The sequence below is a fragment of the Hypanus sabinus genome, chromosome 9 (genome assembly GCF_030144855.1).
Source record: "Hypanus sabinus isolate sHypSab1 chromosome 9, sHypSab1.hap1, whole genome shotgun sequence".
Taxonomy (NCBI): Eukaryota; Metazoa; Chordata; class Chondrichthyes; order Myliobatiformes; family Dasyatidae; genus Hypanus; species Hypanus sabinus.
Genome location: NC_082714.1, coordinates 76447998 through 76506513, shown reverse-complemented (window position 1 = coordinate 76506513; position 58516 = coordinate 76447998). Strand labels below are relative to the sequence as shown.

Genomic DNA, 58516 nt, shown 5'->3' with positions numbered 1-58516 from the left:
TTACAAAGCAAACACAAGGAAATCTGCAGATGCTGGAAATTCAAGCAACAAGTTAACATCGACTGTGCTTCTCCCTATAGATGCTGCCTGGCCTGCTGCATACCACCAGCATTTTGTGTGTGTTGCTTGAATTTCCAGCATCTGCAGATTTCCTCGTGTTTGTGGATTTGGGATTCTAACGTTTTAACTGTCATTCATTCTTCTCTTCTGTTTTCCGGATGCCTGTGAAGAAAACGAGTTTCAGGTTGTATATTGTGTACATTTCACTGATATTAAACGGAACTATTGAATATATTTCCTGTAGGTAGCTGATCAAAGTTGCACACCATACTCCAATGAGGCCTCAACAGCACCTTATACAATTTCAACATAACATCCCAACTCCTGTACTCAGTATATTCATCTATGCAGGTTTTCTTTATGACCCTATTTACCTGTGACTCTACTTTCCAGGTATTCCCATATCACTCTGTTCTACCACACTCCCCAGTGCCCTACCATTCAACATGTTAGACCTACCCTGGTTGGCCCTCCCAAAGTGCAACGCCTCACGTTTGTCTGCATTAAATTCCATCTGCCATTTTTCAACCCATTTTTCCAGCTGGTCCAGCTCCCACTGCAAGCAGTCTTCCTTGCTGTCCACTATACCCCCAACCTTGATGTCATCTGAAAATTTGTTGATCCAGCTAACCACACTATCATCCAGATCGTTGATATTGATGACAAACAACAGACCCAGCACCGATCCCTGTGGCACACTGCTAGTCACAGGCCTCCAGTCAGAGATGCAACTGTCTACAGACACTCTCTGGCTTTTCTCATGAAGCCAATGTCAAATCCAATTTACTACCTCATCTTGAACTGACTTGACCAGCCTCGCATGTGGGACCTTGTCAAAGGCCTTACTAAAGTCCATATAGACAACATCCAACTACCTTGCCTTCATCCACTTTCCTAATTAACATAAGATTAATTAGACATGGCTTACCACACACAAAGCCATGTTGACTGTCCCTGGTCAGTCTCTGTCTATCCAAACACTTATATATCTGATCCCTCAGAATACCTTCCCATAACTTTCCCTCTACTGACATCAGGCCCGCTGGCCTATAGTTTCCTGGCTTATTTTTAGAGGCAATCCTAAACAACAGAACAACTTTAGCTATCCTTCAATCATCCAGCACCTTACCTATGGCTAAGGACATTTTAAATATTCCTGCTAGGGCCCCAGCAATTTCTCCACCAGCCAGTCTCCCACAGTGTCCAAGGGAACATCTAGTCAGGACCTGGGGATTTATCCACCTGATTTACCTCAAGACAGCAAACACCTCCTCCTCTGTGTTCTGAATAGGGTCCATGGCCTCGCTGTTACTTTGACTCACTCCTATACACATCTCCCGAATAAATACAGATGCAAAAAAATCCATGTGAGATCTCCCTCATCTCATTCGACTCACACATGGATCACCATTCTGGTCTTCCAGAGGACCAGTTTTGTCCCTTACAATTATATTATAGACCACCCAACAGTCCAGGGATTTAGGGGAGCACTTAACATATCTGTAGAACCCCTTAGGATTCTCCTTCACTTTGTCTGTTAGAGCAACCTCGTACCATCTTTTAGCCTTCCTGATTTCCTTCCTAAGTGTTCTGTTTCAATTCTTATATTCAAGTACCTCATTTGTCACTACCTGTCTACCCCTTTTTCTTATCCAGGGCCTCAATATCTCTGGAAAGCCAAGATTCCCCAAACCTGTTGTCCTTGCTTTTTGATTCTGACAAACTCTGAACTCTCAAAATCTCAATTTTGAGGTCCTCCCACTTAGCAAGTACTGCTTTGCCAGAAAACAAATGTTCCAATCCACACTTGTCAGATCCTTTCTGATGCCATCAAAATTGGCCTTTCTCCAATTTAGAATCTCAACCCAAAGACCAGACCGTAATTACTGTACCTCAAAACTAATGGCATTATGACCACTAGATGCAAAGTGTTCCCCTACACAGACTTCTGTCACCTGCCCTATCTTATTCCCTAATAGGAGATCAAGTATCACACACTTTGTAGTTGAGATTTCTTTGCACTGATTAGGAAAACTTTCCTGAACAACTTAACAAACTCTTTCCCATCCAGCCCCTTTACAGTGTGGGAGTCCCAGTCAATATGCGGAAAGTTAAAATCATCTACTAACACAACCTTACAGTTCTTGCAACAGCCTGCAATTTCTCTACAAATTTGCTCCCCTAAATCCCGTGGACTGTTGGGTGGTCTATAATATAATTCCTTCAACCTTCTTGGACCTTATTCCACCCATAAAGCCTCACTAGATGATCTCTCCAGTCTGTCCTAACTGAGCACTGCTGTGATATTTCCCGAGACTAGTTACACCACCCTCCGTTTAATCCTTTCCACTCTATCATGTCTAAAACAGCAGAACCCTGGAGCACCGAGCTGCTAGTCCTGCCCCTCCTGCAACCAAGTCTCACTAAAAATCTACCTTTGGCCTTAATCTCTCTGTGCTGAAGCCTTGATGAGCGAAAACCTCAACTAAACCCTGGCCCATTCACACAACGGCTGCACTGCTTCAGCCCAACTCATTTTTATTGGACCTTGTTAAGCGCCTCCTTGAGAATAGACAACAGGTGCAGAAGTAGACCATTTGGCCCTTCAAGCCTGCACTGCCATTCTGAGATCATGGCTGATCATCTACTATCAATACCCGGTTCCTGCCTTGTCCCCATATCCCTTGATTCCCCTATCCATAAGATACCTATCTAGCTCCTTCTTGAAAGCATCCAGAGAATTGGCCTCCACTACCTTCTGAGGCAGTGCGTTCCACACCTCCACAACTCTCTGGGAGAAGACGTTTTTCCTTAACTCTGTCCTAAATGACCTACCCCTTATTCTCAAACCATGCCCTCTGGTACTGGACTCTCCCAGCATCTGGAACATATTTCCTGCCTCTATCTTGTCCAATCCCTTAATAATCTTATTTGTTGCAATCAGAATGGTGAGACTGCCCTGAAAAAGGCAATTGCAAACCACTTCTGTAGAAAAATTTGTCAAGGACAATCATGGTCAGGGACAGAGCAACAGTATGAAGGGGGTCTTTCCCACAGACAACGATCCCTCACTTGGTGGATAGATGGAAGACCATGATCATCCACATCATACAGCATGGCATATATTGGCACTGATGATGCTCCCTCTATGCAACTGGTGTCTCCTCAGGACTCTGGGCTGCAGAATGTGCTGACTGCCCCTGCTCACTTCTTTTAAACTCTCCCTCCCTCTACACAATCCCATCTCCCCAGGAACTACGACATGCAAAATGTTTTTAAGTGACAACTTACCACACATATAGCTGTGCTCATTGTCCCAGATCTAAGCCTACCTCTCCAAATGTTGGTAGATCCCTCCTGCAACCTACCCACTGCTGAGGTTAGATTCATTGCCCTGCAGTTTCCTGGCTTGATTTTGCTACCTTTAGAAAACAATGGTGCTTTACGAGCCAATCTCCAGTCCTCCAGAGCCTGAGGGGTGAGTCAGGACAAGAGGCGAGCACTTGGAAAGCCAGCCCATTCAGGGATGTCAGAAAGCCTGTGGGTGGGGGTACTGGGGTTATGGGTGAGCAGATCAGTAAGGGTTCTGTCTGATGGTGGGGAGACTGCGCTCATGGGGGCAGGCAGAATAGTGACAGGAGTCATGGATTATGTGGGTTAACAGTTGGGGGTAAGAGAAGCTTGATGCTGAGACCAAAGGGGAGTCATTGAGAGCAAAAGCTGCAGTGGACTCGACTCCTGGCAGGGTCTCAGGACCGGAGTCCCCAAAATGAGACAGGGGTCTCAGCGCAGCTCCCCCACACGTGGGGAGGGAGCCATCTCTTCATTCAGCAACTTTTTTTGTGGGCAGGGTCCCTTCAGTAACGAAGAGGGCATCGTAAATGTCCCATGGCCAGTGTCAATGTGTATGGCCAGCACCAGCTCTATTTAACATAGAAGGACCATATAAGACACTCAAACCAAAGACATGATAACATTTTAGGTCAAGATCAGATCTTAAGGAGAAGGGGAAGGAGTTAATGTCAAAAGCCCAACACCAATTCAAAGGTGTTGTTGTTCTTCTTGTCCGTAGCCCGCCAATAGGAATCCAATCTAAACCATCAATAAGATGCTAGGGTAGTGTGGGTAGAGTCACTTCCTCAAGGGTCTAGGATTAGATCCCGAATTCTTGTGCTGGGTGTGTGCAGTTTGCACTCCAGTTCTCTGTATCAATGTGTGTGTTCCCCCCACCGGGCTCCAGTTTCTACCCACATCCCCATCAGGAAACCTGCTTCAGTTTACACCACTGCAGGAACATAGAATTGTACAGCACAGTACAGGCCCTTTGGCCCACAATGTTGTGCTGACCCTTAAACCCTGCCTCCCATATATCCCACCTTAAATTCCTCCATATACCTGTCTAGTAGTCTCTTAAATTTCACTAGTGTATCTGCCTCCACCACTGACTCAGGCAGTGCATTCCACGCACCAACCACTCTGAGTAAAAAACCTTCCTCTAATATCCCCCTTGAACTTTCCACCCCTTACCTTAAAGCCATGTCCTCTTGTATTGAGCAGTGGTGCCCTGGGGAAGAGGCGCTGGCTGTCCACTCTGTCTATTCCTCTTAATATCTTGTACACCTCTATCATGTCTCCTCTCATCCTCCTTCTCTCCAAAGAGTAAAGCCCTAGCTCCCTTACTCTCTGAGCACAATGCATACTCTCTAAACCAGGCAGCATCCTGGTAAATCTCCTCTGTACCCTTTCCAATGCTTCCACATCCTTCCTATAATGAGGCAACCAGAACTGGACACAGTACTCCAAGTGTGGCCTAACTAGAGTTTTATAGAGCTGCATCATTACATTGTGTCTCTTAAACTCTATCCCTCGACTTTTGAAAGCTAACACCCCATAAGCTTTCTTAACTACCCTATCTACCTGTGAGGCAACTTTCAGGGATCTGTGGACACGTACCCCCAGATCCCTCTGCTCCTCCACACTACCAAGTATCCTGCCATTTACTTTGTACTCTGCCTTGGAGTTTGTCCTTCCAAAGTGTACCACCTCACACTTTTCTGGGTTGAAATCCATCTGCCAATTCTCAGCCCACTTCTGCATCCTATCAATGTCTCTCTGCAATCTTTGACAATCCTCTACACTATCTACAACACCACCAACCTTTGTGTCATCTGCAAACTTGCCAACCCACCCTTCTAACCCCACATCCAGGTCGTTAATAAAAATCACGAAAAGTAAGGGTCCCAGAATAGATCCTTGTGGGATACCACTAGTCACAACCCTCCAATCTGAATGTACTCCCTGCACCACGATCCTCTGCTTTCTGCAGGCAAGCCAATTCTGAATCCACCTGGCCAAACTTTCCTGGATCCCATGCCTTCTGACTTTCTGAATAAGCCATGTGGAACCTTGTCAAATGCCTTACTAAAATCCATGTAGATCACATCCACTGTACTGCCCTCATCTATATGCCTGGTCACCTCCTCAAAGAACTCTATCAGGCTTGTTAGGCACGATCTGCCCTTCACTGTCCGATTCTCTAAATGCCCATAGATCTTTTCCAACATCTTTCCCATCACAGACTTGAGGCTCACTGGTCTATAATTACCTGGACTATCCTTGCTACCTTTTTTGAACAAGGGGACAACATTCGCTTCCCTCCAGTCCTCTGGTACCATTCCTGTGGACAACGAGGACATAAAGATCCTAGCCAGAGGCTCAGCAATCTCTTCCCTTGCCTCGTGGAGCAGCCTGGGGAATATTCCATCAGTCCCAGGGGATTTATCCATCCTAATGTATTTTAACAACTCCAACACCTCCTCTCCCTCTCTCTCTTAATATCAACATGCTCCAGAACTTCAACTTCTCTCATATTGTCCTCACCGTTATCAAGTTCCCTGTCATTGGTGAATACCGAAGAAAAGTATTCATTGAGGACCTTGCTCACTTCCACAGCCTCCAGGCACATCCTCCCTCCTTTATCTCTAATTAGTCCTACCTTCACTCCTGTCATCCTTTTGTTCTTCACATAATTGAAGAATGCCTTGGGGTTTTCCTTTACCCTACTCGCAAAGGCCTTCTCATGCCCCCATCTTGCTCTTCTCAGTCCCTTCTTAAACTCCTTTCTTGCTACCCTATATTCCTCAATAGACTCATCTGATCCTTGCTTCCTAAACCTCATTTATGCTGCTTTCTTCCATCTGACTAGATTCTCCACCTCACTTGTCACCCATGGTACCTTCACCCTACCATTCTTTATCTTCCATACCAGGACAAATTTATCCCTAACATCCTGCAAGAGATCCCTAAATATTGACCACATGTCCATAGTACATTTCCCTGGAAACACATCATCCCAATTCACACCTGCATGTTCTAGCCTTATAGCCTCATAATTTGCCCTTCCCCAATTAAAAATTTTCCTGTCATCTCTGATTCTATCCTTTTCCATGATAATGCTAAAGGCCAGGGAGCGATGATCACTGTCCCCCAGATGCTCACCCACTGACAGATCTGTGACCTGACCCGGTTCATTACCTAATACTAAATCTAGTATGACATTCCCCCTAGTCGTCCTGTCAACATACTGTGACAGGAATCCATCCTGGACACACTTAACAAACTCTGCCCTGTCTAAACCATTGGAACTAATCAGGTGCCAATCAATATTAGGGAAGTTAAAGTCACCCATGATAAAAACCCTGTTATTTTTGCACCTTTTCAAAATCTGCCTCCCAATCTGCTCCTCGGTATCTCTGCTGCTACCAGGGATCCTATAGAATACCCCCAATAGAGTAACTGATGCCTTCCTGTTCCTGACTTTAAAGAGGATCCTGCTACATTACCCACCCTTTCTGTAGCTGTAATAGTATCCTTGACCAGTAATGCCACCCCTCCTCCACTTTCCCCCCTCTCTATCCCTTTTAAAACACTGAAATGCAGGAATATTGAGAGTCCATTCCTGCCCTTGTGCCACCAAGTCTCTGTAATGGCCACTACATCATAATTCCAAGTATGTATCCAAGCTCTCAGTTCATCACCTTTGCTCCTGATGCTTCTTGCATTGGAGTACACACACTTTAGCCCTTCTACCTTACTACCTTTACACCCTTTATTCCGTTTTGCTTTCCTCAAAGCCTCTCTGTATGTTAGATCTGCTTTACTCCATGCACTATACTTGCAGCTCTCGCATGACCTTTATCCTCCTCCACCTCACTATCTGCTCTAACACTCTGGTTCCTCTCCCACTGCAAATCTAGTTTAAACTCCCCGGAGCAGCACTAGCAAACCTTCCCACAAGGATGTTAGTCCCCCTCCAGTTCAGGTGCAACCCATCCCGTTGGAACAGGCCCCACCTTCCCTGGAACAAGGCCCAATTGTCCAGAAACATGAAGCCCTCCCTCCTGCACCAACTCCTTAGCCACATAGTTAGCTGCATTATCTTCCTATTTCTAGCCTCACTAGCACGTGGCATGTGTAGCAATCCTGATATTGCAACGCTGGAGGTCCTGCCCTTCAACTTTGCCCCTAACTCCCTAAACTCTCTTTGCAGGACCTCCTCCTTCTTCCTATCCACGTCATTGGTCCCTACATGGACCACGACATCTGGTTGCTCACCCTCCCTCTCGAGAATACTGAGAACTCGATCCGAGATATCGCAGACCCTGGCGCCAGGGAGGCAACAGACCATCTGGGATTCTTGATCTCTTCCACAGAACCTCTTATTTGTCCCCCTAACTATTGAATCCCCTATCACTACTGCTCTCCTCTTTTCCCTCCTTCCTTTCTGAGCTGAGAGTCCAGTCTCGGTGCCAGAGACGCAACCACTGCAACTTGTCCCTGGTAGGTCATCCCCACCAACTGTATCCAAAACAGTATCATTATTGATGGGAACTGCGAGCAATATGGATTCTGTGTCTTAAGTACTGATGAGCCGCATGTGTCATGACTTGCAACAATGTTGTTGTGTCAACCAGTGTCTGTGTTGTAAACCAGGAGCAGTACAGTGCATTTCACCCACTGTGTTGATGATAAACTTCTGCCGCATAGTATCCCAAACACAGTACCTCCATTCCTTGCACATTCATATGTCTGTTTTGTGTCCTGATGAAGGGTCTCGGCTCGAAACGCTGACTGTTTGCTCTTTTTCATAGATGTTGCCTGTCCTGCCAAGTTCCTCCAGAATCTTGTGTGTATGCGTGTGTCTGTCTAAATGTCTTTTAAACACATCTGTGGTATCTTCCTTCACTACCACCACTGGCAGTGCATTCCTGGCATCCACAACTCTACGTAAAAATTTTACCCCCTCCCGAACTCCTGTAAACTTCCCCCCCTCACATTAACTATATGCCCCTTATCATTTGACATTTCTATCTGTCTAAAGACTCTTAATCTTATAATTTTGATCAGGTCTCCCCTCAGCCTATGCTACTCCATAGAGAACAACCCCCAAGTCTGTCCAACCTCTCCTCACAGCTCGTGCCCTTGGATCCAGGCAGCATCCTAGTGAATCTCTCCTACACCCCCTTCAAAGCCTCCACATCCTTCCTGTAATGGGGAGAACAGAAATGAACACTGTTGGCCAGAAAGAATGACAATCTACATAACAGTGAATTCAAATGAATCAGGGACAGTGGAAACAGTCTTTGCTCTCGCCGCATGCTTGGGGATGGAGGCTGCCATTTTGTGAAGACACTCTATTCTCCATTTTGTGAGCTTGACATGCTGGGCTTGATCAATGTTTTACAGAAGACACAATGATACTCCTGGTAATCTGCTGGACTGGAGATCATTTCCAAATAAGAAGTTATTTGTGAGATGTTCTTTGGTTGGCTATAAAATGCAGGTTTGTGATTGTTGGGGTTGATGCCTGCCGGAAGTGATTCGAGCTGGTTGCTGATTGAGAACAAAGAGCCATAAATTACTGACTGTCACTTGATGGGAAGAGGGCAATAAATGGATGCTGGCTTGGAGCAGAGCCAAGAACAAGGTGTTAAAGGACAGACACATGGCCTGTGGCTAATGACACTGGAATGTGATATTTGACTTGATAAGGAAAGGATATAAAAGTGGATGCTTTGTGTGTGCTGGTGGCGGTAACTTTGGAGAATAACCATCACAGATACAAGCGTGAGCAACCCTGCGTGAAACACGCAGCGAGTGAATCGGGACAACGAGGAACGCCTGGCCACGTAGACTGCTTTGCCCGGGTAATACTTTGCTATTCTTTCACTATTCAGGGAGAGTCAGGGTGTGCACACAGACATTTAGTGTATGAATCCACGTACTTGTTAGTTTGAACAACAAAGTACTTGTCAGTAAATACAGATCTCTCTGTGCCTCACTAAGCATCATTATAAGCAGAAGTAGATTTTTTACAACAATACAATACACTAAACGTGTCCTAACCACGTTTATACAGCCACAACATAACTTCCCAACTCTTCTACTCAATGTCCTGGCCAGTGAAGGCAAGCTTGCCATCTGCCTTCTTCATTCCCTCTTTCTACTTTCCGATTTTATTCCTGTCCGCTTTCTGTAAGCAATGGACTTGGCCCTTAAGGTCTTTCTGTACATCACCACTGTTAGGGGTCCAGCCATTCACTGTATATTGTGTGTATACTTCCCCTTCCAATGCCTTCTTACTCTGGTCTGGATTAGCTTCATCTGCCATTTCTCTGCCCATATTTGTAACTGATACACATCCTAGTGGACGCTTTGTCAACCCTCTTCACTGTCCACAGATCTGCCTATCTTTGTGTTAGAGCACTACAACATAGAAACTGACCCTTTGGCCCATCCAGCCTGTGCCAACCCATTTTACTGCCAGGTCCCATCTACCTGCATCCAGACAGACAACTTCATTGTCGATAAGTGGGGGTTGGCTATGTGGGGTTATGTCTTATCATGTGGCCACACCATGAAGAGAGTCTGCAGAGAGACACAGGTTAAGCTAACTTTACTGTGCAGGACAGATCCAGCGGAGGTAAGGGCTCTGGTGCGCGTGATCTGATGCAGCTTCTCAAGGGCAGTCATTGGAGAGTGAAGATGGTCTGAGGCCCGGCTGGCTGGTCACGATCGTAGGACGGTGGGCACCCAGGGGAGGAGATCCCCAATGAACGCTCACTCCCGAGGGTGCTGGATGTCCTACCGAAGCCCCACGTATGGGGGTCGCTGTTGAGAGAATGGGCCACGACTGTGAACAACAACAGGGCCTGGTCCTTCCCATGGAGAAGTCCTGAATGTGTCCACGACTGCATCTGAGCGCTGGAGGGGGATGGTCTTCAGAGGTTATTGTTAACCCAATGGAAGATTTCCTGCTCATTCTCCTTCCTCCACTGGATGTAGGAGGCTGTCCGCGTGATTGTCCGGTCCAGGAAATGCGAGAGGAACTGAAATCCACTGACCTCAGTGAACTGCCTGAATTCCTCGAGCTGGGAGCAGAAGAGGGAGCATGAGTTGAGGGTGGCTGAGGTTCCTACAGAGCAGACAACTGGCGGAGTCTGTGATTTACTACCCAGAACGGACTGTGAGGCCAAATAGGCCATTCAGCCCATTGACTCAGCTGGGAGATCCAGCCTGACCCTGTGAACCCACGATGTTAGATAGGGTCTAACATTATGACCCCAGCAACCCCAGACTGACCCCATGAATCCAGCCCCCATAGGGGATAGGATCTAACATCATGACCCCACACCCCCAGTCTGACTCCGTGAATCCAGCCCCCATAGGGGATAGGATCTAACATCATGACCCCACACCCCCAGTCTGACTCCATGCTACAGCTCCCCAGACTGACCCAATGAGTTGTCTCTTCCAGTCTGACCCCATGACCCTGCTTTGACCCTGTGCCTGTAGCTCCCCCAGTCTGAACATGAAACACCGAGAGCATAAAGCCTTTCTTCCTGTCCATGTTCAGCAGGACCTCTGGCTTCTGGGCAGCTTCTAAACCCAGCCTAACCCAGTGCCATGGGTTCAGAGTGCCACAGGAGCTGTCAGTGAAGCAGAGTCCTCACTGGGGTGAATGAGAGGCAGCCCGGGTCTTCGAACTATCCCAGTCGGAGATAAAGGGAGGGAGTTTCAGAGCCACTGGGTTCATTCACAGACGCCAGTGTGACCAAGGTTTGGGGTGGCAAGGGTTAACTCCTACAAGGACAATTTTCCTGTGTCTGCCCTTAGGGCACTGAGGCCAAGGGGTCAGTATCCGGGGAGGGGGTGATGTCCTCTCTGGGCAGCCCATCCCATAGTGTGGAGGAACAGCCCCTGGGCTGAGGCGTTTGATTGTGGGGTGGACATCTGAGATTCCAATGACTGCCACCAGGAGCTCCTTCACTGGGGTTTCAGGGTCAGACTGTGGCGAGGAAGAGCTCTCCGTGCTCACCCCTTGGAACCGCTACGGGATCCTGCTGTGCACTGCTCAATGCCCTTCTTCCCTCCTCCCCCCCACCAAGGCTACGCAGAGGGATACTGACCTCCTGCAGGTCTTCTTCGGTGGAGAATCTGGAGGTGGCACCCTCAAGCAGACCCACGATTGCCTCGGTCGTGTTGAACCTGTCGGGGAGAGCACACCCTTGTTAACACCCCGTTAAAGGGATGTCCTGCCACCCAACGAACTGGTCTGGTGACCTGGCACCCTGGCCAACCAACCCTTCCCTCAGCCTCTCTCACTCCACAACACCAGCAACTGGAACTCACTGCCAGAGGAGATGTTGGCATCATTGCTGCCCAAAAGTGGCAGCAAAGCTTTGCAAGATGGTAAAGGAGGCATCAGCCACGCTGGCCTTCATTAGTTGGGACAATATATAAGACCATAGGATATATGGAGCAGATTTAGGCCATTTGGCCCATCGAGTCTGCTCTGCCATTCCACCATGGCTGATCCAGTCTTCCTCTCAGCCCGTCTCCTGCCTTCCACCCACCCTGTAACCCTTCCAATCAAGAATCTCTCAGCTTCTGCCTTGAATATACATAAAGACTTGACACAGCTGCCGGTGGCAAAGAATTCCTCAGATACACCACCCTCTGGCTGAAGAAATTCCTCCTCATCTCCATTCTAACAGGATGCCATTCTATTTTGAGGCTGTGTCCTCTGGTCTTAGACTCTCCCATCATAGGAAGTATCCTCTCGACATCCACTCTGTCAAGGCCTTTCACTATTCAATAGGTTTCAATGAGGTCAACCCTCGTTCTTCTGAATTCTAGAGAATAAAGGCCTGAAACCATCAAACGCTCTTCCTATGACAAGCCATTCAATCCTGGATCATTTTCGTGAACCTCTTTTGAACCCTCTCCAGTTTCAGCACATCCTTTCTAAGATAAGGAGCCCAAAACTGCTCACAATGCTCAAAGTGAGGCCTCACCTGCTTTATGAAGTCTCAACATTACATCCTTGCTTTTATTTTCTAGTCCCCATGAAATGAATGCTAACATTGCATTTGCCTTCCTCACCACAGATTCAACCTACAAATTAATCTTTAGGAAATCCTGTGCAAGGACTAAGTCCCTTTGGACCTCAGTTTTTTGAATTTTCTCTCCATTTAGAAAATAATCAATCCTTTCATTTCTTCTACCAAACTGCATGACCATACACTTCCCGATGCTGTATTCCATCTGCCATTTCTTTGACTAGTCCCTAATCTGTCTGTCCTCCTGTAGCCTCTCTACTTCCTCAAAACTACCTGACCCTCTGCCTATCTTCATATCATCCGCAAACTTTCCAAAAAAGCTATCAATTCCATCCTACAGAATATTGACATTTAACCTAAAAAGATTCGGTCCCAACACAGACTCCTGTGGAATGCCACTAGTCACTGGCAGCCAACCAGAAAAGCCTCCCTTTATTCACACTCTTTGCCTCCTGCCAATCAGCTGCTGCTTTATCCATGCTAGAATCTTTTCTATAATACCATGGGCTCACAACTTGTTAAGCAGCCTCATGTGTGGTACTTTGTCCAAGGCCTTCTGAAAATCCAAGTACACACCAATCAATTCTCCTTTATCTATCTTATTTGTTATTTCTTTAAAGAATGCTAACAGATTTGCCTGGTGAAATTTTACCTTAAGGAAACCATGCTGACTATGCCCTATTTTATGTCATGCCCCTAAGTACCCTGAGGCCTGATCCTTAATAATCTATTCCAACATCTTCCCAACTTTCTTCTGAAGAGTGGAGTGACATTTGCAATTTTCCAGTCTTTTGGAACTACTCTAGAATCTAGTGATTCTTGAAAGATCATTACTATTGCCTCCACGATCTCTTCGGACTCCTCTTTCAGAACCCTGGGGTGTAGTCCATCTGGTCCAGAATTTAGAAACTGAGTGGTTATATCAAAAGTGTTTAAGGTGAGAGGGAGGAGACTGACAGGAGATCAGAGGGTTGATAATTGGAATGTGCTGCCAGAGGAGGTGGTCAAATCAGTCACAGACACTGTGTTTAAGAGGCATTCAGACAGATTTAAATAGGCAGGTATACAGTCCCAATGCAGGTAAATGGGATGGCTGTGGACGGGCAATAGGGTCAACGTTGACATGGAGTGCCAAAGGGCCTGTTTCTGTGCTGTATCACACCTACCGATGGGGGTCAGGGCTCAGGATCTGATCCCCCACTATCCTATGCAGGATTCTGTAGGAGTTCCTCTGCAGAACTGCTGGTAAAATCTGAAGAACGGTGGGACCGAGCGAGGTATTCCCACAGTCTCAGTATGCAGAGGGAACACCAGTCTAGATCGGTGAGATTTGACACCTCAACCCCCCTCCCCACCATAGCCTTTATCCCAGATGAAGGCACAGGTCAGTGGGTGACAGAAACAGCACCTATGCTGAGCACCAACCACCCCTTTACACCCATCCCATTTTGCATTCCCACTGACTCGCTCCAATTCCCACACTTTACCAGGGTGCCGAGTTACAGTGGCCAATTAAACCACCAGCCCCACTCGTGATTGGGATGTGGAGCTCCTGAGGGAGGGGTGGTGAGGAGGGAGCATTGTGCTGTTGGAGGGGCAGTGAGGAGGGAATGACATGCTGTGGGAGGGGGCGTGGTGAGGATTCTAAGACTCCCAGAAGACATCAGTTATGGTCAGCAGAGAGGCACAGTGGGTAGAGATGTTGCCTCTCGGTTCAACTCCCAGCTCCGTCACTGTGTCTGTGTGGTTTCCACATTCTCCCTGGCAACACACGCCTTTTCTCTGGGTGCTCCAGTTCCCTCCCAGATCCCAACCAGGCCACTGTAAATCTGTGGGTGAGGGTGAGGATCTGAGGGGGTTTCAGACTGACCTTTCATTGTGATTGGAAAGGAAGCTGGAATAAGACATGAGGGAAAGGGAGGAGAAGGGGTACAGGAGTGGCAGGTGATAGGTGAAACCAGGTGAGGGGTAAGATGGGTGCATGGAGGAGGGGGGATGAAGTAAGAAGCTGGAAGAGGATAGGTGGGTGAAGTAAATAGCTGAAGAAGATAGAATCTGATAGGAGAGGGCAGAAAGGGAAGGAAGAGGGGCAGCAGAGGGAAGTGATGGGCTGAAAAGCTGGGAGTGGATAGCAGGAAAAAGTAATGGGTGCAGTGAAATTCTGTCTGCTTTGGGAAGGGCAGGAAATGACGTGGAACTTGCCTCTGGGCAATAAAACCAGCTTACTCAGATGTGATGTTACTCCAACTGGCCTTGATGAAGTCCCAGGCTGGCTTCTTGCCATTGATGTTCTGGGCAACCAAGGCAATGGTGGCTAAAGTGTCCTGTCTATTAATCTTCCACGGCATCAGGGTGAATGACAGGTACCTTTAATGGAGAGAGAGAGAGAGAGAGATTGATCAGCAGATCTTGTGGATGTACCTTCTGGACAAGATCTCCATTTCAGGACCTGGGCTGATCTATCTCTGCACATGGAGATGGTGGACACAAAACACAGGTCAGACAGCATCCATGGAGGGGAATAAACAGTTGATGTTTCAGGCTGAGACCCTTCATCTGGACTTGGAGAGCAGCAGTGGACTCTCACTGAATCCCTCTCAAGAGGGTAGGCATACCCTGAAACACACAGCATCTGCAGATCCTCTCTCGTTCATGATGGGCACACCTTGAAGAGACTTTGCAGTGGAGAATCTAATCGGAGACATGAGAGATTCCACAGAAATCTTCGGCACCACACACAAAACACAACAGGTCAGTCTATGGAGAGGAATGTTTTTGGCCATTGATGATTAATGCTGATGAAGGATCTTGGCCCAAAATATTGACCGTGTATTTTCATCCATAGATGCTGCTGACCTGTTGAATTCCTCCAGCATTTTGTACGCATTACTCTGGATTTCCAGAATTAGCAGAATCCCTTGTGTTTCTGAATTTTTACCCACCACCTGGAGTGATTCTGAGGCAAATCCAGTGGGATAATTGACGGGAGGGCTGGGGGCCAACAAATGTTGTCAGTAGGGGAAGCGAGTGAATGGGTTGTCAGGGCACCAGAGGAGCCCGGGGCAGTTTCACCTGTAGTGTTCAGGGAGCTGGGCACCAATCAGAGGGTGGGGAGGAGCAGGACTGGTAGGATTCCTCTCCCACAGGGCTGGTACAGGCTCAATGGGCTGAGTGGCCTCTTTCTGCAATTTCCTCATTTTAATAACATTCCTGTGAAACAGAAACACCAGGGATGGCAGTTTCCTGGAATCTGGAGCAAGAAACAATATGCTGGAGGAACTCAGTGGGCCGAGCAGCATCTGTGGAGTTGGTGTTTTAGGTCCAGACTCTTCACTTGTTTTGTTCTAATTGTGTTCCTTCTTAAAAATCTGTTTAATAAATATGTTGCATTTATATTTTTCCTGTGAATGCTGCTTATCTGATGCCATATAAGACACAGGACAGAATTAGGCCATTTGGCCTGTCAAGTCTACTCTGCCATTTAATCATGCCTGATCTATTTTCCCTTTCAACCCCGTTTTCCTGCCTTCTCCCCTAACCTTTGACAACTTCACTAATCAAGAGTCTATCAACCTCCGCTTTAAATAGACCCACTATCTTGGCCTCCAGACCCAGTTTTGGCAATAAATTCCATAGGTAAACCGCTCTGTAGCTAAAGAAATTCCTCTGCATCTCTGTTGGAATGGATGTCCTATTTTGAGGCTGTGCCCCTAGTCCTAGACTCCCCACTGCTGGAAACAACTTGTCCATATCTAGGCCCAGAGCCTGTGATGCTGCTGTAAGTAAGTTTTTCATTGCACCTGTACATGCACGTATACAGCAATCAACATGCCCTTGACTTCTATCTGAAATGTTTCAACCCGAAACATTCTCCTCCACGGATGCTTCCCAACCCAATGAGATCCGCCAGTAGCTTGTCTTCTGTTTTGTATGAATGGCATTTCCATGCGCTTGTGTGTTCGTGCTGATTCTCAGGGGAGAATGGTGGCAGAGCAAAGGGGAGGAAGCTTCTACTGGGAGTATCAGGAAAGGTTCAGAGGGACACGGGGCAAATGCAGGCAAATAGGATTGAGCCCAGATGCGTCACCTGGGCGGGGCAGAAGGGCCACTTCTCTGACTCTTCCAGATCAGATTGGGGGCAGTGGAAAAACGCAGAGGTGTGAACAGTGGAGGCCTTGAGGACCAGAGGGGTGGGGATGACAGGAGACTGTGTGGCATCCGGGAGGGCTGGACATGGCGTACCTGGCCAGGATGGCAGTGTTGGCACTGCAGGCCAGGCAGTAGCGGAGTGTCTGCGCCTCAGCGGCGCTCTCGGCCAAATCGTACATCTTCCAGGCAAAGTCCCACTCGGCCTGGTCACCCTCGGCAACCGACCGGCAGTACACCACCCTGCGTAGGCTGGGGGGGATCCTGGGGTTGGGGGAGGGGGAAGGTGAGAAAAAGATATTGGTTAAGACAAGCCTAAATGTAGGTAAATCTGTGTAGAGGTTTGGTCACTCTATTGCCAAGCTGGAGTGGATGCAGAGGAGTTTTACAAGGATGCAGCCTAGACCAGAGGCACATGTGGAAATGTTGGCCAGACTCGATCTTTATCCACTGGAGTCAGGGGTGACCTCATACAAGTTTGTAAAATCATGAGGGGTGTGGATAAGGTCAGTCTTTTCCTCAGGGTGGGGAGTCCAAATCTTGAGGGAAAGATGCAAGACAAGAGCGGAGAAACTTAAAAGAGCCCTGAAGGGTAGCTACTTTGCTCAGGGGTAGGGAGTACCTGGAATGAGCTGCCAAAGTTGTCGAGGCAAGAATAAAGCTAAACCCAAACCCCTGGGACTTCCCCCAGAACCCTTGTAAACATACCACTGGGGAGAGGGACTGGCAGGCTGTGGATGGGCCACATGGCCTCAGGTACTCACGGGTTGACGTCCGGCTGTGCCATCCAGCGGGAGAAGAGGTCTTTGGCTGCCGTGTTACATTTGCGCAGCCCGTTGGAGCAGGCAACGCCAACCACCACTTCCTGGGCCAACCTGGGTGGAGAGGAGAGGGAGGGTCTGGGCTTAGAGCTGATGGCAGGGGCAGGATCTCCACCCCCACAAGCTCGGGGCCTGGTCTTCACCACCTCCTCCAAGCCTGGAGGCCCAGCAAACGTCAGTCTGGAGACCCGACCTTGCTGGGTGTGGTAGGGGGAGAGAGGGAGAGGAGAAGGAGGAGTGAGGGGTGCAGGTGGAGGAAGGAGAGGGTGGCCGAAGGAGGAGGAGGAGAGAGAAGGGGAGGGAGGGAGGGAGGGAGCAGAAAGAGGGAGAGAGGGTGGAAGGATAGAGAGGTGGTGATGGGAGAGAGAGACACAGCTTAGCTCAGGCCCAGTGATTGGGGGGGGGTGGGGCGTGTGGTGTGGAAGAAGTAGGAGAAACAATGAGGTAGTGGAGGATGGGGACTGATGGGGGTGGGATTTTCTGGGACACAGCTTGGTCATCCGGGGTGGAGGGAAGGGTTTGGGATGTGAGGAGAGGGACACACTGGAGATGGGCTTGTTACTCACTGCTCTCTGCCTTCACTGGGCGCAGAGCGCAGTCCGGGACTAGCCAGCTCCACGTAGTCAAAGACAGGGCTGACCTTGCTTAGGACGTACTCCTGCTGGGACATGGGAGCAGTGACACTGGAGCCCAGAGAATCTGCCCTGCCCTCCACCAATGGTCTCCTGTTTCGCCGCTCCCATCACCCCAGTGTCTGCCCAAAATCTCCCTTCTCTCCCCAACCTCCGGGTCTCTCCTCTACCCCTCCACTTCTCCCTTTGCTGCCCCCTCCCTCCCTCCCTCCTTCTTCCCTCCCCTCATCCTCTCCCCCTCCATCCTCTGACCGTTGCCTCCCCCTCCACCCAAGCCCTTCCCCTCCCCTTTCCCTATACCCCTCCCCACTCTCCAGGCCCCTCTCCCCAATCCAGCCTCCCTCCCCTACCCCCTCACCTCCAGCAGGTTGTAGGCGGGGTTCTCCCTCAGCACCAACTCCATGAAGTCCAGGTGTGTTCTGAGGGTGTCCCAGGGCAGGGACTCGGTCTCCGTGTGCAGGTAGCGTGTCGTCTCCAGAGCACGTGTGATCCTAACGTGCTGCCCACTGCTCCCACAAAAACACAGGTCGGCTCACCTCCGAAACAGCCTGCCTTTACCGAGGCCGCGAGGAGGGAGCTCTCTAGCCACTGTCCCAGCAGGTTTATTGATAAGAAGCAGGATTAGGCCACTCGGCCCCTTGAAACTGCTGTCCTTCGCCCTGCACCCTGGGATACCTGTACATTCCTGGCCCATACATACTCAGCTGTCTGAGGTGGCTGGGTTCCTGGTGAATTCACTGCCCCAATGACATCAGCTCAACTTCTCACCTCAACCTCCAGGTATCCCCACTTGTTGAGGGGCAGGGTGCACCTCTCAACCTCCACCAGCCCAACGCATCACCCGACGCTGGTCTGAGAGCTCCACAGTGGGACGCAGGCCCTTCAGCCCCCTATCTCTGCTGGTCCTGTTGGCCTAATTCTGAGTGGAACCACAAGCTCTGTGTCCAGCTCCACACCCACTGACTGACCTGATGTGTTTTCCCACCGCGTCCCCTCTGTCTGGGTTTGGGCCGGATCGGGGTGGACAGTGGCCACAGCCGGCTAGCTGGGCGACCCCTGGTCATGGTGACTGGGACGTGCCAGGACAACGTCACAGGCCCAGTCCCCACTCCTGACCCAATTAGCCACACCTTCTCCCTTCCACGCCTTGCCACCCGCACCGCCATTGAACCTACCGAGCAAGGCTGAAAGCATCGTCGATGAGCTGAGCCCGGTTGATCACTGGGATGGCCTGGTGGAGGAGTAAGAGAGGTTGATGAAGGATCAGAGAGTACTTCCTGATGTTCAGCTGGTCAGGCTGAACATGGGAAGGGGGAACATGGGCGTGTTAGGGGCCCGGGGAATGTGGGGGTGTGCCAGGGGCCTGAGTAATGATGTGCTATGTCAGGGACCCAGGGGATACTCTGGCATGTCAGGGGCCTGGGGAATGTGGGGGTGTGCCAGGGGCCCGGAGAATGTGGGGGTGTGCCAGGGGCCTGAGTAATGATGTGCTATGTCAGGGACCCAGGGGATACTCTGGCATGTCAGGGGCCTGGGGAATGTGGGGGTGTGTCAGGGGCCCGGAGAATGTGCTGGTATATCAGGGACCCGGGGAATGTGGGGGTGTGCCAGGGGCCTGAGTAATGATGTGCTATGTCAGGGACCCAGGGGATACTCTGGCATGTCAGGGGCCTGGGGAATGTGGGGGTGTGTCAGGGGCCCGGAGAATGTGCTGGTATATCAGGGACCCGGGGAATGTGGGGGTGTGCCAGGGGCCTGAGTAATGATGTGCTATGTCAGGGACCCAGGGGATACTCTGGCATGTCAGGGGCCTGGGGAATGTGGGGGTGTGTCAGGGGCCCGGAGAATGTGCTGGTATATCAGGGACCCGGGGAATGTGGGGGTGTGCCGGGGCCTGAGTAATGATGTGCTATGTCAGGGACCCAGGGGATACTCTGGCATGTCAGGGGCCTGGGGAATGTGGTGGCGTATCAGGGGCCTGGGGAATGTGGGGGTGTGTCAGGGACCCGGGGAATGTGGGGGTGTGCCAGGGGTCTGAGTAATGATGTGCTATGTCAGGGACCCAGGGGATACTCTGGCATGTCAGGGGCCTGGGGAATGTGGGGGTGTGTCAGTGGCCCAGGGAATGTGGGGGTGTGCCAGGGGCCCGGGGAATGTGGTGGCGTATCAGGGGCCTGGGGAATGTGGGGGTGTGTCAGGGACCCGGGGAATGTGGGGGTGTGCCAGGGGCCTGAGTAATGATGTGCTATGTCAGGGACCCAAGGGATACTCTGGCATGTCAGGGGCCTGGGGAATATGGTGGCATATCAGAGGCTTTCTTCCCTCTCTCTCCCTCCCTCTCATCTCTCTTCCTCCCTCTGGCTCTCCTTCTCCTCTGTTTCTGTTTCTCTCCGTCCATCTCCTCTCTCCGTCACACTTTCCTCATTTCCTCTCCCCATCCTTCTCCCTCTCCTCTCTCCTACCTCCTACCTCCTCTCCCTTGCTCTGCTCCATCCCTCCTCCTTGCCACTGCCTCGCCCCCACACTCCCACTGTCCCTCCTCCTCCCTGCCACTGCCCCTCCTCCTCCCTGCCACTGCTTCGCCCCTCCCTCCCACTGTCCCTCCTCCTCCCTGCCACTGCCTCGCCCCCTCACTCCCACTGTCCCTCCTCCTCCCTGCCACTGCCCCTCCTCCTCCCTGCCACTGCTTCGCCCCTCCCTCCCACTGCCCCTCCTCCTCCCTGCCACTGCTTCGCCCCTCCCTCCCACTGTCCCTCCTCCTCCCTGCCACTGCTTCGCCCCTCCCTGGCACTGCCCCTCCTCCTCCCTGCCACTGCTTCGCCCCTCCCTCCCACTGTCCCTCCTCCTCCCTGCCTCTGCCCCTCCTCCTCCCTGCCACTGCCTCGCCCCCTCCCTCCCACTGTCCCTCCTCCTCCCTGCCACTGCCTCGCCCCCTCCCTCCCACTGTCCCTCCTCCTCCCTGCCACTGCCTTGCCCCCTCCCTCCCACTGTCCCTCCTCCTCCCTCCCACTGTCCCTCCTCCTCCCTGCCACTGCCTCGCCCCCTCCCTCCCACTGTCCCTCCTCCTCCCTGCCACTGCCTCGCCCCCTCCCTCCCACTGTCCCTCCTCCTCCCTGCCACTGCCTCGCCCCCTCCCTCCCACTGTCCCTCCTCCTCCCTGCCACTGCCTCGCCCCCTCCCTCCCACTGTCCCTCCATGCTCCCTCCCGGCATGAACTTACATCCCTGTTTCTCATCAGTTGGATCAGCAACCGGTCCCAGTTGTCATCGTCATAATTAACTCTGTAAACGCCAACAGCATTGATATTTGCCAACACCCAGGTCTGATCTCTCACCACCAACTGGCTCACGTACACCTCTGAGGGAAGATCCCAGACAGGGGTCAGACACAGAGTGAAACTCCCTCCACACCATCCCATCACACACTCCCGGGGTCAGACACAGAGTGAAACTCCCTCCACACCGTCTCATCACACACTCCCGGGGTCAGACACAGAGTGAAGCTCCCTCCACACCGTCCCATCACACACTCCCGGAGTCAGACACCGAGTGAAACTCCCTCTACACCCTCCCATCACACACTCCCGGGGTCAGACAAAGAGTGAAACTCCCTCCACACCGTCCCATCACACACTCCCGGGGTCAGACACAGAGTGAAACTCCCTCCACACCGTCTCATCACACACTCCCGGGGTCAGACACAGAGTGAAACTACCTCCACACTGTCCCATCACACACTCCCGGGGTCAGACACAGAGTGAAACTCCCTCCACACCGTCCCATCACACACTCCCGGGGTCAGACACAGAGTGAAATTCCCTCCACACCGTCCCATCACACACTCCCGGGATCAGACACAGAGTGAAGCTCCCTCCACACCGTCTCATCACACACTCCCGGGGTCAGACACAGAGTGAAACTACCTCCACACTGTCCCATCACACACTCCCGGGGTCAGACACAGAGTGAAACTCCCTCCACACCGTCTCATCACACACTCCCGGGGTCAGACACAGAGTGAAACTACCTCCACACCATCCCATCACACACTCCCGGGGTCAGACACAGAGTGAAACTCCCTCCACACCGTCTCATCACACACTCCCGGGGTCAGACACAGAGTGAAGCTCCCTCCACACCGTCCCATCACACACTCCCGGAGTCAGACACCGAGTGAAACTCCCTCTACACCCTCCCATCACACACTCCCGGGGTCAGACACAGAGTGAAGCTCCCTCCACACTGTCCCATCACACACTCCCGGGGTCAGACACAGAGTGAAACTCCCTCCACACCATCCCATCACACACTCCCGGGGTCAGACACAGAGTGAAACTCCCTCCACACCATCCCATCACACACTCCCGGGGTCAGACACAGAGTGAAACTCCCTCCACACCGTCTCATCACACACTCCCAGGGTCAGACACAGAGTGAAACTCCCTCCACACCGTCCCATCACACACTCCCGGGGTCAGACACAGAGTGAAACTCCCTCCACACCGTCCCATCACACACTCCTGGGGTCAGACACTGTGGTGAACTACGTGCCTGTCTGGACACACCCCCTGCTGACTGCTCCTGTGGCTCCTCCCACAGACCCTGTATAAAGGCGATCAGAGCCTGGGCCTGGCCTCTCTGTCTCCAGGATGTAGTATGGTGGTCACTCACTGCTGGTTCCTTCTTCCAGTCAATAAAAGCCGCTATCTTGCCTTTACGTCTCAGAGTGAGTTATTGATGGTGCATCAATTACCGGATAGTCGACCAGTACCAACTGACGGCCACATTTCCCTATCCGGATAACATCACCATCTGTGGTCACAACTGGCCAGATCACGACGCCAACCTCCAACGATTTCTCCAAGTGGCCGCAGCTCTGAACCTTACTTATAACAGGGACAAGTGTGTGTTCGGAACCACCCGCCTTGCTATCCTTGGGTATGTCGTGGAAAACGGGGTCATTGGCCCTGATCCAGACCATATGCGCCCCCTGTTAAAACTCCCTCTTCCCACCACTCTCAAAGCCCTCAGACGGTGCCTGGGTTTTTTTTCCTATTACTCCCAATGGGTCCCCCATTACGCAGACAAGGCCTGCCCCCTGGTCAGGTCTACCACGTTTCCCCTCTCTGCTGAGGCCTGCGCGGCCTTCAGCTGCATTAAAGAGGACATTGCCAAAGCAATGATGCATGCGGTGGACGAGACCATTCCCTTCCAAGTAGAGAGTGCCGCCTCCGATTTTGCACTGGCTGCTACCCTCAATCAGGAAGGCAGGCCAGTAGCATTCTTTTCTCGTACCCTCCAAGGCTCTGAAATTCGGCACTCCGCAGTGTAGAAAGAAGCCCAGGCCATAGTGGAGGCTGTTAGGCACTGGAGGCACTATCTCGCTGGCAAAAGGTTCACCTTGCTGACTGACCAGCGCTCGGTTGCGTTCATGTTCAGCAACCAACAGCGGGGCAAAATCAAAAATGATAAGATTTTGCGGTGGAGAATAGAACTCTCCACCTACAACTATGATATTCTGTACCAGCCTGGCAGACTCAATGAGCCCCCTGATGCCCTATCCCGGGGAACATGTGCTAGCGCACAGCTCGACCAGCTATACGCCCTTCATGCACAGCTTTGCCATCTGGGGGTCACCCAATTTTACCATTTTGTGAAAGCTTGGAACCTGCCATACTCCCTGGAGGACATCGGGACGATGACCAGGGACTGCCAAATTTGTGCTGAGTGCAAACCGCACTTCTACCGTCCTGACACGGCTCAACTTGTCAAGGCCACCCGCCCTTTTGAGCGACTGAGTGTTGACTTTAAGGGCCCCCTTTCCTCCACCGACCGCATTGTCTATTTTCTCAATGTTACCAACGAGTACTCACGGTTCCCCTTTGCCATCCCCTGCCCCGATACCACTGCCACGTCCGTCATAAAAGCCCTGCGCCAGCTCTTCACTCTGTTCGGGTATCCCTGCTATATCCACAGTGATAGAGGGTCCTCCTTTATGAGTGACGAGCTGCGCCAGTACCTGCTGGCTAGGGGCATTGCTACTAGTCGGACCACGAGTTATAATCCCCGGGGTAATGGACAGGTGGAGAGGGAGAATGCCACGGTGTGGAAGGCCACACTTTTAGCCCTTAAGTCAAAAGGGTTGTCGGTCTCTCGATGGCAGGAGGTCCTCCCTGAGGCACTCCACTCTATCCGCTCCCTGTTATGTACGTCCACCAATGCCACCCCTCACGAACACCTATTCTCTTTTGCCAGGAAGTCTGTCACTGGGACCACCCTACCAGTTTGGCTGACGTCCCCGGGGCCAGTGCTGCTCCGGAAATGTGAGGAGTAATAAATACTCCCCGCTGGTCGAGACGGTTCACCTTCTACATGCGAACCCCCAGTATGCCTACGTGGTCTTACCTGATGGACGGGAGGACAGGTGCCCACAGGAGCAGCAGACCACTACCCTGAACACTCTCCGGTAACTATGAACCCTGTACCCGAGGTGACACCGTGCACACCAGCCCTACACAGACTCCTCACGACACTCATATACTGGGCGTTTCGTATGCATATATACCAGGCGCCTCGCACATGCATGTGGGACCACTGGCGCCTAGTGGGCTGGAACCAGCACAACCTCCGTCTCCTGTGCAATCACCAATGTCGCCGGCGTCTGTGCAATCACAGCCGGTGCTATGTAGATCGCAGCGACAGATTCGACCACCTGATAGACTTGACCTGTAAAAAACTTCGCCACATGGGGACTCTTTTAAAACAAAGGGGGTGGGGTGAATGTGCTGAACTACGTGTGCCTGTCTGGACACGCCCCCTGCTGACTGCTCCTGTGGCTCCTCCCACAGACCCCTGTATAAAGGCAATCAGAGCCTGGGCCCGGCCTCTCAGTCTCCAGGATGTAGTATGGTGGTCACTCACTGTTGGTTCCTTCTTCCGGTCAATAAAAGTCGATATCTCGCCTTACATCTCAGAGTGAGTTATTGATGGTGCATCAGACACAGAGTGAAACTCTCTCTACACCGTCCCATCACACACTCCCAGGGTCAGACACAGAGTGAAACTCTCTCTACACTGTCCCATCACACACTCCCGGGGTCAGACACAGAGTGAAACTCCCTCCACACTGTCCCATCACACACTCCCGGGGTCAGACACAGAGTGAAACTCTCTCTACACCGTCCCATCACACACTCCCAGGGTCAGACACAGAGTGAAACTCTCTCTACACCATCCCATCACACACTCCCGGGGTCAGACACAGAGTGAAACTCCCTCCACACCGTCCCATCACACACTCCCGGGGTCAGACACAGAGTGAAACTCTCTCTACACCGTCCCATCACACACTCCCGGGGTCAGACACAGAGTGAAACTCTCTCTACACCATCCCATCACACACTCCCGGGGTCTGGGGGATCTCGGCTGGAGGGTACTGCATAGGGCAATGCCCTGCAATAAGTTTTTCAGTTTGTACATGGACTTCCCACCCACATGCCACTTCTGCGGGCTGGAGGAGACCGTGTACCACATGTACATGGAGTGTGTGCAGCTGCAGCCTCTTTTTGCATATTTGCGTGGGCTGCTTCTCGCCTTCTGGCTGCATTTTAGTCCCACCCTGTTTATATATGGTCATCCAGTAAGGAAGGGGGCAAGGAGGGATGAGGATGTCCTAGTCAACTTGCTCCTGGGGCTGGCGAAATCCGCCATCCGTGGGTCTTGGAAACGGGTGGCGGGAGGATCTCCCCGGGCAGACTGCCTGGCAATGTTTAGGGGGTATGTTCATGCCCGGGTAACTATTGAAAAGGAACACGCGCAGTCCACAGCGGCCTTGGAGGAGTTTCGAGACCGTTGGGCTCCGCGGGGTGTAAATGCCATCGTGGATAGGGATGGCAACATTCTGGTGTAATGTCTATTGTCTATTTGTAGTTCAGTAATTGTGTTTGCCACTGTTTTGTATATATTGTATAGCACCGAAATTTGTAATAAAGGATTTTGTAATAAAAAAAAAGGGTCAAAAAAAAAAGGGTCAGACACAGAGTGAAACTCCCTCTACACCGTCCCATCACACACTCCCGGGGTCAGACACAGAGTGAAGCTCCCTCCACACTGTCCCATCACACACTCCCGGGGTCAGACACAGAGTGAAACTCCCTCCACACCGTCCCATCACACACTCCGGGGGTCAGACACAGAGTGAAACTCCCTCCACACCGTCCCATCACACACTCCGGGGGTCAGACACAGAGTGAATCTCCCTCCACACCGTCCCATCACACACTCCCGGGGTCAGACACAGAGTGAAGCTCCGTCTACACTGTCCCATCACACACTCCCGGGGTCCGACACAGAGTGAAACTCCCTCCACACCGTCCCATCACACACTCCCGGGGTCAGACACAGAGTGAAACTCCCTCCACACCGTCCCATCACACACTCCCGGGGTCAGACACAGAGTGAAACTCCCTCCACACCGTCCCATCACACACTCCGGGGGTCAGACACAGAGTGAATCTCCCTCCACACCGTCCCATCACACACTCCCGGGGTCAGACACAGAGTGAAGCTCCGTCTACACTGTCCCATCACACACTCCCGGGGTCCGACACAGAGTGAAACTCCCTCCACACCGTCCCATCACACACTCCCGGGGTCAGACACAGAGTGAAACTCCCTCCACACCGTCCCATCACACACTCCCAGGGTCATTTTAGTCCCACCCTGTTTATATATGGACATCCAGTAAGGAAGGGGGCATGGAGGGATGAGGATGTCCTAGTCAACTTGCTCCTGGGGCTGGCGAAATCCGCCATCCGTGGGTCTTGGAAACAGGTGGCGGGAGGATCTCCCCAGGCAGACTGCCTGGCAATGTTTAGGGGGTATGTTCGTGCCCGGGTAACTATTGAAAAGGAACACGCGCAGTCCACAGCGGCCTTGGAGGAGTTTCGAGACCGTTGGGCTCCGCGGGGTGTAAATGCCATCGTAGATAGGGATGGCAACATTCTGGTGTAATGTCTATCGTCTATTTGTAGTGCAGTAATTGTGTTTGCCACTGTTTTGTATATATTGTATAGCACCGAAATTTGTAATAAAGGATTTTGTAATAAAAAAAAGGGGTCAGACACAGAGTGAAGCTTCCTCTACACCGTCTCATTACACATGCCCGTGATCAGACACAGAGAAAGGCTCCCTCTATATTGTCCCATCTCATAGTCCCAGGGTGTGGACTAAATGTGTTGGAATCTGGGCAAATATCTTGGGACTTGAGGAGAATTCTGCTGCCGAATTATGTGCTGCCTTCTGACTGCTGCAGCCCAGGTCGCCAGAGAGTCTTGAGTAAGAGATGGTAGTGGCCAGAAGCCTGAATCTGGAGCCACGAGGAACTCAGCATGCTGGGTAGCATCTATGCAGGGAAATGGACTTTCTGGTCAAGTCCCTTCATCTGGTCATTTAACCCTTTATCCTGCCTGGGGAAAGCGATACTGAGGGGGGTGGGGGAATAGGTGGTGGTCCATACGTCTTGTTCTGTTGATCCAGATCATGTCCTGCAGGCTGGTGTTGAGTTGCCAGGTGACTGGGATGTACCAGCTGTACCTGAGGATGGAGACAGGAGGGTGGGTCAATCTCCAGTCTGCTCACATACCCCACTGCTCATCACCCCCCTCCCCATCCCTCACCCGTCTGCCATCCGGAATTGGGGGTGTAGTGCACTGTTCACAGCACTGATACTCCCCCAACCAGCACCACCACAGTCGCCTGTCCCACAGACCAGGGGATCCAGCCTCACCACTGGGTGGCAAGGGAGGGCTTCTTGCTCACACAACACCGTGGTTCGGGGGACATCTCCTGATCAAGGGAGGGCTTCTTGCTCACACAACACCGTGGTTCGGGGGACATCTCCTGATCAAGGGAGGGCTTCTTGCTCACACAACACCGTGGTTCAGGGGACATCTCCTGATCAAGGGAGGGCTTCTTGCTCACACAACACCGTGGTTCGGGGGACATCTCCTGATCAAGGGAGGGCTTCTTGGTCACACAACACCGTGGTTCGGGGGACATCTCCTGATCAAGGGAGGGCTTCTTGGTCACACAACACCGTGGTTCGGGGGACATCTCCTGATCAAGGGAGGGCTTCTTGCTCACACAACACCGTGGTTCAGGGGACATCTCCTGATCAAGGGAGGGCTTCTTGCTCACACAACACCGTGGTTCGGGGGACATCTCCTGAGCAAGGAAGGGCTTCTTGCTCACACAACACCGTGGTTCAGGGGACATCTCCTGATCAAGGGAGGGCTTCTTGCTCACACAACACCGTGGTTCGGGGGACATCTCCTGATCAAGGGAGGGCTTCTTGCTCACACAACACCGTGGTTCGGGGGACATTTCCCGATCAAGGTCTGCTACTTGGGGAGAAACAAACAGGTGAGGGGTGAGCATTTATGAAACCGGAGGGGGGAAGGGTTTACGGAGGGAACATTGGATCTTGAGGCCCAGGAACGGCTGCCAATGGTGGAGAGATGGGATGAGGAGATGGTGGAGGGGAGAGAACATACAAACAAGCCCCTTGGCCCAACTGGCCCATACCAACCAAGATCCCCACCTAAGCCAGTTTCAGTTGCCTCAGAGTGAAGAAGTTGCCTCTTGGGTTCCTATTTAAATTCTCCCCTTTCACCTTCTGGTTCTTGATTCCCCAAAGTTGGGAAAAAAGGACTGTGTGAGTTCTCCCTATCTCAGCCCCTCATGATTTTATAAGATGACCCCTCAGTCTCCTACACTACAATGAAAAAGACCTGAATGGCTCAATCTTTAGTTCCTCAAGTTCCGGCACCATCCTTGCATATCTCTGCTCTCTTCCCAGCTTAATGGCATCTTTGCTAAAGCAGGGTGAGCATCCCTAACACCCATCCCACAATCTCTTTGACCCACTGCTGGTGCAGTGTATGTGCACCAGGACTAGAGCTGCCAGACTGGGCAACAGCTTCCCCTGTGAAACTAATGAATTCCCTGCCATTACCAAGCTCATCACCAGGAGAGTGAGCCGTTTACTCTTTACTGTATATCTGTGTTGTGCACTTCACGTACATTTTGAATTATATTTTATTAAATTATTCATGGCACATTGTTATGTGCTGTATGCGTGTGTGGTGTATGTATTGTGGTCCAGAGGAATATTGGTTTGCTTGGTGGTAAATACATTCAGTCAGATAGCAATAAAGTTGAACCAACTGCAGTGTAATGTCCCAACTCCTGTACTCAGTGCCCTAATTGATGAAGGCCAACATGCCACACCATCTTCACCATCCTGTCTACCTGCATCACCGCTTTCAGGCAACCATGTACTTGTATCCCAAGGTTCTTCTGTTCCACAACACTCCCCCAGGGCCCTGCAGTTCACTGTGAAAGTCCTGCTCTGGATTGTCTTCCCAAAATGTAACACCTAGCACAAATCCAAATTAAACAAGTTTACAACAATCAGGGAGGGTTCCATCGCATACCCCTCCACCATCAGTCACCTGCGGATTCACCCTGGATCCCAGTGGCTCTCCCCACTGTCTTCATCCACATCTCTGGTCACCATCAAGTTAGTCAGTCAGTCATGATCTCCCTCACAAAACCTCCCTCTGACTGCAGATTAATCTGGCCCCTCAGAGTTTTTACCAATAATTTCAGGAAGGGGTTGGCCTTGGATTGGCCATGGTTGGGCTGTGCTGGCCTTGGATTGGCTGTGGTTAGTTTGGGCTGTTCTTGGATTGGTGTGGTTGAGTTCAACAGGGCTTGGATTGGGGTGGGCTGGAGTGGTCTTGGATTGACTGCAATCGGATCACATTAAGTGTTTGAGATTTATCACCTTCAGTCCCATTACTTTCAGCTTGCTCCTTACCCTTTCCCCAACAGCACACTCCCCACCATTCCCAGCAGGTTCATCCATTCCATCACACAGAGACAGTAAATGTGTCTGTTCAACCCTTCATTCCAGCTCCCATTCTCTAACCTGCCAGCTGGTCGAAACCCCCGACAATCTGGCACTATCAGAAACATCATGAAGATGGACTGATAAATATTCCAGATTATTGGTTGTTTACCACCAATACGCAAACATACCCTTAGGTGTTACCTTCAGGTGAAAGTGGTGGATTTAAACAGAGCCAGAAACAAGGCCCTGGTGGATTTAAACGGAGCCAGAAATGGGGTCCCAGTGGGTTTAAATTGAGTCAGAAATTGTGTCCCAGTGGGTTTAAATTGAGTCAGAAATTGTGTCCCAGTGGGTTTAAATGGAGCCAGAAACAGGACACTGCTGGGTTTAACCAGAGCTGGAAATGGGGTCCCAATGGGGTGGGAAATAGAGTCCAATAGAGACTTGGAAATAGGGTCCACTGAGTTTAAAGAGAGCTGAAACATGGTTCCCTGAACATTTAAACAGAGTGGGAAATGGGATCCCAGTGGGAGGACAGGGATCACACCTGGACCATTGGGATTCCAATGGGTCATTGATGTAACTATGTCAGAGCCACCTTCTGGAATTCCACAGCCAGAGATTAGCCTGGGAATGCTCACCGGAACCTGGAGGGGCTGGACACCGTGGACAATCCATACAGGAGGAAGTGTTGCTGGGAGACGAGTCCGGAGCTGGTGTTCACGGTCACCATTGGGTAGCCTGGCTGCAGGGCCCAGCTGTCCAAGATGGATTTCAGGTTGGTGGGGAGGGTCACTGCTGACTGGTTGTTCATGGCCTGGGGAGGGAGAGGGCAACAGGTGGGCTGGGGAATGAAAGGCAGAAAACCCTTGCAAATCCCACCCTCCATCCCTATTCCACCTCCAACCTGCTCAGACTCCTTCATTCCCTGTCACAACCCCATTCTCTCCAAATCATATTCCACTTTCTTCATGCAAGCCTCCATCTGCCCCAGAAACCTACTACTCCACCCATCCAGCACCTCCAGACCTCTCCATCCACCCTTCCCAAAATGCCACGTTGCACTCCACGCCCCTCCCCACATCATTGGAATCTCTCCATTTTCCCTCACCCTTCGCCTTCCTTCTCAGCCCTTCCATCTCTGATTCACACCTCTTTAACACATCCTCCACTTCCTTCCCACCCTCCATGGTTCTCCCTGTCCTGCATCACTTATCCTCCATATATCCACGGACATGGCTGATTGGCTGGAGGCCCAGTTAGTCCAGTGTTGATTGGCTGGAGCCCATTTAGCCCAGTAATGACTGGCTGGAAACCCAGAGCCCAGCAGTGATAGGCTAGAGGTCTGGTAAGCCTAGCAGTGATTGGCTGGAGGACCAGTGAGTCCAGCAGTGATTGGCTAGAGTTCCGATGAGTCCAGTATTCATTGGCTGGAGACTCAGTGAGGCCAGTAGTGATACAATCACCTGGGCTGCAGTTCCAGATCCAGAGGTCCTTTATCCAGTTCTATCAAGGACCCTGGGACACCCCCATTCCTACATGGGTCATTGGTGTGGTTTGGGGGCAGGGTACCCCTTTGGTCAGCAGGATCCATCATTAGGGAAGATCTCCTCAGTTCCTAGATTTGGGATGGACCAGGCCTACATGGAAATGGATGAACATTGACAAACAAACCCACCCCTTCCGGAGCCAGAGAGCATCTGGACTGACCAGCGTTTACAAGCTGACCGACCAGTCCAAAAATTTAGAGACCTGTGGATTCTTGCAGCACAGAAAGAGACTCTTCTGCCCACTGGATCTGTGCCAGCCCTTGCAATTCCCAAACCAATCCCATTCCACAGCTCTCGGTCCGTATCATTTTCTGGCAGGTAATGTCCAGATACTTGTTCAAATTGTTGAGAGCGTTTGCTGCAACCATCCACTCAGGCAGTGCATCCCAGATTCCAACCCAGGGGGAAAGTTTCCCCCCCCCCAGATCCCTCCTAAACCCCTTTCCACTTCTTTATACCCCTGTCCCCTCCTACCACCAGGAGAAAATGTTTTTTTACTATCCTATCTCTGCCCCTCTGTCAGTTCTCTACTCCAGGAGGAACAGGCCCAACCTCCCCCATCTTTCCTCATAACGGAAACTCTCTGTCCCAGGCAATGTCGTGGGGGAATTGCCCCTGCACCCTCTCTGGTGCAGCCACCTCCTTCCTATAGCACAGTTTAGAGTTCAGAGTTTGCAGTTACCTTTTGCAGGTGAGTGCGGAGGTTGATGTAAGTCACCGTCCTGAAGCTGAACTCCTTCAGGTAGCTCTGTCAGGGTGTGACACATAGGGTGAGAGGCAGAAAGAGAAAGAGACAGAGAGACAGGGAAAGATGGGGAGAAAGAGAGAAGGAGGGAAGGGCAGAGACAGAGGGTCAGAAAGAGGGGAAGAGATGAAAAGAGAGAGAGAGAGTGAGAGGGAGGAAGAGCAGAGGAGAGATGGACAGACAGGTACAGAGAGAAAGAAGGAGTGAGGAAGAGAGACAGACACTGAGAAAGAGGGAGTGTGAGAGACAGACGGGAGTGAGAAGGAGGCAGAGAGAGAGACAGAGAGCTGATGAATATGGCTTCTTCCCTCTCACCAGGAGTCCTTGCAGGAAGACATTCTCAGTCATGAAGTTGGAGACCATCCGGAGAACAGACGCACCCTGTCAAGGAGGACGCGGGGAGTTAGGCAGTGGGTGACGGGGTGAAGGGTGCAGAGGTGAGCTGTGTGGGACAGACTGAGTCAGAGAGTCAGGGGGGAGTTTCTCACTTTGTACCAAGGACTCATGGGGGGGGGGTCAGGGATGTAATGTGGGAGAGAACTGGAACACGTGGAGGAAACCCACAGGCAGATACACACACACGCACACTTACACTCTCACTCTCTCTCACACACACACACACACACACACACACACTCACACTCTCACACACACTCACTCTCACACTCACACAATCTCACTCACTCTCACTCTCACACACACTCTCTCACACACACACACACACACACACTCACACACTCACACACACTCACTCTCATACTCACATACACACTCTCTCTCTCTCACACACACACACACACACACTCTCTCACACTCATACTCTCACTCACACTCTCACTCTCTCTCTCACTCACACACACTCTCTCACACACACTCTCTCACACACACTCTCACTCACACACACTCACTCACTCTCACACACACACACACACTCACTCACTCTCACACACACACACACACACACACTCACTCTCATACTCACATACACACACTCACACTCTCACTCACACTCACTCTCACTCACACACACTCACTCTCATACTCACATACACACTCTCTCACACACACACACACACACACACACACACACACACACACACTCACTCACTCACTCACTCAGACACACTCACACACACACACACTTGTCAGACAGAGGGATTCTCAGGATTGGGAGGGGTGTGCAGCGACCTGCCTGGTGACCGGGGGTTCGGGATCTAGAGTCACACCTCCCACCTGCTGTAATGGGTCTACATCCGTAGTGGAGCCATCCTGTGCTCTGAGTGTTTCTCCTGCTGATCTACACCTGCCCCTCCCACACCCTCACCTTCTCGTAGGAGATGTCGTTGAAGAGCTGGCTGATGCGCTGGCTGCTGCCGACCTCCTGCTCACTGACTGAGAGTGGGTGGGAGTTCGGCTGGGCGTCTGACTCCAGGCTGATACGGAGGCTCTTGCCCACAAACACAGAGTCCTGGTGAGGCAGATAGTGACAGGGTTAGCAGGGAGTGTGAGCCAGCCAGGCCACACGGGCCTGGTATTTGGCTCATTGGGTCACTGACTACCATCCCTCACGTCCGAATTGGTTTATTATGTGTACTGAGACACAGTGAAAAGCTTGTCTCACATATTGTTCATTCAGATCAGATCACTGCCCTGTGCATTTAAGTATAACAAGGTAAAACAACAAAATGAAGTGTCACAGCTGCTGAGAAAGTGCAGCGCAGGCAGACGACAAGGTGCATGAGGTTGATTGTGAGGTCAAGGTGTAAATATCAGCCTTTAACTCAGTCAGGGAAAAACTCAGACCACAGTTTTTCACTCGATCAACTTTCTTTATTGTATCTTGATGGGAGGAGATGTCAGAGAGTCATGCTACACAACTTGACCCCGCTTTCCTCTGGTTACATCCTCAAATTACTTTATTCTTACAGATCATAAAAAAAGTAACTTATTCCAAATATGGAGTGTGCATGTGCTGATCAGGCCAAGTTATATGCATAACAAGACATCTTGCTTTAATTCATTGGTTGATTCAGAGCCAAGGTTCTTTTCAGTATGTCCTTGACCTCCGCGCGCAGGAGACAAGCAGCATAGGTAGCAAGCACAGTTACAAAAGAAACAAATCTAACCAGAAGGCTACAGAGGTTCTTCTTTCTATCGAGCATGGCAGTTACAAATGTCTGGTCCAACAATTTCAATTCCCGTTCCAAGCATCGCAATCACAAGTGTCTGCTGTAGTAATTTCAATTCTTGTTTCAAGCAGCACGTACCAGTGGCCCTGTTCTGTGCCCTTACTCAACCCAACCCTAACCTATTAACCCTTACCCTACCATATCCTTTACTATTTCTACCTCCTCATACCTTGTACATATTCTCAAAGGAACCATCTTAAAGTACCAGTGAACCATTCAGTAGCCTGACAGCGAGGTAGAAGCTGTCCTTGAGCCTGGTGGTATATGCTTTCAGGCTTTATGGGATGGGTGGGACTTGGATTCTGCTGGCTGCTTTACTGAGACTGCAGGAAGAGTGGACAGAGTCCATGGAGGGGAGGCTGATTTCAGTGATGTAGAAGTGTACACGTGGGGAAGGGAAGAGACACTGAGCTGTGCCACAACCCTGCAGTTTCTTGTCATCCTGGGCAGAGCAGTTACCCTACCAAGCCGAGGTGAATCCAGGTATCGATAAAGATTGGTGAGGGTTGATTGGTGACAAGGGATTGATGTTTCACACAGCTGAGCCTGTCATCACACCCGTGCACTGACAAGAACAGCCTTTGAATAGTTTGTGAGAGAATTTGAGGATGCTCGGTTTCCAAATACCATGATCTCGCAGACGGTAGTCCTCTCCCCCAGAACCTTAGTCCACATCACAATTCAGTGCATCCCTCAGCACAGACTCTATCAATCTGGAACGTACCTGTTGGCAGCATTCCCTCACAGACCAGCAGGCCCCGGACAGACGGCAGTGTGTTTATCCACCGGGCAGAAGATACATGCTCAAGGGCAGCTTCTACCCCTCGGTTATACAGCAATTAAATAGCTCTCCAGTATGATAAAATGGCCACCTGGACCTCAAGATCACCTGGCTATGATCTTTCACCATATTGCCTGCCTGTACTGCAGTTTCTGTGTAGCTGTTACACTTTATTCGGCATTCTGATATCGTTACACATACATATATAGTCTTGGCTCAAAATGTCAACTGTTTTCTCCTGTCCATAGTTGCTGCCTGACCTGCCGAGTTCCTCCAGCACTTTGGATTTACAGCCTCTGCACAATCTCCTGTGTTTTTGACATTTTTAAACTACTTCAGTTTACGGAGTAATAAACTGATCTGTATGGATAATACTTTCTTAGTCCTCACTTCTCACATTGCGCATTTATTTTTTAATATTTCTTACTGGATCTTCCAGTAATTCTTTATGCATTGCACTGTACTTCTGCCACAAAACAACAAATTTCATGGTATGTCAGTGACAATAAACCTGATTCGATATGCAGGACAGCTTTTCACTGTATCTTAGCGCATGCGATAATAATAAACCAGTTTCAATTCCATCGTGATATTTTGGAGTGACGTTGACCCACGGCCATGGGAGCATGACAGGTCCCACGGCCAGTGACGAGGGAGATGCTACCCTCCCTTGTCCTGGAAGCAGCTCGGCTAAAGAATTGGATCATTCACAGTCATTTTATGGTTGTGCAGTCTCACTGTGTACGTTGGCTGCTGGATCCATCAGGTGCATGGTTGAACTTGTCTGCAACCAATACAAACCCGTGGAGCCAGGTGTGATTTCAGACCCATCCCGATCATAGGTGATTGTAACTCAATCCAGTCCCAAGAAAATCCTTCTCTTAATCTTAATAAAATCCAATCCCAGCCCAACCCCAATCCAACCCAATCCCAATCAAATCCTAACAAAATTCCAATCGCTGAGCCAACATGATCTCCAACCCAACAAAATCTCAATCCAACCCCAATCTCAATCCCAATCCAACTAAATACCAATAAAATAGCAATCCTAACAAAACGCCAATTCCAATCCAACCTCACCCAGCTGAATCCTAACAAATCCTAATCTCGTTCTGACCTCAATGCTAACAAACTCCAGTCCCAATAGCAACCCAACTCAATCCCATCTAAGCCATTTCCTGCTCAACCCTGACCCAAACCCAATGCCAATTTAATTTTAATACCAACCAGATGTTATGGTCCCTTCTAGCAATCCCCCACCTTGCTATTTATGTCAGGAATTGGGCCTCAATCCCCTCATTTAGTTTCCAATCGTTCCCAGGTTCCACTGACTACAAACACCTGCTTTCCATCAGGAAATGCAGGATAAAGACCCTGTGATCACAACCAGGAGCTGCCAATTCGTTGGTTGACCTCGTTTCATGGTTCTTAGGACTGCCAGATCTAAGTCTAGCATCGCTCCTGAATACCGATTCTACACTCGCTACGTCAATAATGCCTCCCGACTCTGCCTCCGCGCCCGTGTTCTGCACTTGGGTTTGTCTACCGCCACGCTCATGTGACAGAATGACCTGGCCATAATGAACCCAGCGGACACGGATCCCGTACAACAGGCCCTCGCTAGCCAGGATTGCCCACTGGGCGCCCACGACCAACTACTTAGGGAGGTCACGGAAAACCTTCGGAGGCTGTCCACGAATGTACGGAAGGTCAGTGAGCAGGTGGACCGAGTTTCCGCATCCCTTTCTCCGTCCTCTCCAAGAATCCCGACTACCCAAACCGCACCGCCCAGGATGGTATCGCCCCTGCGATCAGCAACACCATCCCCTCGAGAGCCATACGTACCCGAGCCCATACCCTACGTTGGGGACCGAGGGAGGTGCCGGGCCTTCCTGTTACAATGCTCCCCAGTCTTTGAGCTACAGCCACGTAGCTACACTTCGGATAAATCAAAGATTGCGTTCATCGTGGGGCTGCTATGAGGGGATACCTCGGCCTGGGCGACCGCGATATGGGAAAACCGACCAGAGGCTTGTTCCTCCTACTCCTCCTTTGTCCCTGAAATGAGGAAAGTCTTCGAACAATCCATTCGCGGTAAGGACGCTGCTAAACGTGTGCTGACTTTGTCAGGGTTCGCAAAGCATGGCAAGTATTCCATCAAGTTCCGAACTTTCGCCGCAGACTCAGGGTGGAATGACGAGCCCCTACGGGAGGTGTTTTGACAGGGCCTCTCGGACAAGATAAAGGATGAACTGGCAGCGAGGAATGACATGGACTGTCTGGACTCTCTGATCTTGCTAGCCACTAGATTAGATAATTGACTTCAAGAGCGGCTGAGAGAAAGAACCTCGGAGAAGCCCGCGGTCCACCTTATCAGTCCCGGCCAGCCTCCCTTCCCCAGCCGCTCCAAGTGCAGTCTCTGCTCCGACCGTCCCCACCCCGCTGGGACGGAACCGGCTCTCTCCGTCCGAATGACTTTGGAGGTGGAGAGCTGGGGATTGTTTCTATTGTGGCCAGCCAGGACATTTTGGGATACCTGCCCTCAGCGGCCAAAAGGGAGGGCACCTGGTGAGCCGGACGATACTCCCTTCAGCCCCCCCAGACCCGGCTACCGTGAATTACTAATGACAGTCCCTGTCCCTATCTGCTTTGGTGGATTCCAGTGCCAAGGGCAATCTGCTGGATGAAGACATAGCCTCCCAGGCCGGAATACCTCGCGATCCGCTAACTACCCCCCTGGAGGCCTGGGTCCTAGACAGAAAACTGCTGGCTCGGGTGACCCACTGTATGCCTTCCCTGACCTTGATCCTGTCCAGCAACCATTGGGAGGAGGTACGGTTCAGTCTCATTCAGTCACCTCAAGCCCCGGTAGTTCTAGGGTACCCATGGCTGACCCAACACAATCCCCACATCGACTGGTCTACCGGGAGGATAGCCAAATGGAGCCAGTCTTGCCACGCCAACTGTCTGCAGTCAGCCCCATCTCCCAGGGAAGCTACCGTGACCCCGCCTGTCCCGGAACCCCTCGATTTGTCCCGAGTCCCCACCGAATACCATGACCTGGGACCGGTATTCAGTAAACAGTGGGCCCTTTCCCTGTCTCTGCACTGCCCATGTGATTGTGCCGTCGACCTTCTCCCCGGGCCCTCGCTACCCACCAGTTGCCTCTTTAACCTATCCAGACCAGAGAGAGGCCATGGAGAAGTACATCAGCGAGTCCCTCGCGGCGGGCATTATCAGACCTTCGTCTTCCCCGGTAGGCGCTGGTTTCTTTTTTGTAGAAAAGAAGGACAGGACGCTTCACCCTTGTATCAACTACCGAGGCCTGAATAATATAACAGCCAAGAACAAGTACCCTCTACCCCTCATTAGTTCGCCATTTGAACCACTGCATGGAGCCACCATCTTCTCAAAGATGGACCTTCGAGAGGGAGGGGGACGAGTGGAAGACGGCCTTTAATACACCTCTGGGCCACTTCGAATATTTGGTCATGCTGTTTGGCCTCTCCATTTTTCAAGCTCTCATTAATGACGGACTGAGGGACTTTATTAAGCGGTTCGTATTCGTTTACCTTCACGATATCCTGATATTTTCTAGCACCCCCCCCCCCAAGAACATGTTCACCATGTCCGTCAAGTCCTCCAGAGACTGGGAAAACTAATTATTTGTGTAGGTGGAGAAATGTGAGTTCCACGTTCCTTCGGTCGGCTTCCTCGGCTCTAGCATCGAGAGCAGACCCCGAGAAGATCCGGGCAGTGGAGGAATGGCCTCGGCCCACGACCTGCCAACAACTTCAATGATTCCTGGGTTTGCAAACTTCTACCACCGATTTATCAGAGAGTACTATCGAGTGGCGGCCCCCCCCTTACCTGGCTTACCTCGCATACCACACCATTTTGCTGGGACTCCAAAGCTGACTCGGCATTCACTGACCTGAAGAGGCGTTTCACCATCCTGGTCCATCCGGACCCAGCTCATCAATTCATCGTGGAGGTGGATGCCTCTGACTCCGGGATAGGAGCAGTCCTGTCCCAACAATAAAGTTTGGACTAAAATCTTCACCCCTGCACCTTCTATTCTCGCTGACTATCCCCCCTGGCCGAGCGGAATTATGACGCAGGGAATTGGGAACTCCTGGCAGTCAAACTCGCATTGGAAGAATGGAGGCACTGGTTGGAGGGGGCAGAACAACTGTTTGTGGTATAGACTGATCATAAAAACCTGGGGTATATTCAGACCGCCAAGCGTTTGAACTCCCGCCAGGCCCGTTGGGCGTTATGTTTTGGACGGTTCAAGTTATCCGTCACATACCGTCCAGGGTCCAAGAATGGGAAGCCGGACGCGCTCTCCTGCCAATCCGACTCTGAGGGCACTTCCAGCCCAGGGACTATCCTCCCTCCATCCTGCATGGTTGCCACCCTCACTTGGGAGATCGAGTCCAAAGTAAAAGAAGTCCAACAGGATGACCCCGACCCCTGTACGTGCCCGTTTCCGTCAGGCCTCAGGTTCTCCAATGGGGGCACACGTCTCGGTTCGCCTGCCACCCCAGGACTGATCGGACCCCAGCACTCCTGAAAAAGCACTTTTGGTGGCCGTCTGTGGAGGCGGATACCCATTCCTATGTTTCGGCACGTCCCATCTCTGCCCAGAGAAAAGCCGCTCATCGGCCATCGACGGGGTTACTTCGTACCCTACCTGTCCCTGGTTGTCCGTGGTCGCACATCACCCTGGACTTCGTCACCGGTCTACCCCCTTCACATGGGAACACCCCCGTCCTCACCGTGGTAGACCGATTCTCCAAGGCGGTGCACTTTGTGGCCCTCTCTAAACTCCCCTCCTCTCAAGAAACCGCAGATCTTCTCGTCCGCCATGTCTTCCACCTCCACAGAGTCCCTGCAGACATTGTCTCCGATCGAGGTCCCCAGTTTGTCTTGCAGGTGTGGAAGGCCTTCTGTCGATCCCTAGGAGCATTAGTCAGCCTGTCATCCGGCATCCAATACCTGGTAGACTGGGAAGGGCACGGTCCAGAAGAGCGTTCCCGGGTCCCCCCACTCCTTCATCCTAGACCCTTCCCTCATCCAGGGTTTTCATTGGGACCACCCAGACAGGCCTGGAGGCTCCCGTTGAGGGAGGAGTACTGTCATGGTCCCTCCTGACAATCCCCTACCTTGCTATTTACCTCAGGAATTGGGCCTCCATCACCTCGTTTAGTTTATTTATTTAGTTTCCAATCATTCCCAAGTTCCACTAACTACTCACACCTGCTTTCCATCGAGATAAAGACCCTGTGATCACAACAAGGAGCTGCCAGTTCGTTGGTCGACTCCAGTGTGAGTAACCTCGACTCATGGTTCTTAGGACTGCCTGTTCTAAGTCTAGCATTGCTCCTGGATACTGATTCCATGCTTGCAACATCAATAATGCCTCCCGACTCTGCCTCCGCGCCCGTGTTCTGCACTTGGGTTTGTCTACCGCCACACTCGTGAAAAACCAGATCCCAGTTCCTACCCAATACAGTCCCAACCCAACTGACTCAAAACCAATCTAGCCCATTTCCAACCTACTCCCAACCCAAGTAAATTCCCAACTCAAGATGAACCGATCCAATCTTGACCACGTCTAACCTGACTTGATCCATACTTAACCCAATCCCAAGCCCTGTTTTACCTCACCTGATTTAACCCAATCCGATGAAACCCAGTCCGATGAAATCCAGCCAAATTGCAAATGTGACCGATCCGGACCTAAGTTTCAAATCCCAACCACCTCCTCTCCATTCCCCCCCCCCCCCAGACAAGAGTAATTACATGGCTACTTCATCTTGGGGGTGAGTAAGGCAAGGATGTGGTCTATCCCACCAGCTGGTAACAGGACAGTTTCTGAACCAGGGCTTCTAAAACCAACCATCTCAACCCTACCCAACTATGGGATGTTTCAAAGTGTGAAGGAAGGTACTACACTCACTGTGACCATCTTGAGGTTTGGGATGTCTCAAGCAAGGGGAAGGGTCTCAACCAATCCTATAGAATATTCCAAAGGTTTGAAAGGTTCTTTCTTTCATGGTTTGTGATCTAAATCAGCATTCTCTGGCTGGGATTAGCTGATGTCAGATCCTGATGCAGACACAGATCTCCGCAGCCAATCCAAATCCAGACTGGGATCAGTTTGTACCGACATAGCCATGCATTGCAGCTTGGGTACGATGTCAAATCTGTCGGGACGGTGTAATGAGAGTCTAAAGGGATGGTGTAGTGGGAGTGTTTGACAGGATTGTGCAGAAGGGGTGTTTGATGGGATGGTGTAGGGACACGTTTGACAGGATAACACAGTGTTTGACAGGGTGGGAGTGAATTAAACAGGAACTTTCAAGGTAAAGGCACATGCAGTGAAAATAATTTGCATTCTGCATGGGAACACAGGGACTTGGAATACTCAGACTCCAACCAAGGGATGGCAGCAATTTAACGGGCCAAATGTCACACAGTCAGAGGGAGATACAGATAGGAGCAGGAGCTTCAGCCCCTCGAGTCTCAATCATTAACACCAATCCTGTTTCACTCTCCTCATAACTCCCCCCAGTTTCTATCCCTCGCTCACACACTAGGGAGCAGTTGGATAATTTACAATAACTGTTGATGGGATGAGTTCCTACTTCCAAATGCAGACAAAACTCTACAGCATATACAACAAACCTCGACTGCAGACTGTTGTCCCTCGATGCCTGCGCATGCACACTCACCACTGGCCACTCAGGGCTGATGAAGGCATTGCCAAGGTAACTGAAGTAGGTGGCAAATCCCTCGTTCAGCCACAGGTCGTTCCACCATTTGATGGTCACCAAGTTCCCGAACCACTGCCAGAGACCAGTCAGCAGTCAGGGTGATGAACAGGGGCAGGACAATTGAAGACAGTACCTGACATCGAGCCAGACAGTGTGGAGGGTATCATTTGTCGGGACAGTGTAGAGATAGCATTGACGTGATGGTGCAAGGGGCAACGGGCAGGACAGTCCACTCGTAGGGATATTCATCTTACACTTTGTAAACATTCTGTATTGGGAAGTGCTGTAATATTGTATTCCAGTGATCCTATCAACACTGACAAACCTCCTTCAGAGAAGGAAAACAAAAGATGGACATTGTAGACGGAACATTTGTCGAGGGTGCTTTTGATCGGACAGAATGTTCGGAGATGTTTGATGAGACCGTATGGAGGATGTGATAGTTTAGGAAGTGTGTTTGATGGCACGGTGTAGAATGAGCATTTGTCAGAACGGCATGCAGAGAGTTCTTAGATGGGACAGTGTGTAGATTGTGTTTGACGTGATGGTGTGTCAGCAGTGTTTGACAGGACAATGATGTTTAAGGAAACGGTGTGTAGCGAGTGCTTTGATGGGGTGGTATGTAGACAGTGTTTGACAGGATGGTGTTAGAGAGAGTTTTGATAGGATGGTGTGGAGAGAGTATTTACCAGGAAGGTTTGTAGACAGTGTTTTGAATGTACAGTGTTGGAAGGTGTTTTGACAGATCCATGTGTTGAGAGTGTTTAGGGGGGATGGTGTGTAGAGAGTGTTTGATGGTATGGTGTGTAGACTATTTTGATGGGATTTGACAGGATGGTGTGTAAAGAGTGTTTAATGGGATGATGTGTAGTAGGTATTTTGACGGGTCAGTGTGTAGAATATTTGATGGTATGATGTGTGGACAGTATTTTGATGGGATGGTGCATAGAGACTGTTTTGCCAGGAAGGTTTGTAGACAGTGTTCTGATGGTACAGAGTGTGGAGGGTGTTTTGCTGGGATGGTGCGTGGAGATGTTTGAGAGGGAATCTGTGATTGGGAAATGTTTGAGAGGATGGTGTGTTTGAAGAAATGGTGTTTACGAAGCATTCGTCAGGATGGTGACAGGAGTGTGGTTGACAGGTTGGAGAAGAGGAGGTGTTTGACAAGGTGGTGTAGGAGAAGCAATTGACGGGATGGTGCAGGGGAAGAGTGCGAAGGGTTGGTGTGGGGGGGGATTGTGACTGGTCGGTGTGGGGGGCGGGATTGTGAAGGGTTGGTGTTGGGGGGGGATTGTGATGGGTCGGTGTTGGGGGGGGATTGTGTCGGGTCGGTGTTGGGGGGGATTGTGACGGGTCGGTGTTGTGGGGGGATAGTGTCGGGTCAGTGTTGGGGGGGGATTGTGTCGGGTCGGTGTTGGGGGGGATTGTGACGGGTCGGTGTTGGGGGGGATTGTGACGGGTCGGTGTTGTGGGGGGATTGTGTCGGGTCAGTGTTGGGGGGGATTGTGACGGGTCGGTGTTGGGGGGGATTGTGACTGGTCGGTGTTGGGGGGGGATTGTGACTGGTCGGTTTTGGGGGGGGATTGTGACGGGTCGGTGTTGGGGGGGGATTGTGACTGGTCGGTTTTGGGGGGGGATTGTGATGGGTTGGTGTGGGGGGGTGGATTGTGACGGGTCGGTGTTGGGGGGGGATTGTGATGGGTCGGTGTGGGGGGGGGATTGTGACGGGTCGGTGTGGGGGCGGATTGTGACGGGTCGGTGTGGGGGGGGGGATTGTGATGGGTCGGTGTTGGGGAGGGATTGTGACGGGTCGGTGTTGGGGGGGATTGTGATGGGTCGGTGTTGGGGAGGGATTGTGACGGGTCGGTGTTGGGGGGGGATTGTGTCGGGTCGGTGTTGGGGGGGATTGTGATGGGTCGGTGTTTGGGGGGGATTGTGACGGATCGGTGTTGGGGGGGATTGTGATGGGTCGGTGTTGGGGGGGGGGATTGTGACGGGTCGGTGTTGGGGGGGGATTGTGTCGGGTCGGTGTTGGGGGGGATTGTGACGGGTCGGTGTTGGGGGGGATTGTGACGGGTCGGTGTTGGGGGGGGATTGTGTCGGGTCGGTGTGGGGGGGGGATTGTGATGGGTCGGTGTTGGGGGGGGATTGTGATGGGTCGGTGTTGGGGGGGGGATTGTGATGGGTCGGTGTTGGGGGGGATTGTGACGGGTCGGTGTTGGGGGGGGATTGTGTCGGGTCGGTGTGGGGGGGGGATTGTGATGGGTCGGTGTTGGGGGGGGTTTGTGACGGGTCGGTGTTGGGGGGGGATTGTGACGGGTCGGTGCAGAGGGGGATTGTGATGGGTCGGTGTTGGGGGGGGATTGTGACGGGTCGGTGCAGAGGGGGATTGTGATGGGTCGGTGTTGGGGGGGAATTGTGACGGGTTGGTGTTGGTGGGGGGATTGTGACTGGTTGGTGTTGGGGGGGGATTGTGACGGGTCGGTGTTGGGGGGGATTGTGACGGGTCGGTGTTGGGGGGGGGGATTGTGACGGGTCGGTGTTGGGGGGGGGATTGTGACTGGTCGGTGTTGGGGGGGGATTGTGACGGGTCAGTGTTGGGGGGGATTGTGACGGGTCGGTGCTGGGGGGGATTGTGACGGGTCGGTGCAGAGGGGGATTGTGATGGGTCGGTGTTGGGGGTCATTGTGACGGGTCGGTTTGGGGGGGGATTGTGACGGGTCGGTGTTGGGGGGGATTGTGACGGGTCGGAGTGCGGGGGAATTGTGACGGGTTGGTGTTGGGGGGGGGATTGTGACTGGTCGGTGTTGGGGGGGGATTGTGACGGGTCGGTGTTGGGGGGGATTGTGACGGGTCGGTGTTGCGGGGGGGGATTGTGACGGGTCGGCGTGGGGGGGGGATTGTGACGGGTCGGTGTTGGGGGGGGATTGTGACTGGTCGGTGTGGGGGGGGGATTGTGACGGGTTGGTGTTGCGGGGGGGATTGTGACTGGTCGGTGTTGGGGGGGGATTGTGACGGGTCGGTGTTGGGGGGGATTGTGACGGGTCGGTGTTGCGGGGGGATTGTGGGGTCGGTGTTGGGGGGGATTGTGACGGGTCGGTGTTGCGGGGGGGGATTGTGACGGGTCGGTGTTGGGGGGGGGGATTGTGACTGGTCGGTGTTGGGGGGGGATTGTGACTGGTCGGTGTTGGGGGGGGATTGTGACAGGTCGGTGTTGGGGGGGATTGTGACGGGTCGGTGTTGGGGGAGGGATTGTGACTGGTTGGTGTTGGGGGGGGATTGTGACGGGTCGGTGTTGGGGGGGATTGTGACGGGTCGGTGTTGGGGGGGGGGATTGTGACGGGTTGGTGTTGCGGGGGGGATTGTGACTGGTCGGTGTTGGGGGGGGATTGTGACGGGTCGGTGTTGGGGGGGATTGTGACGGGTCGGTGTTGGGGGGGGGGGATTGTGACGGGTCGGTGTTGGGGGGGTGATTGTGACGGGTCGGTGTTGGGGGGGATTGTGGGGTCGGTGTTGGGGGGGATTGTGACGGGTCGGTGTTGCGGGGGGATTGTGGGGTCGGTGTTGGGGGGGATTGTGACGGGTCGGTGTTGCGGGGGGGGATTGTGACGGGTCGGTGTTGGGGGGGGGGATTGTGACTGGTCGGTGTTGGGGGGGGATTGTGACTGGTCGGTGTTGGGGGGGGATTGTGACAGGTCGGTGTTGGGGGGGATTGTGACGGGTCGGTGTTGGGGGAGGGATTGTGACTGGTTGGTGTTGGGGGGGGATTGTGACGGGTCGGTGTTGGGGGGGATTGTGACGGGTCGGTGTTGGGGGGGGGGATTGTGACGGGTCGGTGTTGGGGGGGGGATTGTGACGGGTCGGTGTTGGGGGTGATTGTGTCGGGTCGGTGTTGTGGGGGGATTGTGACGGGTCGGTGTTGGGGGGGATTGTGACGGGTCGGTGCTGGGGGGGATTGTGACGGGTCGGTGCAGAGGGGGATTGTGATGGGTCGGTGTTGGGGGGGATTGTGACGGGTCGGTGTGGGGGGGGATTGTGACGGGTCGGTGTTGGGGGGGATTGTGACGGGTCGGAGTGCGGGGGAATTGTGACGGGTTGGTGTTGGGGGGGGGATTGTGACTGGTCGGTGTTGGGGGGGGATTGTGACGGGTCGGTGTTGGGGGGGATTGTGACGGGTCGGTGTTGGGGGGGATTGTGATGGGTCGGTGTTGCGGGGGGGGATTGTGACGGGTCGGTGTGGGGGGGGATTGTGACGGGTCGGTGTTGGGGGGGGATTGTGACTGGTCGGTGTGGGGGGGGGATTGTGACGGGTTGGTGTTGCGGGGGGGATTGTGACTGGTCGGTGTTGGGGGGGGATTGTGACGGGTCGGTGTTGGGGGGGATTGTGACGGGTCGGTGTTGGGGGGGGGATTGTGACGGGTCGGTGTTGGGGGGGTGATTGTGACTGGTCGGTGTTGGGGGGGGATTGTGACGGGTCGGTGTTGGGGGGGATTGTGGGGTCGGTGTTGGGGGGGATTGTGACGGGTCGGTGTTGCGGGGGGGGATTGTGACGGGTCGGTGTTGGGGGGGGGATTGTGACTGGTCGGTGTTGGGGGGGGATTGTGACGGGTCGGTGTTGGGGGTGATTGTGACGGGTCGGTGCAGAGGGGGATTGTGATGGGTCGTTGTTGGGGGGGACTGTGATGGGTTGGTGTGGGGGGGGATTGTGACGGGTCGGTGTTGGGGGGGGATTGTGACTGGTCGGTGTTGGGGGGGGATTGTGATGGGTTGGTGTTGGGGGGGATTGTGACGGGTCGGTGCAGGGGGGAATTGTGACGGGTTGGTGTTGGGGAGGGATTGTGATGGGTTGGTGTGGGAGGAGATTGTGACGGGTCGGTGTTGGGGGGGGATTGTGATGGGTCGGTGTTGGGGGGGGATTGTGACGGGTCAGTGTGGGGGGGGGATTGTGACGGGTCGGTGTTGGGGGCGGATTGTGACGGATCGGTGTTGGGGGGGGATTGTGACGGGTCGGTATTGGGGGGTTTGTGTCGGGTCGGTGCTGGGGGGATTGTGACGGGTCAGTGTTGGGGGGGATTGTGACGGGTCAGTGTGGGTGGGGATTGTGACGGGTCGGTGTTGGGGGGGATTGTGTCGGGTCGGTGTTGGGGGGATTGTTACGGGTCCGTGTTGGGGGGGATTGTGACGGGTCGGTGTTGGGGGGGATTGTGTCGGGTTGGTGTTGGGGGGATTGTGACGGGTCGGTGTTGGGGGGGATTGTGACGGGTCAGTGTGGGGGGGATTGTGACGGGTCGGTGTTGGGGGGGATTGTGACGGGTCGGTGTTGGGGGGGATTGTAACGGGTCAGTGTGGGGGGGGATTGTGACGGGTCGGTGTTGGGGGGGATTGTAACGGGTCAGTGTGGGGGGGGATTGTGACGGGTCGGTTTTGGGGGGGATTGTAACGGGTCAGTGTTGGGGGGGATTGTGACGGGTCGGTGTTGTGGGGGGATTGTGACGGGTCGGTGTTGGGGGGATTGTGTCGGGTTGGTGTTGGGGGGATTGTGACGGGTCGGTGTGGGGGGGGATTGTGACGGGTCGGTGTTGGGGGCGGATTGTGACGGTTCGGTGTCGTGGGGGGATTGTGACGGGTCAGTGTTGGGGGGGATTGTGACGGGTCAGTGTTCGGGGCGGATTGTGACGGGTCGGTGTTGTGGGGGGATTGTGACGGGTCGGTGTTCGGGGCGGATTGTGACGGGTCGGTTTTGGGGGGATTGTGTCGGGTAGGTGTTGGGGGGGGATTGTGACGGGTCGGTGTGGGGGGGGATTGTGACGGGTCGGTGTGGGGGGGGATTGTGACGGTTCGGTGTTGTGGGGGGATTGTGACGGGTCGGTGTTGTGGGGGGATTGTGATGGGTCGGTGTTGGGGGGGGATTGTGACGGTTTGGTGTTGTGGGGGGATTGTGACGGGTCGGTGTTGTGGGGGGATTGTGACGGGTCGGTGTTGGGGGGTGATTCTGACGGGTCGGTGTTGGGGGGGATTGTGACGGGTCGGTGTGGGGGGGGATTGTGACGGGTCGGTGTTGGGGGCGGATTGTGACGGTTCGGTGTTGTGGGGGGATTGTGACGGGTCGGTGTGGGGGGGGATTGTGACGGTTCGGTGTGGGGGGGGATTGTGTCGGGTTGGTGTTGGGGGGATTGTGACGGGTCGGTGTTGGGGGGGGATTGTGATGGTTCGGTGTTGTGGGGGGATTGTGACGGGTCGGTGTTGTGGGGGGATTGTGACGGGTCAGTGTTGGGGGGGGGATTGTGACGGGTCGGTGTTGAGGGCGGATTGTGACGGTTCGGTGTTGTGGGGGGATTGTGACGGGTCGGTGTTGGGGGCGGATTGTGACGGTTCGGTGTTGGGGCGGATTGTGACGGGTCGGTGTGGGGGGTGGATTGTGACGGGTCGGTGTTGGGGGGGGGATTGTGACGGGTCGGTGTTGTGGGGGGATTGTAACGGGTCAGTGTTGGGGGGGATTGTGACGGGTCGGTGTTGGGGGGGGATTGTGACGGGTCGGTGTTGGGGGGGATTGTGACGGGTCAGTGTGGGGGGGATTGTGACGGGTCGGTGTTGGGGGGATTGTGACGGGTCGGTGTTGGGGGCGGATTGTGACGGGTCGGTGGGGAGGGGACGTGTAGGAGGTCCTCCTGGTTCTGACCTACCTGATGTACCAGTTCGTGGGCCAATACAAGGCGCAGCTCCTGCCTGGTGCTGTCTGAGTCCTCTTGGGGCTGGAAAAGGAGGTTTATCTCCCTGAAGATGACCAGCCCCCAATTCTCCATCCCGCCATTCTCGAAACAGGGCACGGCCACCAGGTCTGTGCAGGGAGCAAGCCATTATGAATCAGAAGTCAACCCCGTCAACACACCTGAGCTCAGTCTCGCCCACCCAACAGGGGATGAAGAAGCTCCCACATAGTAAAACAAAGGATTATACAGTGTACCATCAGACGCTGGAACAGAATTAGTCCATTTGGCCCATCAAAACTGCTTTGCCATTTCATCATGGCTGGCTGATTTATTATCCCTCTCAAACCCTTTCTCCTGCTTTCATCCTGTAACCTTTGACACTCCTACTAATCCAGAGCCTATCTCCATGACTTGGACTTCACTGGCATCTCTGGCAATGAATTCTACACATTCACCACCTTCCAGCTAAAGAAATTCTTCTTCATGTCTGTTCGAAAGGGACATCCTTATGTTCTGAGGCTGTGCCCCCTGGTAATCGGAATCCCCATGTCCACTTTATCTGGGCTTTTCAATATACGAAAGGTTTCAATAAGATGCTCCCCCCACCGATCTTCCTTAACTGTAGTGAGTACAGGCTATTAAATGCTCTTCATAAGTTAACTCTTTCATTCCCACGATCATTCTCATGAACTCATTCCAATGCTGGCACAACCTTTCTTAGATAACTGCTGACAATACTCCAGTGACCTGTCTGACAAATAATATAATGAAAGTCACCACCAGTGGCACCTCACTGCACGTGGGATCTTCCTGTGCACATACTGGCTGGTGTTACAGCTGGCCCGGCTTTGCCAATGATGGGCACCATGATAGTGCAGTGGTTCCTGTGGCGCTGTTACATTCGAGGGTTCAATTCCAGCCTGTATGTAAGGAGTCCCTACATACTCCCCATGGATTGCATGGGCTCCCCCCTACTCTCCAAAGACGTCCAGGGTAGGTTAACTAGTCGTTGTAAACTGCCACATAATTAGATTGGGGTAAAATCGGTGTTGTGGGGATACTGGACTGGCATTGTTCGAAGGGGTGATTCGACACTATATTGTTAAATTGACAAACAAACAAATAAACAAAGGTCAGGGAAGGTCATGAGGATGAAGGGAGATTTCACTGGGTCGTGAGGAAACGATATGATTTGGCAATATGAAACGATATGAGTCAGCTGCACTTTTCCTCATTCCCTGTCACACACTGTTGAACTTGAAGTAACTTACCAAATCATACCAAAATAACACATAAAACCTAAAATAACACTAACATATAGTAAAAGCAGGAATGTTATGATAAGTACACAGCCTGTATAAAGTAGAAATAATGTATATACAGTGTAGTTTCACTTAACAGAACCGGGAAGATTAAGCAAAAACTGTTTGTGGAGAAAATATCGTCATGTATGCACAGGTCACCCATGCGCACACAGGTGTATGCACACGCCACGCATGCGCACACAGGTGTATATACACGTCATGCATGCGCACACAGGTGTATGTACACGTCATGCATGCGCACACAGGTGTATGTACACGCCATGCATGCGCACACAGGTGTATATACACGTCATGCATGCGCACACAGGTGTATGTACACGCCATGCATGCGCACACAGGTGTATATACACTTCACGCATGCGCACACATGTGCCCGCGCAAGGCTTCATGGTCATTGTAGTCTTTCTCGGGGTAAACACAAGTGTCCTGTATTTGACTGCTACTTTTGTCCCTTATTTGGGAGTGAGATGGTTGGCAATCCTACCTGAACACCCTCCCCAACCCCCGACATCTGGTCCACAACAATATTGTCAATATTGAACCGGTCCGTGGTGCAAAAAAGGTTGGGGACCCCTGGGGTATCAGGACCAATGGGACCCATCGTACCCACTGCATGTAACAGGGTCAAAGAAAACATACCTCAACTCTGTGCCTGACCCCAGGATTGTGCATAGGATGGTGTAAAGGGAGTCTCACTCTGTGTCTGGTCCTGGGAGTGTGTGATGGGACAGTGTGGGAGGAATTTCACTCTGTGTCTGACCTTGGGAGTGGGTGATGGGACAGTGTGGAGGGAGTTTCACTCTGTGTCTGACCCCGGGAGTGTGTGATGGGACGGTGTGGAGGGAGTTTCACTCTGTGTCTGACCCTGGGAGTGTGTGATGGGACGGTGTGGAGGGAGTCTCACTCTGTGTCTGGTCCTGGGAGTGTGTGATGGGACAGTGTGGGAGGAATTTCACTCTGTGTCTGACCTTGGGAGTGGGTGATGGGACAGTGTGGAGGGAGTTTCACTCTGTGTCTGACCCCGGGAGTGTGTGATGGGACGGTGTGGAGGGAGTTTCACTCTGTGTCTGACCCCGGGAGTGTGTAATGATACAGTGTGGAGGGAGTTTCACTCTGTGTCTGACCCCGGGAGTGTGTGATGGCGCAGTGTGGAGGGCGTTTCACTCTGTGTCTGACCCCGGGAGTGTGTGATGGGACAGTGTGGAGGGAGTTTCACTCTGTGTCTGACCCCGGGAGTGTGTGATGGGACAGTGTGGAGGGAGTTTCACTCTGTGTCTGACCCCGGGAGTGTGTGATGGGACGGTGTGGAGGGAGTTTCACTCTGTGTCTGACCCCGGGAGTGTGTGATGGGACAGTGTGGAGGGAGTTTCACTCTGTGTCTGACCTCGGGAATGTGTGATGGGTCAGTGTGGAGGGCGTTTCACTCTGTGTCTGACCCCGGGAGTGTGTGATGGGACAGTGTGGAGGGAGTTTCACTCTGTGTCTGACCCCGGGAGTGTGTGATGGGACGGTGTGGAGGGAGTTTCACTCTGTGTCTGACCCCGGGAGTGTGTGATGGGACGGTGTGGAGGGAGTTTCACTCTGTGTCTGACCCCGGGAGTGTGTGATGGGACAGTGTGGAGGGAGTTTCACTCTGTGTCTGACCCCGGGAGTGTGTGATGGGACGGTGTGGAGGGAGTTTCACTCTGTGTCTGACCCCGGGAGTGTGTGATGGGACAGTGTGGAGGGAGTTTCACTCTGTGTCTGACCTTGGGAGTGTGTGATGGGACAGTGTAGAGGGAGTTTCACTCTGTGTCTGACCCCGGGAGTGTGTGATGGGACGGTGTGGAGGGAGTTTCACTCTGTGTCTGACCCCGGGAGTGTGTGATGGGACGGTGTGGAGGGAGTTTCACTCTGTGTCTGACCCCGGGAGTGTGTGATGGGACGGTGTGGAGGGAGTTTCACTCTGTGTCTGACCCCGGGAGTGTGTGATGGGACAGTGTGGAGGGAGTTTCACTCTGTGTCTGACCTTGGGAGTGTGTGATGGGACAGTGTAGAGGGAGTTTCACTCTGTGTCTGACCCCGGGAGTGTGTGATGGGACGGTGTGGAGGGAGTTTCACTCTGTGTCTGACCCCGGGAGTGTGTGATGGGACGGTGTGGAGGGAGTTTCACTCTGTGTCTGACCCCGGGAGTGTGTGATGGGACAGTGTGGAGGGAGTTTCACTCTGTGTCTGACCCCGGGAGTGTGTGATGGGACGGTGTGGAGGGAGTTTCACTCTGTGTCTGACCCCGGGAGTGTGTGATGGGACAGTGTGGAGGGATTTTCACTCTGTGTCTGACCCCGGGAGTGTGTGATGGGTCAGTGTGGAGGGAGTTTCACTGTGTCTGACCCCGGGAGTGTGTGATGGGTCAGTGTGGAGGGAGTTTCACTGTGTCTGACCCCGGGAGTGTGTGATGGGTCAGTGTGGAGGGAGTTTCACTGTGTCTGACCTCGGGAGTGTGTGATGGGACGGTGTAGAGGGAGTTTCACTGTGTCTGACCTTGGGAGTGTGTGATGGGTCAGTGCATAGGGACATCACTCTGTGTCTGACCACTCTATCTACTACTTGCAAGACAGGTGAAGTGTCCAATGCTGGGGATGTAGACCATGTTGGTTGTTTGGACAATCTGATTGTTGGGGGTCGGTGAGAAGTGATCCTTACCCACCTAACTTCTTCAGAGGGTAGAGGATTTGAAACTTCTCTTCATAGAAGTGCAGGAGCCTCCCCACTGTCCGCAAGGCATAATCCCCTTGTCCATCCTCCATCGCCTGCTTCCGAGCCCAGACTCTCACCTGCAATGAACCATCGAGGTTAAAAACTGGCTCCAGGGGACCAGAAACACCAAGCTCACCGTTCCCCTGACCCTTGTTTTTGGCATGTGGATCACCCCTCCTTATCAGCTGGGTTCGCCAAGTTTACTATCCATGGGTCCTGGAGGTGGACAGTGGACAGCTCCGCTCGGCCTGACTGCCTGGGTTCCATCCATGCCCAGGTATTCCTGAAGAAAGCACACCAATGTGGTGTTCTGGGACCGTTGGGCACCGCAGGGGAAAGATGCCATCCTTGACAGGGGTGGCAATATTTTAATTTGATTTACAGTAGTGATATTAGTAATTGTGTTAGTCACTGTTATTGGATGCGTTTTGTAATATTGTAGAATGTGAAATGTAATAAAGAGATTTCTGTAAAATAATAAATCTGATGCCGTCTGCTCCTGGATTCACCAAGTTTGCTCTGCATGGGTCCTGGAATAGGGCGGTGAAGGGCTCTGCCTGGGCACACAGCCCAGCAATTTTCTGGGGGGACATTCCTGCCCACGTATCCCTGGAAAAAGACCGTGCTGTGTCCGCAAGCACCAGGGAGGTGTTCTGACACTGTTGGTCACTGCAGGGGATAAATATGATCATAGATCAGGATGGGAACCGTTTAATTGTGTTAGTCACAGTGATTAGTATTCTGATAATGTAGATGTTACAATAAATACGGCTTTGTAAAAAAATGGAAGGAAGAAAGTCAGCTGGGGTCGGGGTGAGCTTGTACCCGGACCCCACCATCCCAGGACTGTCAGCAAACCCACTCCTTCGTCCCCAGTGAAGCTCAGTGAAGAGTCACCTCCAGCTGCACAGGATTTAACCCACAGGGTGCATGTCACTGCTCTGTGTCCAGGACAGTGTCAGCAGTAGAGAACAAACCTCCAATGATCCCACAGCCCGGACTCTGGGACATGGTCACTTTCAGAAAATCCGACATGGTGCTCACACAGAATTTGGGTAAGTTCTCAGTACTGCGTTTTGGGAACGTAACTGAAGGTAGGACTCCCACACTAAGGTGCAGGAGTGGCGTAGAGCAGAGTGATGGGTCCCTGAAAGTGGAGTCACAAGTAGATAAGCCGGTAACAAATTTGGCACGCTGACCTTCACCGGTTGGAGTTGGGATGTTATGCTGGAGTCCTGCAAGACATTAGTGAGATTTTAAAAAAGGTAAATATTGGAAAGCTGAGCTGGGAACATAAAACTCAGCAGGTCAGGCAGAGTATGTGGAGGAAGGAGTGGGTGGAAGGGATGTGAGTTGAGGGGGAGTGACATTGACTCTGCTTCCCATTCAGGGCTGTGTCAGCTGGTTCCACAGTTCACTGAGCCACATTCGGGTTAGTAACTTGCGGTGGACAGACGGTGCGGAGTGAAATGGTGATTACTGTGACTTTGTTGAAGGTCTCTGCGATGGATGGGAAATCGGAGACCACACACGCCAGCAGGTAGGAGGACATCAGCGGCGTCCGATGGAAGCGCGTCACGATCCACAGTTGCCCGTGAACCCACATCTCTGAGGTCACTGCACACACACACACATACAGAGTGTCAGCGGGTGCAGCTGAGGAGACAGGGGTGAGGGCAGGGGAAAGGGGGAGGGAGTGGGGGAGGAAGCTGTGACTTTGTGCTGTGTATGTCCCAGAGTGTAACCCTGTACCCCTGTGAGTGTGTGGGTGTCTCGGTGAGGGATGCTGTACCCTGTGTGTGTGAGTCTCCCAGTGTGGGACACTGTATCCCCTGTGTCCGTGTGTGTGAGAACCTGTACCCCTGTGAGTGTGTGGGTGTCTCGGTGAGGGATGCTGTACCCTGTGTGTGTGTGTGTGTGTGTGTGTGTGTGTGTGTGTGAGAACCTGTACCCCTGTGAGTGTGTGGGTGTCTCGGTGTGGGATGCTGTACCCTGTGTGTGTGAGTCTCCCAGTGTGGGACGCTGTATCCCCTGTGTCCGTGTGTGTGTGTATGTGTGCGCACACAGGTGTGGAATCTGTGAGGGGTGAGGTCAAGGGGATCAAAGGTGAAGACTGAGGGTGATGGTGATGTGTAAAGGGTAGAGGTGAAGGTGCGGGGAGAGAATGAGGTTGAGGGGTCAGGGGTGAAAGGGTGAGGTTCAGGGATCATGGGGAGGGTGCGCTAGATAAGGGTCAGGAGTCGGGTGAGACATGAGGATCAGGGATGAGGGGAGAAGTAACTTACTCTTGACGGGCATGTTGGAGACGGCTGTGTACTGCGGTCGGTGAATCACTGTCAAGTCAAAGGTCGCCTTCAGAGCCGGCTCATCGAAACACGGGAATACCCGCCGGGCGTTGTCTGGCTGCATCATTGTCACAGCCAGAAACCTGGAGTGTGAAGTGTGAATGTCAGCTTGTGTGTTTGTGTGTCTTGGAATATCGTCTGCGTTCTCCTCACTGAACTCAAGCAAGGATTTCATTAAGCCGGGCACAATGATGATACTGGGATGGAGGGCTGGAGTCATGAGGATACAATGGATAGGCTGGGACTGTCTTCCCTGGAATGAGGGAGACTGAGGGGTGACTCTTTGTGAGGGGCAGAGAGAAGGTGGGTGGTCATAGACTTTACCCCCAGGGTAGGAGAGTCTAAAACGTGAGGGTTTAAGGTGACTGAGGAGGAATCCAAATGGGATTTTTTCATGGAGTCTGTGGGTATATGACAGAAGAAGTGGAAGACACAGGTACAATTACAATGTCTAAAAGACACTTGGACAGCAACACGGATGGGAAAGGTTTAGAGGGATACGGACAGGTACACAGATAGGAAAGGTTTAGAGGGATATGGACAGGTACACAGATAGGAAAGGTTTAGAGGGATATGGACAGGGAAACGGATAGGAAAGGTTTAGAGGGATACGGACAGGTACACGGATAGGAAAGGTTTAGAGGGATATGGACAGGTACACAGATAGGAAAGGTTTAGAGGGATATGGACAGGGAAACGGATAGGAAAGGTTTAGAGGGATACGGACAGGTACACGGATAGGAAAGGTTTAGAGGGATATGGACAGGTACAGGAATGGGAAAGGTTTAGAGGGATATGGACAGGTACACAGACAGGAAAGGTTTAGAGGGATATGGACAGGTACACAGACAGGAAAGGTTTAGAGGGATACGGACAGGTACAGGAATGGGAAAGGTTTAGAGGGATATGGACAGGTACAGGAAAGGGAAAGGTTTAGAGGGATATGGACAGGTACAGGAATGGGAAAGGTTTAGAGGGATACGGACAGTACAGGAATAGGAAAGGTTTAGAGGGATATGGAAGGTACAGGAATGGGAAAGGTTTAGAGGGATATGGACAGGGAAACGGATAGGAAAGGTTTAGAGGGATATGGACAGGTACAGGAAAGGGAAAGGTTTAGAGGGATACGGACGGGTACACGGATAGGAAAGGTGTAGAGGGATACGAACAGGGACACGGATAGGAAAGGTTTTGAGGGATACGGACAGGAAAGGTTTAGAGGGATATGGACAGGTACAGGAATGGGAAAGGTTTAGAGGGATACGGGCAGGTACATGGATAGGAAAGGTTTAGAGGGAAACGGACAGGTACACGGATAGGAAAGGTTTTGAGGGATATGGACATTTACACCCATAGGAAAGGTTTGGAGGGATATGGACAGGTAAACGGATAGGAAGGGTTTAGAGGGATATGGACGGGTACAGGAATAGGAAAGGTTTAGAGGGATACGGACAGGAAAGATTTAGAGGGATACGGACAGGTACAGGAATGGGAAAGGTTTAGAGGGATACGGGCAGGTACATGGATAGGAAAGGTTTAGAGGGATACGAACAGGTACACGGATAGGAAAGGTTTAGAGGGAAACGGACAGGTACACGGATAGGAAAGGTTTTGAGGGATATGGACATTTACACCCATAGGAAAGGTTTGGAGGGATATGGACAGGTAAATGGATAGGAAGGGTTTAGAGGGATATGGACGGGTACAGGAATAGGAAAGGTTTAGAGGGATACGGACAGGTACACGAATGGGAAAGGTTTAGAGGGATATGGACAGGTACACAGATAGGAAAGGTTTAGAGGGATACAGACAGGAAAGGTTTAGAGGGATACAGACAGGAAAGGTTTAGAGGGATACGGAAAGGTACAGGAATGAGAAAGGTTTAGAGGGATATGGACAGGTACACAGATAGGAAAGGTTTAGAGGGATACAGACAGGAAAGGTTTAGAGGGATACGGACAGGAAAGGTTTAGAGGGATACGGACAGGTACAGGAATGAAAAAGGTTTAGAGGGATATGGACAGGTACACAGATAGGAAAGGTTTAGAGGGAGACGGACGGGTACAGGAATGGGAAAGGTTTAGAGGGATACGGATAGGAAAGGTTTAGAGGGATATGGACAGGAAAGATTTTGAGGGATACGGACAGGTACACGGATAGTAAAGGTTTAGAAGGAAACGGACAGGTACACGGATAGGAAAGGTTTAGAGGGATACAGACAGGAAAGGTTTAGAGGAATACGGACAGGTACAGGAATGAAAAAGGTTTAGAGGGATATGGACAGGTACACAGATAGGAAAGGTTTAGAGTGATACGGACAGGTACACAGATAGGAAAGGTTTAGAGGGAGACGGACGGGTACAGGAATGGGAAAGGTTTAGAGGGATAAGGATAGGAAAGGTTTAGAGGGATATGGACAGGAAAGATTTTGAGGGATACGGACAGGTACACGGATAGTAAAGGTTTAGAAGGAAACGGACAGGTACACGGATAGGAAAGGTTTAGAGGGATATGGACAGGTACAGGAAAGGGAAAGGTTTAGAGGGATACGGACGGGTACACGGATAGGAAAGGTGTAGAGGGATACGAACAGGGACACGGATAGGAAAGGTTTAGAGGGATATGGACAGGAAAGGTTTAGTGGGATACGGACAGGTACAGGAATGGGAAAGGTTTAGAGGGATACAGACAGGTACACGGATAGGAAAGGTTTAGAGGGATATGGACAGGTACACGGATAGGAAATGTTTAGAGGGATATGGAAAGGTACAGGAATGGGAAAGGTTTAGAGGGATACGGACAGGTACACAGATAGGAAAGGTATAGAGGGTTATGGACAGGTACACGGATAGGAAAGGTTTAGAGGGTTATGGACAGGTACAGGAATGGGAAAGGTTTAGAGGGATACGGACAGGTACACGGAAAGGACAGTTTTAGAGGGTTACGGACAGGTACACGGATAGGAAAGGTTTAGAGGGATACGGAGAGGTACACGGATAGGAAAGGTTTAGAGGGATACGGACAGGTACACGGATAGGAAATGTTTAGAGGGATATGGAAAGGTACAGGAATGGGAAAGGTTTAGAGGGATACGGACAGGTACACAGATAGGAAAGGTATAGAGGGTTATGGACAGGTACACGGATAGGAAAGGTTTAGAGGGTTATGGACAGGTACAGGAATGGGAAAGGTTTAGAGGGATACGGACAGGTACACGGATAGGAAAGGTGTAGAGGGATACGAACAGGGACACGGATAGGAAAGGTTTAGAGGGATATGGACAGGAAAGGTTTAGTGGGATACGGACAGGTACAGGAATGGGAAAGGTTTAGAGGGATACAGACAGGTACACGGATAGGAAAGGTTTAGAGGGATATGGA

The 58516-nt window shown here is 52.1% G+C and overlaps 1 protein-coding gene across 1 annotated transcript; it reads right to left on the bottom strand.

Annotated features, from left to right (window-relative positions):
* Positions 1-9824: 9824 nt before the first annotated feature.
* LOC132400060 (aminopeptidase N-like) lies at positions 9825-55356 on the bottom strand. The gene is made up of 19 exons (XM_059981144.1): positions 55077-55356; positions 54272-54408; positions 52742-52868; positions 48704-48858; positions 41979-42092; positions 33593-33736; positions 32584-32649; positions 32206-32271; positions 30615-30790; positions 27577-27653; positions 21281-21417; positions 19236-19291; positions 18419-18566; positions 17995-18086; positions 17372-17683; positions 16704-16871; positions 14688-14828; positions 11529-11607; positions 9825-10490 (listed from the first exon to the last, which is right to left on the bottom strand). Exons 1-19 carry the CDS (start codon positions 55354-55356, stop codon positions 10341-10343), a joined length of 2625 nt encoding a protein of 874 aa, XP_059837127.1. The 3' UTR covers positions 9825-10340.
* Between the last annotated feature and the right edge of the window lie 3160 nt (positions 55357-58516).

Excerpts from the sequence above, each read along its gene's own strand:
- LOC132400060 (XM_059981144.1), bottom strand. The coding sequence starts at position 55,356 with ATGACTCCAGCCCTCCATCCCAGTATCATCATTGTGCCCGGCTTAATG. Across the intron at positions 27,654-30,614 it reads TCCAGCCCCTCCAGGTTCCG|GTACAGCTGGTACATCCCAG; the intron begins GTGAGCATTCCC and ends CTCCATCCTCAG. Across the intron at positions 19,292-21,280 it reads AACTGATGAGAAACAGGGAT|GCCATCCCAGTGATCAACCG; the intron begins GTAAGTTCATGC and ends CTCCTCCACCAG.